Source organism: Rhinoraja longicauda, chromosome 28 (genome assembly GCF_053455715.1).
Source record: "Rhinoraja longicauda isolate Sanriku21f chromosome 28, sRhiLon1.1, whole genome shotgun sequence".
NCBI lineage: Eukaryota > Metazoa > Chordata > Chondrichthyes > Rajiformes > Arhynchobatidae > Rhinoraja > Rhinoraja longicauda.
In genome coordinates this window covers 11,428,012-11,499,877 of record NC_135980.1, presented here as the reverse complement: position 1 = coordinate 11,499,877, position 71,866 = coordinate 11,428,012, and the positions used below count along the sequence as shown (strand labels likewise).

General features: G+C 47.5%; 1 protein-coding gene across 2 annotated transcripts; it reads right to left on the bottom strand.

The window, feature by feature from the left end:
- Nucleotides 1-37,788: 37,788 nt before the first annotated feature.
- Nucleotides 37,789-62,823, bottom strand: LOC144607257 (signal-transducing adaptor protein 1-like). 2 transcript variants are annotated; one of them, XM_078423978.1, is made up of 8 exons: nucleotides 51,547-51,658; nucleotides 49,398-49,454; nucleotides 47,446-47,627; nucleotides 46,621-46,752; nucleotides 44,891-44,960; nucleotides 43,465-43,567; nucleotides 39,241-39,333; nucleotides 37,789-37,908 (listed from the first exon to the last, which is right to left on the bottom strand). In XM_078423978.1, exons 1-7 carry the CDS (start codon nucleotides 51,631-51,633, stop codon nucleotides 39,269-39,271), a joined length of 696 nt encoding a protein of 231 aa, XP_078280104.1. In that variant the 5' UTR covers nucleotides 51,634-51,658; the 3' UTR covers nucleotides 37,789-37,908; nucleotides 39,241-39,268. The 2 variants fall into 2 exon arrangements, with proteins under 2 accessions (XP_078280104.1, XP_078280103.1); XM_078423977.1 differs by lacking the exons at nucleotides 37,789-37,908; nucleotides 39,241-39,333; nucleotides 43,465-43,567 and adding exons at nucleotides 52,230-52,301; nucleotides 62,686-62,823 and having other exon boundaries at nucleotides 44,780-44,960; nucleotides 51,547-51,663.
- Nucleotides 62,824-71,866: the final 9,043 nt, after the last annotated feature.

Here is a 71,866-nt window from a genome sequence, read left to right as displayed (position 1 = left end):
ACCCCTCGGGGACGGGCCCAACGGGGAAAGAGGGGTACTGGGAAAACGGGTGGTCCCCCTCCCTCCCCCCTCCCTCCCCCCTTCCCCCTCCCCTCCCCCCCTCCCTTCCCCCTCCCTCCAACTCCCCCCTTCCCCCCTCCCTTCCCACACCTTCCCCCCTCCCCTCCCACCCCTTCCCCCCTCCCCTCCCCCCCTCCATCCCCCTCCCCTCCTCCCTCCCTTCCCCCTCCCTCCCCGCCTCCCAGTTGCAATGGAAACCCTACGGGGACGGGCCCAACGGGGAAAGAGGGGTACTGGGAAAAGGGGAGGTCCCCCTCCCTCCACTCCCCCCTCCCTCCCCTCCCCCCTCCCTCCCCTCTCCCCTCCCCCCTCCCTTACCTCCCCTCCCCCCTTCCCCCTCCCCCCCTTCCCCCCTCCCCTCCACAAATCCCTCCTCCCTTCCCTCCCCCCCCACTCCCCTCCCGGTTACAATGGAAACCCTACGAGGAAGGGCCCAACGGGGAAAGAGGGGTACTGGGAAAAGGGGAGATACCCCTCCCTCCCCCTTCCCCCCTCCCCTCCCCCCTCCCTCCCCCCTTCCCCCCTCCCCCTCCCCTCCCCCTCCCCCTCCCCTCCTCCCTCCACAACTCCCTCCTCCCTCCCTCCCCTCCTCCCGGTTACAATGGAAACCATACGAGGACGGGCCCAACGGGGAAAGAGGGGTACTGGGAAAAGTGGAGGTCCCCCTCCCTCCCCCTTTGCCCCCTCCCTCCCCCCTACCCCTCTCCCTCCCCCTCCGCCCCTCCCCCACTCCATTCCCCTCCCCTCCCCCTCCCTCCCCCTCCCCCCTACCCCCCTCCCTCCCCTCTCCCTCCCCTTCCCCACCCCTCCCCTCCCTCCCCCTCCCCTCCTCCCTCCACACCTCCCTCCTACCTCCCTCCCCCTTCCCTCCCTCCCCTCCTCCCGGTTACAATGGAAACCCTACGAGGACGGGCCCAACGGGGAAAGAGGGGTACTGGGAAAAGGGGAGGTCCCCCTCCCTCCCCCCCTCCCCTCCCCCCCCTCCCCTCCCCCCCCTCCCCCCTCCCCTCCCCCTCCCCCCCCTCCCCCCCTTACCCCCTCCCTCCCCTCTCCCTCCCCTCCCCTCCCCTGCCCCCTCCCCCTCCCTCCCCCTCCCCCCTACCCCCCTCCCTCCCCTCTCCCTCCCCCCTTCCCTCCCCCCTTCCCCCTCCCCTCCCCCTCCCTCCCCCTCCCCTCCTCCCTCCCTCCACTTTCCCTACCCCCAACTTCCCTCCCGGTTACAATGGAAACCCTACTATTAAAACTCAGATCTTGTGAATATGTTTGTATCGGGGTTTCATTATGTATCAGTGATTTCGGCAAAACGGTAAACCGTCGCGCCACGGTTTTTGCACCGCCTTGATCACGAACCTCCCGTCTGACCGGCCGCGATATTTTCATTTCATTTGGTCGCATGTTTTTTAAGTTACAGAGGGTTGAAAGCACTGCCCCCCTTATTTATCGATTTTTTGACAGAAGGGGGGCGCTGCGGTGCTTCATTGTGATGTCACAATGCCCCTGTGAGATGAACTCGAGCTGACCCCCCTTCCCCCCTCCCCCGGTATTCAGCGTGTGACGTCACAATGCTACATTGTTGCGAAAGGCTGTCAAGTCAAGTCAATTTTATTTGTATAGCACATTTAAAAACAACCCACGTTGACCAAAGTGCTGTACATCTGATTAGGTACTAAGGAAAAAAATGAAACATACAGTAGCACACAAACAGTTCACAGCGCCTCCTCAATGAGCCTCAAACGCTAGGGAGGAGAAATAGGTTTTGAGCCTGGACTTAAAGGAGTCGATGGAGGGGGCAGTTCTGATGGGGAGAGGGATGCTCTTTCCACCCTCCCTCCCCCCCTCCCGGTTACAATGGAAACCCTACGGGGACGGGCCCCCTCCCTCCCCCTCCCTCCCCCCCACCCCCATCCCTCCCCACCCCCCTCCCCCCCCACCCCCTCCCTCCCCACCCCCCTCCCTCCCCTCCCTCCCCTCTCCCTCCCCCCTTCCCCCCTCCAATTCCCCCTCCTCCCTCCCTCCCCTTCCCACCCTCCCCTCCTCCCGGTTACAATGGAAACACTACGAGGACGGGCCCAACGGGGAAAGAGGGGTACTGGGAAAAGGGGAGGTCCCCCTCCCTCTCCCCTTCCCCCTCCCCTCCCCCCTCCCCTCCCCCTCCCCCTCCCCCCTACCCGCTCCCTCCCCTCTCCCTCCCCCTTCCCCCCCTTCCCCCCTTCAACAAAGAACGCTGTTTATTTTAAAGTAAAATAGACCCTCCCCCCCACCCCCCTCCCTCCCCTCTCCCTCCCCATTCCCCTCCCCCCCTTCCCCCTCCCCTCCCCCCTCCACTCCACCCTCCCCTCCCCCCCTCCCTCCCACTTCCCTCCCTCCCATCCTCCCGGTTACAATGGAAACCCTACGAGGACGGGCCCAACGGGCACACTTGTGCTAGTATACTATTAAAACTCAGATCATGTAGGTTTGTATCAGGATTTGTGTATATATCAGTGATTCCGGCAAAACGGTAAACCGTGGCGCCACGGTTTTTGCACCGCCTTGATCACCAACCTCCCGGCTGACCGGCCGCGATATTTTCATTTCATTTGTTCGTATGTTTTTAAAGTTACAGAGGTTTTAAAGTGCTGCCCCCCCCCCCCCCCCATATTGAAGTTTCTATAGAGGGCGCTGCGGTGCGGATTTAGTCTTCAGCGTGTGATGTCACAATGGACAAGCAGCTGCTATTGGGTGTCTGCTCTTTACAAATTTACATCTTTTTATTTTTAACCTTTTTTTTCAAGTTCTGCGGCTTGTGACGTCACAATGCTTGTGTGAGATGGTTGCAACATTGTAGCGAAAGGCACCTGATTGTTTTTTAAAGTTGTGTTTTTTATTGCAAGTCATTTAACATACACAGATCAGCATGGGGTCCCTATGCTCGTGGGCCACTGGGGCAAGTGTTTCGAAAAAAGAAAGGGGAGGTCCCCCTTCCCCCCTCAACCCCTCCCTCCCCCCTTCCCCCCTCCCCTCCCCCCTCCCCCTCCCTCCAACTCCCCCCTTTCCCCCTCCCCTCCCACCCCTTCCCCCCTCCCCTCCCACCCCTTCCCCCTCCCCTCCCCCCTCCACCCCTCCCCCCTCCCTCCCCTCCCCCCTCCCTCCCCCTCCCTCCAACTGCCCCCTTCCCCCCTCCCCTCCCTCCCCTCCCCCTCCCTCCCCCCTACCCCCTCCCTCCCCTCTCCCTCCCCCATTCCCCCCTCCCCCCTCCCCTCCTCCCTCCACACCTCCCTCCTCCCTCCCTCCCCTTCCCTCCCTCCCCTCCTCCCGGTTACAATGGAAACCCTACGAGGACGGGCCCAACGGGGAAAGAGGGGTACTGGGAAAAGTGGAGGTCCCCCTCCCTCCCCCCTTCACCTCCCTCCCCCTCCCCCCTTCCCCCTCCCCTCCCCCTTCCCCCCTCCCCTCCCTCCCCCTCCCCTCCCCTCCCCCCTCCACACCTCCCTCCTCCCTTCCCTCCCCCCCACTCCCCTCCCGGTTACAATGGAAACCCTACGAGGACGGGCCCAACGGGGAAGGAGGGGTACTGGGAAAAGGGGAGATCCCCCTCCCTCCCCCCTTCCTCCCCCCTTCCCCCTCCCTCCCCCCTTCCCCCTCCCCTCCCCCTCCCCTCCTCCCTCCACACCTCCCTCCCTCCACACCTCCCTCCTCCCGGTTACAATGGAAACCCTACGAGGCCGGGCCCAACGGGGAAAGAGGGGTACTGGGAAAAGGGGAGATCCCCCTCCCTCCCCCCTTCCTCCCCCTTCCCCCTCCCTCCCCCCTTCCCCCTCCCTCCCCCCTTCCCCCCTCCCTCCCCCATCCCTCCACCTCCCCCCCTTCTCCCCCCCCCTTTCCCTCCCCTCCTCCCTCCTGCCTCCCCCCCCCCTCCGCCTCCCGGTTACAATGGAAGCCCTACGAGGACGGGCCCAACGGGGACAGAGGGGTACTGGGAAAAGGGGAGGTCCTCCTCCCTCCCCTCTTCCCTCCCCCCTTCCCCCCTCCCCCCTCCCCTCCCCCTCCCCCTCCCCTCCTCCCTCCACACCTCCCTCCCTCCCCCTTCCCTCCCTCCCCTCCTCCCGGTTACAATGGAAACCCTACGAGGACGGGCCCAATGGGCACACTTGTGCTAGTATACTATTAAAACTCAGATCTTCTATATGAATATATTTGTATCCTGGGTTTGGGTAGTTATCAGTGATTTCGGCAAAACGGTAAACCGTCGCGCCACGGTTTTTGCACCGCTTTGATCACCAACCTCCCGTCTGACCGGCCGAGATATTTTCATTTAATTTGTTCATATATTTTTTAAGTTACAGAGGTTGTAAAGCGCTGCCCCCCCTGATTTATCGAAGTTTTGACAGAAGGGGGGCGCTGCGGTGCGGATTAATCTTCATTGTGATGTCACAATGCCCCTGTGAGATGAACTCGAGCTGACCCCCCTCCCCCCCCCCCCCCGCGGTATTCAGCGTGTGATGTCACAATGGACAAGCAGCTGCTATTGGGTGTCTGCTCTTTACAAATTTACATTTTTTTATGAGAAGCACTTGGTCAAGTCAAGTCAATTATATTTGTATAGCACATTTAAAAACAACCCACATTGACCAAAGTGCTGTACATCTGATAAGGTACTAAGGAAAAAAATGAAACATACAGTGGCACGCAAACAGTTCACAGCACCTCCTCAATGAGCCTCAAACGCTAGGGAGTAGAAATAGGTTTTGAGCCTGGACTTAAAGGAGTGGATGGAGGGGCAGTTCTGATGGGGAGAGGGATGCTGTTCCACAGTCTAGGAGCTGCAACCGCAAAAACTCGGTCACCCCTGAGCTTAAGACCGGAAGCTTAGTGACCGGAAATTTTGTGAAAAGACACTGAGATTGTGTCTGGGGGAGAGAGATCGTTGCGGAGGGGGCTTGGTGGTGGGGGGAAAGAGGGGTACTGGGAAAAGGGGAGGTCCCCCTTCCCCCCTCAACCCCTTCCTCCCCCCTCCTTCCCACCTCCATCCCCACTCCCTCCTAAAACTCCTCCCCCTCCCTCCCCAACTCCCTCCACCCACCCTCACCCCTCCCCCCTAACTCCCCCCCGTCCCCTCCCTCCCTACCCCTCTCCCTCCCCCGCCCCCCCTTCCCCCCTCCCCTCCCCCTCCCCCCCTCCCTCGCCCTCCCCTACTCCCTCCACACCTCCCTCCTCCCTCCCTCCCCCTTCCCTCCCTCCCCTCCTCCCGGTTACAATGGAAACCCTACGAGGACGGGCCCAACGGGGAAAGAGGGGTACTGGGAAAAGGGGAGGTCCCCCTCCCTCCCCCTTCCCCCTCCCCCTTCCCCCTCCCCTCCCCCCTCCCTCCCCCTCCCACCCTACCCCTCCCCCCCTACCCCTCCCCCCCTACCCCTCCCCCTTCCCCCCTCCCCTCCCCCATCCCTCCCCCCCTACCCCTCTCCCTCACCCCTCCCCCCCTTCCCTCTCCCCCCTCCCTTCCCCTCCCTTCCTCCCTCCACACCTCCCTCCTCCCTCCCTCCCCCTTTCTTCCCTCCCCTCCTCCCGGTTACAATGGAAACCCTACGAGGACGGGCCCAACGGGGAAAGAGGGGTACAGGGAAAAGGGGAGGTCCCCCTCCCTCCCACCTTCCCCCTCCCTTCCCCCCTCCCTCCACCTCCTTTCCCCCTCCCCCTTCCTCCCTCCCCTCCCCCCTTCCCCCTCCCCTCCCCCCCTCCCTCCCCCTCCCCTCCTCCATCCACACCTCCCTCCTCCCTCCCTCCCCCCTCCCTCCCCTCCTCCCGGTTACAATGGAAACCCTACGAGGACGGGCCCAACGGGGAAAGAGGGGTACTGGGAAAAGGGGAGGTCCCCCTCCCTCCCCCCTTCCCCACTCCTTCCCCTTCCCTCCCCCTTCCCCCCTCCCTCCCCCTCCCCCCCCACCCCCTCCCTATCCTCTCCCTCCCCCCTCCCCCCTCCCCTCCCTCCCTCCCCCTACCCCCTCCCTCCCCTCACCCTCCCCCCCTTCCCCCTCCCCTCCCTCCCCCTCCCCTCCTCCCTCCCTCCCCCTTCCCTACCCCCCACTCCCCTCCCGGTTACAATGGAAACCCTACGTGGACGGGCCCAACGGGCACACTTGTGCTAGTATATTATTAAAACTCAGATCTTATGTATGAATATATATGTTGGTTTATTTATTTATATCTGTGATTTCGGCTGATTTCGGCAAAACGGTGAACCGTAGCGCCACAATTTTGCACCAGCTCAATCACAACGATGAACGCTGCTGGAATATGATATTTTTATTTAATTTGGTAGTATACAGAGTTACAGAGGTTTTATTGAAGGTTTTGAGGGAGGCGCTGTGGTGCAGATTTATTCTTCAGCGTGTGACGTCACAATACCCCTGTAGATGAGCTCGAGCTGACCCCCCTTCCCCCCCCCCCCGCGGTATTCAGCGTGTGACGTCACAATGGACAAGCAGCTGCTATTGGGTGTCTACTCTTTACAGAGGTTTTAAATTTAAATATTTTTATTTCTAACCTTTTTTTTCAAGGTCTTCAGCTTGTGACGTCACAATGCTTGTGTGAGATGGGTGCTAGCACTTAAAAAGCACTTATTGTTTTAAAGTAACCTTTTTTATTGCAAGTCACTTAACATACACAGATCAGCATGGGGCCCCTATGCTCGTCGGCCACCGGGGCAAGTGTTGCGAAAACAGCACTTAGAGTGTGTCTGGGGGAGAGAGAGAAAGGGGGGGGGTTGAGAATGGGGACTGGGGAGGGGGACAACAGGGGTCGGTGCGGAGGGGGCTTGGTGGTGGGGGAAAGAGGGGTACTGGGAAAAGGGGAGGTCCCCCTTCCCCCCTCAACTCCTTCCTCCCCCCTCCTTCCCACCTCCATCCCCACTCCCTCCCCCCCTCCTCCCCAACTCCCTCCCCCCTCCATCCCCACCTCCCTCACCCCTACCCCCCTAACTCCCCCCCTCCCTCCTTCCCTCCATCCCTCCCTCCCTCACTCCCTCCCCCCCCTCCACCCTTCCATCCCTCTCCCCCTCCCCCCTCCTTCCACCCTCCCTACCCCCCTCCCGGTTACAATGGAAACCCTACGAGGACGGGCCCAAAGGGGAAAGAGGGGTACTGGGAAAAGGGGAGGTCCCCCTTCCCCCTCCCCTCCCCCCTCCCTCCCCCTCCCCCCCTTATCCCTCTCCCTCCCCCCTCCCCCCATTCCCTCCTCCCCTCCCCCCTCCCCTACCCCCTCCCTCCCCCTCCCCCTCCCCTCCTCCCTCCACACCTCCCTCCTCCCTCCCCCTTCTCTCACTCCACTCCTCAAGGTTAAAATGGAAACCCTACGAGGAAGGGGCCAAAGGGGAAAGAGGGGTACTGGGAAAAGGGGAGGTCATCCTCCCTCCCCCCCTTCCCCCGTCCAATCCTCCCTCCCTCCCCCCTCCCTCCCCCTCCCCCTACCCCCTCCCTCCCCTCTCCCTCCCCCCTCCCCCCTTCCCCCTCCCCCCTCCCCTCCCCTCCTCCCTCCCCCTCCCCTCCTCCCTCCACACCTCCCTCCTCCCTCCCTCCCCTTCCCTCCCTCCCCTCCTCCCGGTTACAATGGAAACCCTATGAGGAAGGGGCCAACAGGGAAAGAGGGGTACTGGGAAAAGGGGAGGTCCCCCTCCTTCCCCCCTCCCCTCCCCCTCCCTCCCCCCTCCCTCCCCCCTCCCTCCCCCTCCCCCCTACCCCCCTCCCTCCCCTCTCCTTCCCCCCTCCCCCCCTTCCCCCTCACCTCCCCCCTCCCCTCCCCCCCCCTCCCTCTCCCTCCCTCCCCCTCCCTGCTCCTCCCAACCTACCCCCTCCCTCCCCTCTCCCTCCCCCTCCCCCCTTTACCCCCTCCTCTCCCCCCTCCCCTCCCCCCTCCCTCCCCCTCCCCTCCCCCCTCCACACCTCCCTCCTCCCTCCCTCCCCCTTCCCTCCCCCCCACTCCCCTCCCGGTTACAATGGAAACCCTACGAGGATGGGCCCAATGGGCACACTTGTGCTAGTTACTATTAAAACGCAAAGTACTTGTGCTTTAAAACTAGGGTAAGCGCTTCTTCTTGCGTTTGAGGCAGCAGAAGTTATAGGGTAAGCACTCAACGAAGAAAGCCGAACCCATAGCCAAAGTAGTATCTAAACTGCTTATACACACACATGCTAAGGACAAATACTAATTGCATATGTAATAATAAGCTATCTACATGTCAACAAGCTAAACTAATTGCGTTGATGTAAGTATATCATTGGAGTTATCAAGTGGACTCCTCCCTTCACTGGTATTTCGGTGAGTTAGGCCCACAACACCAAGGGAAGTCTCAACAGTTGGTTCTGGCGTCCCAGAGCCACCCCCCACGATACCTGCTCTCACCACCTATGCTAGCAGTATCTACTAAATAAAGGAAACTACAGACGATTAGTTCACTCAAACAAATGCTACACCCTCGCATCCTGTCTCACACTTATCCTACCCAATCATTAAACAGTCGTAGCGCCACAAATATCAACCTCGCATAAAACCGGATACACTTGCACAGAATACACTTACAAATGATCGACTATCATCCACTACAATCCTTAAACGCTTTTAAATCTCTATTCTCTGTACTACCTGTTGTACTTGTAGGTGACAGGATTGCACTTGTGAGTAGTTTCACTTGACAGATAGCACACAAACAGGTTCGCTGTACCTCTCAGTACAAATGACAATAAACCAATATACCGGATGGCATTAGATTGAGTTAATAGGAGTTAAATAAAAACTCAACCCATGAATAAAATGTTCTTCAGATATCCCAAGATCTCTAGATTAGATTAGAGACCGGTCATCACTCCACACAACACACATTTCCTCAGTTTTCTACTGAATCTCATTTCTTTACACAATTATTAATTCAATTTAACTTGGACCGGACCAAACAAATTCATGAATAAAAGGCCTAACTACGGCTCACTATTATTTATGTTCTTTAATATCTTTAATTGTGTTGGATGCTGTGAAGCAGCTTGCTTTGGTGAAACACCTGGGAGGATAGCATTTCACTCTTGTCTAATGTCAAATGCTCTGCTTTTCTCTCCCTGTCCTTTCTCGGTAATAAGACAGTACAGATGGGCCTGTCAGTGCTGCCATTTTTAGTTGGGTATATGTGATGCCTGGTGAATTTGTTGCATGGTGGAAGTGTACAAACATACTGAAATAAAAGTAGATGCACTGTTGCTGTCGAGGTCTAAAGATCAACCAGATTTGAGCAAGATACAGGGCCAATCTTTAATTCTGATGCATACTCAATTACCTCTGTCATGTGGCCATATTTGGGGCTTGTATGGGCCACTAAATTTGTTTGCCATTTAAACCCCTCTTTTCCCGTCCTATCTATGCTTTTGCTGGCGATGAAGGCAATCTTACTGCTTCGCCAAAGAAATGTGATCTTGTACTGACCTTGGTGAGAAATATCAGTGCTGAACATTGGAGATATTTCCATTTTGGGCACCAATTGCCAGTGTTGTAGAAATCAGATATTACTTAGTCAGATCCAGTGTACAGCTTCCTCATCCAATAAATGCTTCAATCCAACAAAATGTGTTTTTTCCATTTCTACTCCTAAAACTTTGCACCAAGTTCTAGAGCTTAATTCTACACATAATGTCCTTATGAGCAACTGGAACATAAGAGGAGTTGACACCAGCATAAATTAGCCCTGATAATGTTGAATGGCAGGGCTGGCGTAAGAAACCTGGCGACCAACTCCTATTTTCTTGTGTTTGTAATTAGTAGTAATCTTAAGAAGATGGGTAACTCGCATGTTGATATATCTAAGGGCACTTGGGATGATTAAAAAGAGTGATTAACAGTGGTGACAAAGAACTGATGCTAAAGACGTGAAATTCAAAAGTGGCCATTCTTTGTTGCATTTTGCCTAATATCAGTTGGATTGTAACAGTAATGAAACTGGGGGGTCTGGAGGGAATAAAATGGTGCCAGCAGTTTAAGGACACAACATGGATGAGTATTCGAGAAGTTTATTTTTGCCGCCGTGTCACAGTGTGAATGGAAGTAGACGATGAGATGCAATTTTGTGCCCATTTTCCCCCTTTTGAAAGATTACAGGGTAGAGCAGGTGTTCCCAACCTTTTACGCCCCGTTTACCCCTAGCAACATTTCGAAAGTAAATTTACCCCCACCCTGCTTTGTTCAGTAATTTGAGTTTACACTTCTACCGTAATAAAGCATCCGTCAAAGGGGAAATTTTAAAATACTGTTTTTAACATTATTATTTTAAGTTGAATGAAAGAATGAATAAGTTTATTGGCCAAGTATGTGCATATACAAGGAATGTTCGTTGGTGCTCCGCTCACAAATGACAACACAAACATACAGTTACCAATTAAGAATAAAGTATAACCACATCAAAACAATAAGGATACAACATTACGGTCTAAACATGTGGGTGAAAATAAACCAGAGCAAAAAGAAGACTACAGATTTTGGTTCATTGAGCCTGTAGTCTCTTATTTGCTCTGGTTTACTCAAATAACAATAATGGTAGGCAAAATTTACCCCCAGGTTGGGAACACTTGGGATAGAGGATGTTTTAGTAAAGGAAAGAAAGCATAAGGCCCTAAACAGTGGAATAGAAAATTGTCGATTTAATGTCAGGTCAATGGTCAGGGCATTCAGAGGAATAACTTCAGTGATAATTTGAAATTTAAGTTGAGAAGATTTTGTTATTTTAAATGTTCCTTGGATAATTTGTAACCATTTTTATTATGCATTGTTTTAGGTCATCTGTCATTCTACAATGCCAAAATGAAGCAGCTGATTCATTCCTTTAGGATGAAGTTCACACAGCCCGTCCTTCCTGCCTTCATGGTAAGCGCGTCTCACTGTCTTTCAACGCGTTACTGGACCACGCACGGGACACGTTCCTCCTGATTATTTGCACAATCAAGCCCATTACTGCTTTGTATATTGTGTGGGTAATCTATTACTGCATTGCCAGTTGATCTGAAGATGTGACCCAAATTGAAATTAAGAAGCTCCCTTGTCGCTAAACTCACTACAACAAATTATAGCAAGACCAATAGTGGCATGATTGACAATTGATCCACTGTAACTTGGTGATTGTTAAAACGATGTTTCTTAAAGAAGAGGAGCACATCAGTTTGGATTTGATGTTTTATTTATACAAATTCACTTCCAGTTATAAACAGAAATTATCTGAATCTGTCTTCTCATCAGATTACTTTGAAAAGTTGGGATGCACAGAGTCTCTTGCCCAGAGTAGGTGAACCGAGGACCAGAGGACATAGGTTTAGGGTGAAGAGGAATAGATTTAATAGGAATCTGAGGGGTAGCTTTTTCGCACAAAGGATGGTGGATGTATGGAACAAGCTGCCATTGGAGGTAGTTGAGGCAGGGACCATCCCAACATTTAAGAAACAGTTAGACAGGCACATGGATAGGACAGGTTTGGAGGGATATGGACCATACGCTGGCAGATGGGACTAGTATGGGCAAGTTGGACCAAAGGGCCTGTTTCCACACTGTATCATTCTGACTCACTAGCATTTGAGGCCCTCTGAGGAGGCGCTGTGAATTGTTTATGTAGGTGCTGTAATGTTTGTGTGCCATTGTATGTTCGTTCTTAGTACCTGAACTGATGTACAGCACTTTGGTCAACGTGGGTTGTTTTTAAATGTGCTATACAAATAAAATTGACTTGACTCTAAGTTGACCAGCAGGTGGCACAGTGGTGCAGCTAGCAAAGCCACTGTCTCGTGGTGTCAGAAAGCCAGGTTCAACCCTGAATTAGATTGCATTTTGTGTGGAGTTTGCACGTTCTCCCCATGACTGTGTAGGTTTCCTCCCACATCCCAAATATGTGACAGACAGTCACTCAATTGACCGTTGTAATTAGCCTCCAGTGTGTAGGTGAGAGGAGGAGGAGGAGGAGGCTGTGAGGGAGTTGATGGAATGAAGGCAGAATGGGCTTAGTGTAAAAGCGGTGTTTGTAGCTTGGTGCGGGCTCAGTAGGCTGAATGCCTGGGTTCCTTGCTGTATCGGTACGGTGGCACAGTGGTAGAATTGCTGCCTTACAGGGCCAGAGTCACAGGTTCGATCCTGACCACGGCTGCTGTTTCTATGGAGTTTGTACATTCTCCCGTGACCTGCGCGAGTTTTTTCCAGGTGCTCCGGTTTCCTCCCACACACTCCAAAGATGTACAGGTTTGTAGGTTAATCAGCTTGGAAAAATTGTAACTTGTCCATAGTACGTGTAAGATAGTGTTAATGATGGGGATCACTGGATGGCACAGACTCGGTGGGCCGAAGGACCTGTTTCCACGCTGTATCTCTAAACTAAACGAAATCTCTCCAGCCCTGACTCTATCTCTCCATTTTGTCCTGTGTGGTGGCCCGGTCTTGCCTTTCTCCTGTCTATCACCCCTTCCTATTTCTTTGGGTTGCATCTCTTCGCACACACACTCACTCAAACACACGTGATTGACTTCTTCTTACTGCATGTTTTGTACTGACTGTGCCTGTGTGTTTCCTCTTTCTTCAGGTTTGGTGCGGTAGCTTTATTGTGCAAACAGGAATTCAGGTACCAAGTGCTGTCAAATCGCTGCAGAAACGTAACAGTGGTACCAGTAGCTCCAATGCTAGCCTAACCTAGAGATCATCACCGAGCCTCCATTTAACTGCACCATATCATGCAAATCGAAGGCTTTACCTCGAAACTTGCCTTGAAGAAAACCGAAGACTCAAAATTTGGATTCTGCAAACCACTGCGTGGAAGTTGGCCTTCTTAAATTTGACGTTATCGAGTCTGGCACTGTCTTCAGAAATGGAATATTGTGATTGGTCTTTCATTTCTGATGAGAACAATTACTAGAAAATTGATGTAAGATGTAAATTTTGAAATGGTTTTAAAACTGACAAGCTGGACAAACTCATAGCAGTCAATCATTGGACAGGCTATTAGGATAGTTTGTGATCTTCCTCTAAAGGTAACTTGGCATTTTGAAATCTTTTGACCTTGGGAAGCATCCTATTGTAAAACAGATGGTCCCATGGCCCAAGTTTCTCTACATTCAATGGAGAGGAGCAAATCTCCAGAGCTGGGATCTAAATACAATTACTATAGCTAATTCTGTACTTGTGCCTTCTGTTCATTTAAAGTCGAGGTACTGGGAATGGCCACCTGGAAATTGGATTATAGAACTGAGGCAGTGAAAGGTAATGGGCGTCACGGTAAAATTCCTCAACAGAACAGATCAGAAGCATTTCCCACCTCTGCCCACTGGCTTCCCCTGACTGAATGTTACCTACAGTGAATTATGCATCAGATAATGACTGGACTGCTGAACCTGAGTAGCCATGATCACTAAGGAAATTCTAAACCCACTTAACTACGTTTTGCTGATTTTGCTTTTCATATACAACTGCTCTGTAGCTGGGAAAGCAAGATTGTATAGCCTTGCATTTCCCTTTGGCCTTTATTACAGTTAGGAGTCAAATAAAACCTCTGCATTCACTTTGATTTTATAAAATTGAAGTTTCACAGTAAATAGCCGATTTAAAAACAACTTCCAAAATTGTCCAATGGTAAATAATACTCGCCTTGACTGAGAACAATGAGGCCTGCGGAGGATTCCTCTGCCCCCTTTTTATCCCCTCTCCTGAGCAAGATAACGAATGCTTCATCCTTTGATGCTTTAAGCTCTTCTGCTGCTGGCTGCTTTTTACTACTGAAGCAAAATGCATTCTATTCTGTGAAATGGTTGCTTTGAGGAGAAAGGTTAAGCGGTGAGTGGAGCAAGGGGATATTTCCAGGTTGTGGCTTGTGCACATACACGTCGCAGACTGGGAAACTCTCTCAAGATCGCTTAAACCCGAGGAATGCTTTCCTTCCCCCCCTCCCCCCATAATGGCCGGGAACCATGCTGCAGAGTCTTTTGGGATTCGTCTTTTCAGACCATTAATGAGCAAAACAGTTTCTCTGGATATGAAGATCTATTCTGGCGATGTATAAACATAATACAGGTTTTCCTACAGATGTTTTTTTTTTAATGAATCACTTGGTGAATGATGTTGTGATTTGAACTCTTGGCATTTGCCACCTGTGCATCTGGGTACCAGATCTCCGCAGATGGCAGAGCTGAGGCCAAGTTAAAAGGAGGTTAATTTCTTGGTATTTTTCAAATGGCGTTTTAATGCGCCCTCTGCATTTTACTACCTCGGTTGTTGGAACAGGTATTTGTGACGCACTTGCTCTGTGTGATATGAATAGAAATAAAGCTGTGTTAGGCCTGACCTTTCTGTCGGATCTGTGCTTGTATTGATGTGAGTTCTCCCGTTGTGCTTTAGCTGGGCTAACGCGTGTCACCCAGGGGCTAACTTGAATGTGGAACACATGTCGCGAGACACTGAAGGCCCCTCTAACTAACAGTAGTAAATGCAGAGGGTAATTGAGAGATGCTAATTGTCGGAGAACTTCATTCTTGAGGATTGTACTGACCTTTGAAAGTAATCTGCAGGATTAAATTTAAGTGTTTAAATCTTTTAGAGAGAAATGGAAACCAGACGCAGAGTCATCAGTATTTATTTTTACTTGTAAAAATTCCATTTTGGGTTTCTGTGTAATATGTTTGCATCAACATCTGATTGTAGAATGTACATAAAAGTCAGCATTTCGCGAGTTAAACGTTTACTATTAAAAATTAATTGCACCAGGTTTTGTTTTTTTTGCGTCTTGTGTTTGTGCAAGGCCCAACACATAATAAAGACATGATAGTTCACAGTGGTTACTTGTCTCTTGACTCTTGGGGTATCTTTACTGCTTTGGCCGGAGTCACCATTTACTCAGGTGTTTTGTACATAGGAGTTTGCCTCGATCCCTTGGCAAGTGATGCATCATGCATTAATTAGTAATGGCTTGCTGACATACAAGGCATTTGCTTGCGCATGTGGAGATTTATTCTTGCCGAAATCAGCACTTTTTGGGAAAAAAAACAGAGTCCAGATCCGAAACACTGCGTGTCCATTCCCTCCAGAGATGCTGCCTGATCTGCTGAGTTACTCCAATACTTTCTGTTCTACTCTTTTTAAAGTAAGTGTTGGTAAGTTACTTTATGGGAATTGGAGGAACAGAACCTCATATTTCGCCTGGGCAGCTTGCAGCCCAGTGGTATGAGCATCGACTTCTCCAACTTTAGATAGTTCCTCTGTCCCTCTCTTCCCCTCCTCCTTCCCAGATCTCCCTCTATCTTCCTGTCTCCACCTATATCCTTCCTTTGTCCCGCCCCCCTGACATCAGTCTGAAGAAGGGTCTCGACCCGAAACGTCACCCATTCCTTCTCTCCCGAGATGCTGCCTGACCTGCTGAGTTACTCCAGCATTTTGTGAATAAATAATTATGGGAATAATTGATACATTTCCTCCATGCCCCAGTATATCCTGATATTTTCATACAGTATAGAAGGCCATTCGGTTCCACAAGTCTGTACTGGCCTTCAGCATTCCCAAAAGTCGAATTCTTCCACATCCTTGCCATTCGCTCACTTGCATCGACTGTATGTTTTTCCATTTCCACCCACCAAAAACTGGCTACAATTTACCAGTTACACTATCAAGCATCTTTGTAGAGGAGCAGGCTTTCATAAGCATCTGGAGGATTCCCATGTGATCTGAGACTGGGCAAACTCCACATAGAGAGAGAGAGAGAGAGACGGACTGAGGTCAGGATTGAATAGTGTCCTGTGAGACAGCAATTAGCGACTTCGTCACCCTGATACCACCCAACTCTTGGCATTCCCCAATCGTGCAGTTGGCTAACTGAGGAAACGTTGGCTGCTTCAGCATAATTGGATTTTACTGCCAAATTAAAGCTCCCAGCATTTTTTTTTAAACGTTGGTCTTGAAGAGTATAAGATGACACCTGAAATGTGGTTACTATTGCATACTGACTCAGTGTGGTCTTCTGTCTTACACTCTTGTGCTATGATTGTGCCTAATGTATAGTAGGATTGCGGCTGAACTATATGCAAAAAAATCACCATACTTGTCACTGCACGTGACAAAAAAGTACTTTTGAAACTGACCAACATTGAGTGGAAACATTAAAGACTCCCACTCATGGCCTCTTATTGAATTGCTAAAATTACTTTGAAGTCCCTTTCTTTGTATTTCTGAAATTCTTATGGTTTATTCACTTAATGATGATATTTCATGACAACAGACTGCTGCTACGTTGAGGGCTACTGGTCGATTGCATTTTCCATTTTGATCCATGTGGTTCTATCAGACAATGGTAGACCCAAAGTAAGTTTCTCATCTGAAACTCCAGATGCGACTCAGCTAAGTGAGTAATTGTCAATAGTTTACAACTTCATTTCTATTGCTTCACCATCTCGTCTGTTTTCAAAATGCCCTCAATTTTATGCATGTTTTTTTAATGGAGAGCTGGTGACTGTAGACTCATAGAGCATGGAAACAGGCACTTTGGTCCACCTTGCCCTTGCCGACAAACATGTCCCATCTACACTAGCCCCACCTGCCTGCGTTTGGCTCTTTTCCCACTAGATCTATCCTATCCATGTACCTGTCCAAATGTTTCTTAAATGTGATAGTGCCTGCTTCAACTGCCTGCTCTGGCAGCTCGTTCCATGTACCTACCATCTACTGTGTATATATTTATGAATTGCCCCTCGGGTTCCTATTAAATCTCTCCCCCCCCCCCCCCGCACCTTTAAACCTATTCCCTTACTCTGGATAAAAGACTGCGTTAACTCTCTTCCTCTCATGATCTTGTACACCTCTATAAGATCACCCCTCATCCACCTACCCTCCAAGGAATAAAGTCCTCACCTTCGCTGTAGCTCAGGCCCTCTTCCTGATTACAATTGTGGCTCTTAAATTATAGATGCAGCAGGAGGGAAGCAGCTGAATTGCCAAAGAGGTTGACATTTAGCAGGTAGAATATTATCTTGTGTGGCTACAACTGGGAGCAATGTTCTGTGATGCAGCTGTGTCACTTTAATATGGGCAGTGAAAGGAAGTGAAAACCAACCTGACGTCTGAATGCCTGAATGACTTGCTCATTGCTTTTCTTCATTATTGCTGTTCCTGGGTGCAAATTTGTTGCCCGCTTGGAGTAGTAAAGACCACAAACACTTATCATTAGCTGACCTGAATTGAGTCCTGCCAGGTGATAACAAGTGCTGACATAGTAACTGATTGGGAAGCTTGACCCACATCTACAACCCTGACTAAGTCTAAAGGCATTAAGATGCTGTCTGGCATGGTGTGTCAATTGGATTCACAGGTTTTCAAACTTGAGGGCATTTTGAAAACAGACGGGATGGTGAAGCAATAGAAATGAAGTTGCAAACTATTGACAATTATTTAATGTTTTCAAAGTTGTTGGTTTCCCTTTTGTAGATTATATTTCCTCGCTGCCAACCCCCCCCCCCCCCTCCCAATATCCATGGCTCTGCCTCCATCTGTACAGGTGTGTTATTTATTAAATTTGAATGGACACCACAAACCCCTCAATCCTATTGGTATACTAAGATATAATTGGGAATAGACTGAGGATTCACCAATTATTTTTAAACTGCCAAAGAAATGCACCATGTTCTTTCCTCCTGCTTTGTGGTCAAATTCAGATCTTGCTTCGTGGGGCTTATAAGTAAATCCGAACAATCCTGTCAATCATCTGTAGAAGACGCCAGCTAAGATTGGTCTCGCTCTGTGTTAGAAGGAACTGCAGATGCTGGTTTACACCATAGACACAAAGTGCTGGAGTAACCCAGCGGGTCAGGCAGCATCTCTGGAGAAAAGGAATCGGTGATGTTTAGGGTCGAGACCGTTCTTTGGACTCGGTCTGGGGAAGGGCATTGGCCTGAAATGCACCTATTCCTTTTCTCCAGACATGCTGCCTGACCTGCTGAGTTGCTCCAGCACTTTGGTCTCACTCTTATCTAATTCTGGTGTTCCTAGCCTGAGATGTCTGTGTGCAGGAAAAATTGCACCCTCAAGCTGAAAATCGAGTTCAAGACTCCACACTTGATTAAATATACTGTCATTTGAATTCATGGAGTTAGATTGAAAACAAAATCTGCATTTTATTTAAAATCAAGTGTAAACCAGTTTTTTAATGCAAGTGCAAACCAGCGACTGAGGCCCATCATTAGTTGTAGAAAGTGTTTTGAGGGAAAGAGAAAATTCCTCCTTGTAAAATTAAAGGGGACCTTAATCTTCTATTGTTTTATGTGGATGCAGTTAGTAATTTTCCAATTACTGGATGAGTAAATCATATGGGGATACCAGGCACGATGAGTAGAGTTTTCAGGGAACTGGGCGCAGCTGGAGTGACCTGACTCCTTGCCAAATTCTTGCAATTAACAATCAAGTTGTCTGTTGGTGTCAGTTCTCTTGGTGGGAGTTAGTCTGCCTGTCCTATTATCTAATTTGGGCTTAAAAAGAGAGTACTATGTTTTTAAAGAACTGTATAATTTAATAGTCAATTTGCAAACACATTTATTTGCCAGGCATTGAACCTCATGCTGTTGCATTTTAAGAAAATACTATTTTCCCACCAGCAGGACAATACCACTGTAGTACAATACATTCTGCAGAGTACAGCTATTATTTGAACTGCTTCCTCCTACATGGCCCAGCAGTAAGCCAATTCTGAAAATTCTCATTTGGCCATAACTTTCTTTAGCCATTATTTGTTCTATTATTGATTGATTTGAAGTGCTCAAGGGCGTAAGTTCATGTGGTAGGAGCAGAATTAGGCCATTCGGCCCATCAAGTCTACTCTGCCATTCAATCATGGTTGATCTATCTTTCCCTCTCAACCCCATTCTCCTGCCTTCTCCCCATAACCCCTGACACCCGTACTAATCAAGAATCTATTGCCTTAAAGATATCCATTGACTTGGCCTCCACAGCCTTCTGTGGCATTGTTGTGTTGAAGGAAAACTCCAGAAATATGACTTTTGTTGAGATAGCTAAGCGATCTTGGTGAGATTGCTTGCTCAGATCTTGCCACAAAGCAAGATTTTAATTTGCTTGTTACTTCGCAAAAAGCTTGCAAGTTTGTTAACGCTGCGGACCATCCGGCGCGGCCTGCAACCACAACAACCTGACCGCGGGAGAAGACGGCAGGAGAAGGGAAAAGACATTGTGGCCTTCCATCACAGTGAGGAGAGGACTGGAGGAGACTCATTGTGATGGATGTTTCTTTGATGGATGTTTCTTTTTTTGTGTGTTTTTGGGGTTGTGTAATTTTAATGCCTATTTTAATGCTTTTGTTGTTGGACTGTGGGTGACTGAATTTCGTCCAATTTGGATGACAAATAAAGCTATCTTGAATCTTGAATCTTGCTCAAACGGCTACTCTTTGCAAAACAATGTAAATGTAAAAAGCATTGTAATATAATCTTGAAGTCTTCAGAGATATTGTTCACCATTTGCTTGACATTGGTTATTGAGATATTAGTGCACCACTATTTCTATCACGCTTAAAATCTTTAACAAATTGCAGTTATGTGGACCCTCTAACGTGTTGAAATGACGGAACAGATAATCTGAGTCCATTCACAGTTTGAATGTGATTTGATCTATAGCAGGACATTTCATCTTTGTTACAAATTGAAGGCAGCCAAGGTATTCTCTGCCGTATAGCAGCTTGATTCTTTAGGGTTGTAATGCTTCGCTTCATCAGTCTTCAATCATGTCAAATCTAGAATCCCATGGTTGCAGTCTGTCCTTTTAGACATTTGGTTAGAGGGAGAAATGTACTGCTGGAGACATCCCTCAAACTGGAATATACAATAAACTGCATAATCTATATACTAAAACTCTCGTTTCATATTTATTTTTTATTTTTTCATATTTTAGATACAGCGCGGAAACAGGCCTTTTCGGCCCACCAAGTCCGCGCCGCCCAGCGATCCCCGCACATTAACACTATCCTACACACACTAGGGACAATTTTTACATTTACCCAGTCAATTAACCTACATACCTGTACGTCTTTGGAGTGTGGGAGGAAACCGAAGATCTCGGAGAAAACCCACGCAGGTCACGGGGAGAACGTACAAATTCCTTACAGTACAGCACCCGTAGTCAGGATCGAACCTGAGTCTCCGGCGCTGCATTCGCTGTAAAGCAGCAACTCTACCGTTGCGCCACCGTGCCGCTCATTTGTTTGTTTGTTCCTGAACTACAGCCGAAATGGTACACGATAGCATGACAATTTTAGGCCCACCTTACTCACTGACAGGTGCTAATGGAAGAAGTTTCATTGAAATCGGTGTTATATTTTTAAAGTTATTCACATTTTAAAGTTTAAATCTATCCCCTAGGGAGGGAAGGGGGTGGAGGGAGGGGGGGAGGACGGATGATGAGGGGGAGGGAGGGGGGAGGGAGGGGTGGAGGGGGACAGAGGATGAGGGGGATTGAGGGGGTTGGAGTGAGAGGGGGGGGAGGACGGAGGATGAGGGGGGGAGGGAGGGGGGGTGGAGGGGGAGGACAGAGGATAAGGGGGATTGAGGGGGTTGGAGAGAGGGGAGAGGGGAGGGGGTGGGAGGGAGGAGGAGAGGGTGCTGCACCAATGCAGGAGAGGTTTGGGCCCAACGGGTCTAGTTGTCTTCTAAAACCATTAGTGCCCATGAAGCCAACGTATCAATCTGTGCGGACTCCAGCTCCAACTAAAACAAAGCATTGTGTTCAGAAAGTCTACCTCTCGAGTTGAGGAGGAACGATGCAAAGCAATTGTCAGGGAAGTAAAATTCTATTTAGATTGCGAATCGTGTTTGAGTGATAGTCTGACCTACTACGGTTCCAGTGATATTTAACTAAATAGTCTGGTGGAAAAAACCCCAATCTATTGTGCGCAGGAATGGAATTTTGAGGACATAATATAATGAGTGAAAGGTGGAGCTTGAGAGCCATGACACTAATTGAATAAGTTGCCATCACTCAGTGACAAGCCTGGTGAAAGAGACCCATGTGGGTTAGATTTACCAGCTGGGATCTGTTGAATCAGCGCTCCCGAATCATTGATTAAAAAGAGGAAAGAAAATTGATCAGTATTCAAACGAGAATTAGTTCATCTGTTATTGATGATTAAAAAAGCTTTCAGGTTGGGAAGAAGGTAATGGGTTGGGGAACTAAAGTAGTCTATCTTTCTAGCAAAAACAAAGCTATTTCGGAGGCTTTGATCTGTGGAATTAACAAGGTACGGTGTTAGAGAATTAACTATTACTGGATCCTCTTTGTTCCTCAAAAGAACCAAGTTATCATTGATGGGAAGTTCTGTTTCTAAAGCAGCAAAATCGCGAATTTACATTAAATTTGCGTTCTATTATATGGCGGTAGTCGAGTTGTCAATTTATTACTTGGAAAATGCAAACTATTGTTTTGGATAATTGAAGTTTAGATGTCGGAATCCAAAACAAAAACGGAAATGCTGGAAGAACTCATCCAGTCAAGCAGCCTAAATGGTAAGTGAAACTAGTTAAGGTTTCCAGTCACTAACCCAAAAGGTTGACTGGGTTCTCTTTCCACAGATGCTGTCTGACTATGTTGTTCCAGCATTTCTGTTTTTTTCAGGTTCCATCATCCACAGTTTCTATAAGGTTATTTCCCCCCCTAGTTTAGCCATCTTGAAATTTAGAATTTTCTTCCTATTTTGGATAGTGTCCTTTCTTTTTCGTGGGAGATCTTGAAGATTTTTGTTCAAAAGGAAATAAATATCCATCCCAATTGTTTGTAATGTAAGGGGTTCTGCATCAACAAGAAGACTGTGTCTCAACTTGGCGAGCATGTCACTTTTCCATATTTCTGCAAACTAAGACATACCTCATGCAATTGATGTCAAAATGGATAGATATTTTATTATCCCATGTAACATGTGTTGAAGAAAACCTAAAAAATACGATCGGGCAAGACAATCAAAACTTTATTTCAGAGCATCAAATACAGTGATCACTGAGAGCAATCTAGGAGATTGCTCAACGAACAATGATTCATCTACTTATAGACAATAGACAATAGGTGCAGGAGGAGGCCATTCGGCCCTTCGAGCCAGCACCGCCATTCAATGTGATCATGGCTGATCATTCTCAATCAGTACCCCGTTCCTGCCTTCTCCCCATACCCCCTGACTCCGCTATCCTTAAGAGCTCTATCTAGCTCTCTCTTGAATGCATTCAGAGAATTGGCCTCCACTGCCTTCTGAGGCAGAGAATTCCACAGATTCACAACTCTTTGACTGAAAAAGTTTTTCCTCATCTCAGTTCTAAATGGCCTACCTCTTATTCTTAAACTGTGGTCCTTTGTTCTGGACTCCCCCAACATTGGGAATATGTTTCCTGCCTCTAACGTGTCCAACCCCTTAATAATCTTATAAGTTTCGATAAGATCTCCATTCATCCTTCCAAATTCCAGTGTATACAAGCCTAGTCGCTCCAGTCTTTCAACATATGACAGTCCCGCCATTCCAGGAATTAACCTAGTAAACCTACGCTGCACGCCCTCAATAGCAAGAATATCTATATGGAATTTTACTTTGTGTTGTTTATTGTAGCAGGCACTTAAGCATTTTTCCTTCTTCTGAATAGCCTTACAACAATTATGAATCATGCACCTCCGAAAGAGGCAACACAGCCCAATTCCACCCCATTACAGGTAAGTAAATGTCCTGTTACCCTTTCGACCTTATTTTATTGTTTTATGATGTCATTTATCCTTTTACAACAGAGAACAGAATCTGACTAAAGTAGACTGCAGTAAGTGTCATTGCATGAGTGTTATAAGCATGTTTAGGCACTCTACCTATCCCTTGCTGTATTCTTGAAGCTTTGCAATTTAGTTTTGACACATCAGTGAAACTCTTTGTTTTGCATACTATAGACAAGGTAAAGAGTTGCCACCTATAGGGTGCCAGCAAAGTTACAAAGTATTCATTACAGTCCCCAATGGTCCCTCTGTTGTTGGTGCCCCTATGCCCTCTTTGTTCTAATTCTTGTATCTGAGATCAGCATGCAAATGGACATGATTTATCCAAGGTTCAGTATTTAATATTGGTATCCATGGTGCAAGTGGCTCTGACTGTTCATTCAGATGATCTACCAACCAATCGATTAGATAAGACATGATTCCATGATGCAATGTTTTTACATTCTGCTAGTGATTGGCTTTAATGAAGCTTTGAGTTTCTTTGGCGTCAAAAAACATTCTTCTAAAGAAAACTTGGAAATCTAATACTAAGCCTTGCTGACTGAGGAATTGAAACAAGACAATAAATCTGTCACTTTGAAGTGGGAATTCTTGCAGTCCCTCCAGCTTACTATGTATAACTGATGCCTTTGTGATAGGCCCAGCAGGTCAAAAAGAGATACTTCCAGGGAGAAATATGCCTGATCTGTGAGCTTTCCACAAATTAGTCGAAAGCTTTGGCCAGGTTCAGTTCTCCCATCAAAGGAACTGGACCCAGTGCAGATAGAGTCGTTTTATGGTCCCTCCCATTCCAAATATATTAAATTAGCTGAACTTTACACCTAATGTTAGTGAATTTGAACATGAGCATTTGAAATCAACTTAAGTTTAAGTTGGCGCATCACCAGAGACCCGGGTTTGATCCCGACTATGGTTGCTGTCTATGTGGAGTTTGTCCATTCTCCGTGACTGCATGGGTTTCCACCGGGTGCTCCAGCTTCCTCCCACACTCCAAAGATGCACAGGTCAATTGGCTTTGGTAAAAATTGTGAAATGTCCCTAGTGTACAGGGATCACTGGTCGGCGTGGACTTGGTAGGTCGATGGGCCTGCTTTCATGCTGTATCTAGACTAAGATGAAATGAACTAGACATGACCACCTTCATTATTTGCATTAAAAGCAGACTTGAAGTTCTGAGTGGAAAAACAAATGCAGGAAAGCTTTTGGGAGAGATTTAGAAACATAGAAAAATAGGTGCAGGAGTAGGTCATTCGGCCCTTCAAGCCAGGACCACTATTCAATATGATCGTGGCTGATCATCTAAAATCAGTACCCCGTTCCTGCTTTTTTCCCCATATCCCTTGATTCCTTGAGCTAAATCTAACTCTCTCGAGTTAGAAAACATCCAATGAATTGGCACTCCACTTTTTACTAGTCAAAATCAAAAGAAAAGTACTGAACATTTAATTACAATTTATTGTTGCCTTGCTTTGACCCTTTGCAGGAAACATTCCTATTGAGGGCATTACTAGTTGGAAGTCATGCCAGTGAATTGTGAGAACTGGTCAGGCAGTGATCAGTGTCAATGATTTTAATGGCTGGAGTGTTGCAAATTAGATGCATCGCTATCCGGATCTATGCCTTTCAAAGTGTTGTTCTTCCTCAGACATGCACCCTTCCAATAATCATGCTCTTTCTTGAGGTTCAGTATCACTGGGAAGACATTATAAGTTGAGTGGATTTCTAACAAGCGATGTGACCATGAACGTACTTATGGTGAGCTGATAAAGATCATTCACACACAATACATTTCTTTAAAAAATCATTTAACTCCATAAAATGTCTTGGAAGACTTTATTACAAAATAAATAATAAGTTACAATTAGATATAAATCCATTCATTGATAACCAATAATTACATACAAAATAATTTGCTTTATAGTTTTACAATCTTACTCTTTGTGCCTCATTATTGAAAGGACATGTGAAGTTCTAACTTTTGCCCAGTGTTAATTTAACTCTGGGTCAATTCCCATGTAAATGGCAGGAAAATTAGGGAGGTTTCGTCCCTTTGATTCACACTGCCAAAGAGTAGCATATTTGCTTGTATAGAAAACAAAAGCAAGATAAATATTTTAAAGTGTATTATAAGAAATGAAGTTCCTAAATATCAGTTACTTCAAGAGCATATATATTACATAAATCTCTTGGGATAAAATGCACAGCACTGCTGTTACTCAGCTTTCTGAAAAAGCACACGTTATTGTAAATATGGAGTGTTAACTAACCATCCCCAGACAATTATGATTCAGGCAAAATAGAAGAAGAAAGCTGCACTCCAGTGGTGAAGCTCAATCTTTTAAGCCTCTTTGTTTCTCTCTGGAATATACTTTAGATATATATGTTGAGTTGTTGGCACTATGGAAGAGGACTAGAAAACTATTGATCGGTTAAGAGTATTAAACACAGCTTAGAAAGAATGAGTTTGTTTCACACTTGTCATGGATTCTTAATCTTTTCTATCTCCCTTCGCACAGTTTTTGCAAATTTCCCTTGGAGCATCAATGCCCCTCCAGATCCCTCTCACTCCTTCTCTACCCCCCTCCCCCCTCAATACCAATCCTCCCTTTACATCCTACATTATATACACGTCAAGACTGATTCCCTCGTTTCAAATTCTGTTGATTTGATAGCATTTAATCCCTGTAAAAGAATAGATCTTCTCTATGTTAACAGGCATCAATGAAAAGTTTAATGTGGGAATCTGGTCGTGTGCAGTAGGTGTTTGTGGAGCAGGGAAACTTGATTTGTTAACCTCAACATTTTTCTCTCTCTGTTTACAGTCCAGGTTGGGCATCTCATTCATGCCTGGCACTTTAGGAAATATACTGCAATATAGCATACTTCTCAGTTAAATCAGTATTGATACAACAATCATTAAACGAGAAGTACCACGAATACAAATGATCAAACCGTGCATCAATCAGAATCAAAATTAAATGTACAGCTTTTACAAAGAGGTTTTATCATTGAACGAGAGTCAGTTTTTCAAATTCAAACACCACATGCTCAGGCATGTCACCTGTAATGCCCTTATTCAAATTCTTCACCCGGTGCTCCTCTGATTCACAAAAGAAAATGGACCTTCAGGAAGTCACTCATTCACTCATCGCTGCCCTTCTCTGCTGCAACTTTTCGTTGACATCTGGTGGAGAAATGGTTAAAAAAAATTGTGATTTCCCCTCTTTTTTAAAAATTTTTGACGAATGCAGAGACAAATGTGGTATTAAGAAATGGACAAATATGCCCAAATCTACTTTGAGTAAAGTCTTTGAATAAGATGACATTGCAGGAGTTTGTGGGTTTTCTCCGGGTGCTTTGGTTTCCTCCCACACTCCAAAGACCTATGGTTTGGTAGGCTAATTGACTTCGGTAATAATTGCAAATTGTCCCCAGTGTGTAGGATAGTGTTAGCGAACGGGGCGATTGCTGTATCTCTAAACAACCACCTTTGTTTAGAAAAAACAGCGATCCAGTACAACTCCAGCCTTTGAGGGGTTTTCCCTTTGCTTTAACAAACAGTTCAGAGAAGCCCAGATCTCTACTAAAACCTGTTGTTTTTTTAAGAGAAAAGTATGTATAACGATATTTAAATGTTTTATGCTCAAAATCGTAAGAGGCACAAACTATTTAATGATGGGACATCAAGAGTGGTAATAATGGTGACGAGCGTGTAATTATTGTACAAGGATGTTGAAGTGTGCACTGTAATATCAGCTAACTCACTGGCATCAGTCACGCCTCACGTTAACAGGTCCTTCAGCCCACCGAGTCCCAGACAACCATTAAGCGCCCATTTGCACTAATTCTGTGCCAGTCCCATTTTAGTCATCTTGCCTTCCCACTAAGTGTTCACAAATTCTTCTATTACACACGAGTAAATAACTCAGTGGTCAGTTAACCTACCAAACCAGGCATCTTGGGGTACGGGAGGAAATGGGAGCTCCTGGAACCCCATACGGACACAAAGAACGTGCAGACTCCTCGCAGGCAGCACTCAAACTCGGGCTTCACCAGCTGTACCATTGTGCCACCCCTTAAGTTAGGTTGGGATTTTCAGTGTTATTGGCCACATTGTGGTTCATGAATCTTAAGCAGCTGAAATTTGAGAGGGGAGGTTAAGGGCTTTCAGGAGGTTCCATCGACTAATTTCACCGACAGAAAATCCTGTGGAATTCATTAACCATCCTCAAATTCTCCAGCACTTATCCCTGGCAGGTGAAGCTCTGCACACTTGCCACAATAAGATCTTGGTAGGATGTCACGAAGAAGGATATCCCAATGCCCACATTGCCCGTCCTTTCCACTTACCGTTTGTTAATCCAGGAAGATTGATGGGCTGACGAGGCATTGCTGATGGCTCAATTTTTAGATGTGCTTGTAGTTCTACCTTAACGATTCCTGCAAAAGAAACAAAAACCAGGTGTTCATGAAAACTGCCCATCCATGGTGTTCTTAGTCAATGTCTCCTTTTGTTTGAAGCAGTGTCTTTTCGAGTGACACTGCCATTATTTATATTTACTTAATTGTTAAAGGGCAACATAATTACTTGCAGAGCATCTACAATTCCAGATACTTCAATGGTCTGAGATCATGACAAATCCAATTTTGTACGGGATGAAAAGTTCAGTTCATTTACATGTTCCCCAAGAATACAATGATAAACAGAGAAACAGCTGTCCAATCCTGACCCCTGCTGTCCTTCAACTCACTAGGGCCCTGGTTCCCTTCAGTCTGAAGAAGTGTCCCAACCCGAAACGTCACCCATCATCAGGAATGCTGCCTGTCCTGCACTTTGTCTCTTTTTTTGTAAACCAGCATCTGCAGTTCCTTGTTACTACATTCTTCCCTTAAACTCGTCTGGTTCACTGAAAAATAACCTTAGCTTTCTCCATAGCATTCTAAAATTTGTTTGTATTAATAGGAGTGAAATCAAATAGTTTGGGACATCTGCCCATCTGGCACAGCCAAAATCCTGTGTGCCAGATTGTCAGTGTTTTACTGCATTTCCCGACCGAGCTACTAGCAGGAAGAACGTCAGATAAATCCCAGCTCATCACCATATTAATGCAGCATAGTGAGGCAGTTTGTTGAACCACTGCCTCACCGCGTCAGAGAGCCAGGTTCAATCATGACAAGGGTGCTGTGTGGAATTTGCATTTTTGCCCTGTGACCATGTGCTTTTTTTTTTTTAAAGACTTCAGAGATAGTGTGGAACAGGCCCTTCGGCCCACTGAGTCCAATGCCAACCAGTGATCACGCTGCGCTTTAGCACTATCCGACACACTAGGGGAAATGTGGAGAAGCCAATTAAGCTGCAAAGCTTGCATGTTTGGAATGTGGGAAGAAACCAGGGCACCCGGAGAAAACCCATGCGGTCACAGGAGGAACGTACAAACACCGTGTAGATAGCACCCAGAGTCAGGATTGAACCCGGGACTCTGGCGCTGAAAGGCAGCAACTCTTCCAATGGGTCGCCCCCAAAATTCTTCTCTCTCTGCTTTGCAGTGATTAGAATGAGTGGAAATAGATGGTTGATAGTTGGCATGGAATGGACTTGGTGAGTTGAAGTGCCCGTTTCTGCATTTTCATCTGCATGACCCCATAATCCTATGGGATAGGGCAGAATTCCTTTTTTTTAAACAATAGATCATCCAGTTTAGCAGCGACTATGGTTTTGTTTATTTCCCAATCTACAACTTCTAGGTTCCTAGATTTTCTGTACTTAAGAGGGTGGGAATGGTGAAATTAAGTTGGATGCAATTGTAAAACAATTTCTACTTGGTGTACATAGAATGGAAAAACAGGGTGGGGCTATTTAATAAAGGTTTAAGCTCATTTTGAAGATATTATGCTCAAGGGTGTGGTCAAAGTTACTGGGTTAACAACTGTTGGCGGAAATACGAAAGGTTTACATCAGCTATCCCCACTTTGCGAACTTCTGGAATTCAAATCACATAACTATCGAAGAAGGAGCTCGACATTACCCCACATTAGAGTTAGATCATTTTATTGACTTTGCTTATCCTTATTTTCAACTTACTTTGCATGTTGGCTTGATTTAGCTTCTCAATTTCTAAAGGGAAGAACAGCAAAAGTCAAGTCAAGTCGAATTTATTTGTCACATACACATACACATACACGATGTGCAGTGTTAAAGTGATCGTGTTATACAATATAGTAACAGCCTTCTCAGCCCACAGTGTCTATGGCAACCATCATTCCTATCTATACTTATCCCACTTGCTGTTTTTATTTTTATTTTAAAATTAAAATATGTATATTTTAATATGCAGGGTGATAAACAACACGCCTTTAGAAAACCACATGGTAATATAATAGACCATTCCTTCCCTGGTGTCTGGGAGAGCTCTTTGAGGGAGCTTTGTAATTAATCCCAATTTCCTCCTCCTCTCATGGTCCTGCCAGTTACTCCTTTTCAGGTATGTCATGTCACTTCTTATAGTAATCAACCAATCTGCTTCCTCCACCCTCTAGTCTAGTTCTTAACAATGAAGAAAATGTGGTACAATTGCATTTTTCATAAACGCAAAGTCATCTTAAATCTTTGTCATTTGATGACCAACCCTTTTTACTGTACAAAGTAATGCATCTTATCTCTCTTCTTTTAAAGAAAAGCAAACGCTGTGCACCTTACCAAACCTGCCATGCCACATTCAAAGATTTGTTATATGCAAAACCTTCATCTAGACAATAGACAATAGGTGCAGGAGGATGCCATTCGGCCCTTTGAGCCAGCACCGCCATTCAATGTGATCATGGCTGATCATTCTCAATCAGTACCCCGTTCCTGCCTTCTCCCCATACCCCCTGACTCCGCTATCCTTAAGAGCTCTATCCAGCTCTCTCTTGAATGCATTCAGAGAATTGGCCAATACACTGCCTTCCACAGATTCACAACTCTGACTGAAAAGGTTTTTCCTCATCTCAGTTCTAAATGGCCTACCCCTTATTCTTAAACTGTGGCCCCTGGTTCTGGACTCCCCCAACATTGGGAACATGTTTCCTGCCTCTAACGTGTCCAACCCCTTAATAATCTTATATGTTTCGATAAGATCCCCTCTCATCCTTCTAAATTCAAGTGTATACGCGCCTAGCCGTTCCAGTCTTTCAACATATGACAGTCCCGCCATTCCGGGAATTAACCTAGTAAACCTACGCTGCACGCCCTCTTGATAGAGAATAAGTTGATGAGTCATTCTGTGCCCCCTAAAATCTAATTCTTAGTGTAAGGGGTTTCTGCGCCGAGCTTTCGCCCGACCTAAGGTCCCCGTGCCTTGCTCTGATCCCTTGACCAGGCCGTGCACACTGGTTCCCCGTGAATGGTTCGACCCACTCACCCCTTACGGTTCTAGACACTGGACTTAGATGCAGGAGCTCTTATAGTGCAGAAAAATTCAACCAGACCAGATTTGAAAACCAGGGTTTAAATGAAAAGGCTTTTATTCAGCGCTTGGGATTATTGTCCACGAATACTTATACATTGCTATATGACATACCTATTAAACACGTACCGAATCACACGAATACTTATAACTATGAATTATTAAACACACACAGTTCCACAGGACATATACCCGAATACCTTTTTACTTATGAATTCTTAAACACACAGTTCTACAAGACATATACACGACTGTAAGATGGGGAACGTACGACGCATCGCAACATTGACCAACACATATTTCAATACACACCCAACGTTTATTAACAACCACCCTCCCCTCTACACTAAACTATGTCCAGGATATGTAGGATTTGGAGTACATGCTCACCTTGGGGCTATTACTGGGGTTACTGGCTGTTCGTTTTGCAGTATTTCTTCTCGAGTTGCGTGCCTGTTCCGCTCTCTTGCATCCGTTCTTCTTGCCTGTCGTTTCTTCCTCCTGTATTCGTTTGACTTCCTTCTGACTCTCTTCTTGACTTCAGTTGACTTAACTATTTCACCCAAAAGTAGTGGCCAGTTATACTATTTCTGACCCATCCTATCTCCTGCCAGATCTTGGAATCTCTTTGTTCAAAAAGATATGTATGAGTTTTCTTCTGATCTGCGCTTATGTTCGGGGATACCAGGGATGGCCAGATGGTGTTAATTGGTATTTCGTTGTGAGGTGATGGGTGTTAACTGGTTTCCCATCACCTACCAGGTAGTTTTCTATGGGCTATTGTGCCCCCTCACCGAGATGGACTGTTTAGGTCGGCTTGGGGCATTGTGTGTATGCCGATGTCAGCGCCCCAGTGTCTGGACTCCGACCTGGTTTCGTAGGTTTCTGCATGGCCAATACCCATCCTTTGTCCTGGCCGTGGCTTTGCAGAAACCTAGAGACTGGGTTGTAAGGTTTTTACTTTTTGTGGCTGGTCACGAGGTCCTGCGGCCATTTTAGGACCCACGGATTGTGACATCCTTTGTTAATCTGACCGCAGCCTTTCTCCGCTATCAGCCCCAGTCTCTCATTTAAAATGTCCAAACTGCAGCTCTTTGGTTTTGTGTTGCTTTCCAAATGAGGGAAAACTTCTCAAATCTTACAGTCCCTCCTGTTGATTTGCATAACCCCAGCTTATCGAATCAATTAAATAATGTGGTTGAACAATGTTTTCCCGATTCTCCATATCCAGACCCCTGAGGTTTTAACTAACTAGTGTTCCATTGCGAACGTACAGTCCCCATCTTAGGCTGACCTTTACTGCCCGTGTCCCGGGCAAAACTATATTACAAGTATGTACATTTTCATGTCAGACATATACACCTACACCTTGTCCCAGGCCGATGCCTCCGCCATCCTCCTACTGGTGTCCGCTTTAATGTAGGACATGAAAACAACACAACAGCAAAACGATACATTTTTTTACATTCCTTCACAATCACTCTTGATACAAATTCGAAGAGGAAAATCCAAAAACACAGTTTATACAAATTCGAAAGGGACAATATAAAACACAGTCTACTCGGTGCGGAGGGGGCACGTCCTCCTAGCAGCTTGCGGCTGGGTCCTGCTCGCCCACCCGCACGTAACGGTCTCTCCATTCCCCTTGATGTACTCGGTTATTGAGGTGCTGCCCTCTTTTACATTTTACGCTTATCAAATATAAGACTATCCCTGCTTGTATCACAACTAATGCGTGTGACGCTATCTTAACCCAAGACGGGACCTCGATATTGGTGAACAGGTCCCACCATGGTGGGATCACAATGTCCAATATTTCGGACCCTATCTCTACGGTCTTTTGCTCCAGGGTGTAAAAGTGTCTTTGCGACACGGCGACTGCCTTTAACAGGGTTGTGAGATGTTCGGGAAGAGGGGGAATGGCGTACCCGAAATGCGCTACAAATCGCTGCAGGTCGGTGAAATTTTCCTGTACAGTTAGGTGAACCGTGGAGGGTTCAGGAATGGGGACAATTCGCTGCTGTGCCACTTGAACCTCTGCCCTGGGTTTAAAACAGAAGCTGCTGTCTCTTACCGGACACGAACCGTGCTGTCCGTGTCGATAGTACTGCGCTGCAGTGGTAACACAATAGGTACCACCCCCTATGTATGCCACCTGTGGGGGCACATGGCTCTGTGCCATTGCCTCCATGGTACAATTCATAGGCTTCGCGCCAGCAGTCCTGAACCCGCATTGCTGTTCCGAAAAGGCATTCAAGTGCTGAGGACACAATATGATATGTGCTCCCCGGCTCCGACACCCCGAGAGGTCAGTACCCGTCATCGACTGCTCCCAGCGGATGACGTGCGATGGGACCGCGGCATAGCGAATATGGGCTTCCCCCTGAATTACTCCAATGTTCTCCACCCTGTACACTGGTGCGGGCCTTGTCGTCTTGCCCAACACTGGCATCCGCACCACTATTCCCATGACAGTGTGGTTTGACTGGCCACAATCTACGGGAACAGGGTATGCCTCCGACGCCAACCTGAGCTGGCACGGGGTGAGCGCATTCTGAAAGGGTAGCAGCGCCTGTAGGTGCTTGTTACTGATCCAGGACGGGACCAATCCTCCCTTTAGGTCCTCGAGGTTGCTTCGGCCCTCGCCCAGCAACCATGCCCCATACAGTATGCACACCTCATTTTGCGCTGCCTGATCGGACGCGTTCCTGATCAGTGCGTTCACCGTGCCGGCATGCCTTTCCAGCTCGGCAATTATCTCGCGCAGGTGTAGTGTCATTGCCTGGTCCTCATGCAGCTCGGACCCGACGACCTTGTTCTCATCCGTGAGGATGCCCTTTAACTGTGCCTTTAACCTGTTAATCTGGGTCTGCAGCTCCACGGTATCTAGAGCGTTGACCACAGATGTCCCGGTGTTAAAGCCTGTAAATACATCATTTACTACACCCCTCCTATGCCTCCCCGTCTGACTCCAGTCCTCCGGCTCTTGGCTATACAAGCTCTCCTTGTCCACACTGGCAAGGTCGAACTCGTAAAATTGCCGGAACATGTTGGTCAGTAGCACCTGGTACAGCCTTTCAGTTTCCCTGGGGCACCACCTCGGTAACCGCACTTCGGTGAGGTTTAAGATCACCGAGGCTACCGCGTAGTGCACCCCCTGGTACAATACCTGGTCAGTCGGTATCAGTACCAGGCCATTCCCGGGCCCCTTAGTGGTTTTTGGGCATTCACCCTCCTGTGCTACTGCCAGTGGAACTGTGGGAGGTGTTATGCGTGGTCTGGTGATGAGTTCAGTGGCGTTTACCGGGATCGGGGAAAGGGGGACCCCACAAGCCCGTGAGCTAACATCCCACCTCATCCCCTTACCGTCATCCTGCCACTGTCTCTGGAAAAATATGCTGTTGCCCGTGGGGCAACGATACCTCGAACCCCACATACACATATAAATCCCCTCATCCGGTTCCCACCATTTGTCCCAACACACACACTCAACTGTTCATTAGTCCCAGAAATAGTCCTGTGAGTGTCGTTGTCAAGTCTCCCCCACTCAACAGTGGAGTTGGCCATTGTCCTGCTCGTTTTCCTTAGCCACCACCGCCTGCTCGCGGGGACCTTCCCCGTGCATACCAGGCAGATCCTTTTGCCAACGGTGGCGCTGATCTTTTGGGCGATGACCTTGACTCTCGGGCACAATAACGAAGTGTCCCGATAAGCAAAGCCTGGGGCGCTGGAATACTCTGAAGAGTTCGATCCCAGCCACCCCGGCCACCGGCCTTCATGGAAGTGAACTGCGGTCTCCTCCGCTTCACTCCTTCCAGTCCCATCGGTCGCGATGGGTGCCGTATCCCCGGAGCAGCCGTAAATGATGATGTCCTTGGTGCGGCCCCGATAGGCCCACCCACATCCGATCACCGTGACAACGATCCACCATACGAGTGCCTCCTTCCACTCCAGGAAACAGATAAAATATGGTATAGCCAGCCTCTTGGGGAGCGCTTGGCTTTGTTAACGCCTCTGCGGGCGGGTCTCTTGACCCCCAGCCTGCACCCCACACCCACACATCCTGGACGCATCAACTTTATTTACAACTAACTATCCCCACAAAACTTATCTAAAATACTTATCCTTATCTAAATTGCATATCTTTATCTAAAATACCTATCCTTATCTATTTACCTAAAATATAATACAGCGCCGCCTTCCCAGGGCGGCTCAGCTAATCAGGGCTGCAGCGGGTCGTCTCCTGCGGCTGCACCGCGCTGTCTCCCACCTTTGATCCTCCGCAGCCTGTCGCTGCCTGGCGGGGGCTAGGCCCCTTCTGAGACGTAAGCTCCCTCCTCCTTACTTGGCTCCCGTACCTCGGGGCGTGATTGACCTCTGGCCAAAACTTTCTACGTTGTGGTTTCTTGCTGGACCTACGGAGGATCACCTTAGGCACTGCCCCCGGGACAGCCTGGCTGAGGATCGGTTCCTGCCGTGCCGCAGCTCGGGTACCCCCCGCAGCTGCCGACCCTGGCCCCGCCTCATCCAGCTCTGCCCCCTTGGTGCTGGGTATACCCGCGGCATCCGGCCTCACTCTGCCTGTATCTACAGGTGGTGAGCCTTCGCTCGCTACCCCCGCCTTCCTGGTGCTAGAGTCGGGGACGTTACTGTCGTCCCGCTCCGACTCCTCTTCCTCCGTAATGGGATCCAGCCCCTGGTCGAGCTGATCAGGCTCTTCCTCGTCCGAATCCCACCCGAAACGCGAGACTCTCCATTCCTGGAGAATGTCCTCCCCCCTCACGCAGGCAACCTTGCCTGTCTGCGTGACCTGCCTCATCCTTGGCTGTGAGTCCCCACTCACAGGGCTGGCCCCTGTGGTTGACCCCTGTGCTCCAGGCCACTTCATCCGGATACACTCCCATGTGGTGCGGAGTGCTCCCAAGTGAATGGACAGCGGGATGGAACGCGCGCCAGCCTGTTCCTTCCCTGTGAACCCCGCCAGTGCGAAAGGGACCCCTGTGGACAGGGGAGAGTCAAAGGGTTCCTCTGTGTGGACCACGGTGCATGAAGCCCCCATGTCCGACAGATAATTGCCCCTTTGCCTCTCCACTACCATCTCCACAAGCGGCCTCTTCCACGCATCGTAGCGGAGAGGACACAGATAGGCAGGCTGCGCGGGCTGATGTCATTGGGGAATGTCCAGTGCCCCCCCCGCACCTGGGGAGCCGGTAGCGACTGCCACCTTCCCCTGTGCGGCCATGAGGGACCGCATCACCTAGATCATCGTTTCGATAATCTCGGGCTTAACTGGGACATCAGCGCATGGTGGTGCCAACCCTATCTTCCTTGGTGTGGGCCCTGCAATCCTTCCGCCAGTGCCCCACCTTACCGCACCTGAAATACTTGGACTGTGCGGTAGGGTTACCCTCCTGTCGCCACTCCTTTTGGACCGGTGCAGTAGCCTCCGCCACGTGCACCTTCCCTGTTACGAGTCGGGTAGACGTGCTCCGGGTGTTTCTATACCCTACCATGAGATGGTCCAAAACCGCCTCCTCCGTGCTATTTGTGGGATCAAACCAGGCTTTCGCCTGCTCCCTGACGGCTGCCAGGCTGTTTGACACCAAGCATCGGAGCCACTGGGCTCTCCCATTCCCGACCAGGACATCCCGCGCGGGGACGTGCGGGCAGCTGCTTTGATACACTGTCCACAGTCGCACCGTAAAAACCCTTGGGGGTTCTCCCTCCATCTGGAGGGTCCTCTCCAATCGGGCAAATGGACCCTCATCGCCCATCCCCAAGACATCCAGGACCTCGTCCCGTAGGAGATCGTAGGTCCTGGTCCCTCTTTTGCTTTCATCTGAGAGGCATTGGAGGATCGAGCTGTCCAGGGAGAACAGCAACAATTTTGCCCGTTCTCCCTCGTCGCAACCGTTGATTGCGGCGGTCTGTTCTATCTCCCTGAAATGCAGCGAAGGGTCCCCTGATTCGGACAATTTTGCTACATGCCCGATCATAGCTCTTAACTGCTGGGAGCGGTGGGGCACCACGATCTCGCTCTGAATGGGTCCGGCGTCCCCATTCAGCGCGGTGGGTCCCCGTCTGGTTTCCAGGACCGCGCACATGGGCGCCGGTGCCGAGTCCTCGACCGGGAGCTCCTCTCTCTCTCTCACCCCTACACTACCCCTTTCCCAGGATGCCTCGTAGCTAGGGGGATTGTGGAGTCTGGGGGCCGAAGCCACCACGGTCTTTCTAGGGATCGGAACCGGGACCTTCGCACCCGCTAGTGACTGGCCCGCGGGGGGGTTCATCAAACAGACCAGCCCGCTTGCTTTATTTAAAGCACCCCGCAGACCCTCTATCTCCTGCAGGCAGGCCCCGTGGTCGGCCCCTTCCGACCTGTCCTCCAAAACCATTTTATAGGCTGTCCTAACTCCCTTAAGGTTCTCTTCCTGGGTCTCCAGCTGGTGGCTCAGGGAAGCGCACTGCTCCCTGAGCTTGCCCTTACTGCGCATAGCCTCAGTGATCTGACACTCCATCAGCTCTACCCTGGCCTTGTGGCGGTTGGTTACGACCCGGCGCTCCTTGTTTAAAGAGTCCAGAGCCTCAATCAACTGGTACCCACCCGCAGCCTTCTCCTCTACCTCCTCAAGAAGTTCCCTAATCTGGGCTGCCTGTGCCACAACCACGCGGTCCAAGAGCTGGACCTGCTTTTTGTAGCAGGTCAGCCAGACCGCCTTTTCCACAGATTTCTTGTGGGCTTTACTGGCCGTCCACCGGATCGCTGCATCCAGTGGGCGCTTGTCATCTAATAAAACACACATCCATTGCTTGGTGATATTCACCTTGCTAAACACATAGTCCGCAATGCGCTCGTCCATTACATCCCTAGTTTTAAAATCCTTTTCTGGTACACTATCATCCTGCTGCCAGCATCCCTTCGTAGTCGCCATTATCTGTAAGGGGTTTCTGCGCCGAGCTTTCGCCCGACCTAAGGTCCCCATGCCTTGCTCTGATCCCTTGACCAGGCCGTGCACACTGGTTCCCCGTGAATGGTTCGACCCACTCACCCCTTACGGTTCTAGACACTGGACTTCGGTGCAGGAGCTCTTATAGTGCAGAAAAATTCAACCAGACCAGATTTGAAAACCAGGGTTTAAATGAAAAGGCTTTTATTCAGCGCTTGGGATTATTGTCCACGAATACTTATACATTGCTATATGACATACCTATTAAACACGTACCGAATCACACGAATACATAACTATGAATTATTAAACACACACAGTTCCACAGGACATATACCCGAATACCTTTTTACTTATGAATTCTTAAACACACAGTTCTACAAGACATATACACGACTGTAAGATGGGGAACGTACGACGCATCGCAACATTGACCAACACATATTTCAATACACACCCAACGTTTATTAACAACCACCCTCCCCTCTACACTAAACTATGTCCAGGATATGTAGGATTTGGAGTACATGCTCACCATGGGGCTATTACTGGGGTTACTGGCTGTTCGTTTTGCAGTATTTCTTCTCGAGTTGCGTGCCTGTTCCTCTCTCTTGCATCTGTTCTTCTTGCCTGTCGTTTCTTCCTCCTGTATTCGTTTGACTTCCTTCTGACTCTCTTCTTGACTTCAGTTGACTTAACTATTTCACCCAAAAGTAGTGGTCAGTTATACTATTTCTGACCCGTCCTATCTCCCGCCAGATCTTGGAATCTCTTTGTTCAAAAAGATATGTATGAGTTTTCTTCTGATCTGCGCTTATGTTCGGGGATACCGGGGATGGCCAGACGGTGTTAATTGGTATTTCGTTGTGAGGTGATGTGTGTTAACTGGTTTCCTATCACCTACCAGGTAGTTTTCTATGGGCTATTGTGCCCCCTCACCGAGATGGACTGTTTAGGTCGGCTTGGGGCATTGTGAGTATGCTGATGTCAGCGCCCCAGTGTCTGGACTCCGACCCGGTTTCGTAGGTTTCTGCATGGCCAATACCCATCCTTTGTCCTGGCCGTGGCTTTGCAGAAACCTAGAGACTGGGTTGTAAGGTTTTTACTTTTTGTGGCTGGTCACGAGGTCCTGCGGCCATTTTAGGACCCACGGATTGTGACATCCTTTGTTAATCTGACCGCAGCCTTTCTCCGCTATCAGTCCCAGTCTCTCGTTTAAAATGTCCAAACTGCAGCTCTTTGGTTTGGTGTTGCTTTCCAAATGAGGGAAAACTTCTCAAATCTTACATTAGTAGACATAGCTGAGATTGCTGACGTTCGTATCCATTCGATCAAGAAGACACAGCACCATACAAGGTCCAAGGACCAAAGGTTAATTGTATAAATCAACACAGTATCTGTATAATTAATTTTTGGACTTTGCTCTAATCACACAAATATTCTTGTCACCAATCATCAGTAGAATACAATTGGAAAGAAGGAATAATTATCAGATTTCTGCACTGACAGGAGGTGGGTTTGCTATTTTAGGCCGGCCTGTCCCAGACCGGAAATGTTCACTGTTTCTCGTTCCAAATTAGGTCTTTCGGCCCATCAAGTCTACTCTGCCATTCAATCACGGCTAATCTATTTCTCCCTCCTAACCCCATTCTCCTGCCTTCTCCCCATAACCCCTGATACTAATCAAGAATCTGTCTATCTCTGCCTCAAAAATATCCATTGACATGGCCTCCACAGCCCTCTGTGGCAAAGAATTCCACAGATTCACCACCCTCTGACTAAAGAAATTCCTCCTCATCTTCCTAAAGGAATATCCTTTAATTCTGAGGCTATGAGCTTTAGTCCTAGACTCCCACTGGTGGAAACATCCTCTCCACATCCACTCTATCCAAGCCTTTCTCTATTCTGTAAGTTTCAAGGAAGTCCCCTCTCATCCTTTTAAACTCCAGCGAGTACAGGCCCAGTTGCCGTCTTCTCAGAGGCAACACTGACCCATTATCAAAATAAACTAGTACAACTATTATGCTCACCTGGCTGAAGCAATGTCTTAGTTGCTGATCATGTGTGTGTGTCCAGCTTCCGATGAATCAGTTCTCCACTTTCAGCATCTTCCTCCACAATAACTAAAAGGTAAGAGTAATGGAAATGAACACCAAAAAGCAGCTTTTAAGTGTTGTTTTATGCACAGTGAGCACATGAAGCATCTCAGTGTTACCAAGCTGGTCCCCAACTTGAATGCCCCTTTTCGACAGTAGGAAGTTTGGAAAAGATAGGGAAGCAAGCAATTGTAATCTAAACAAATACAATTAGATCAGCTGCCAGTTTACATGCAGTCAATTGAAAGTAAAATCACACTGTTTGTAAAGCTAATGGCCGATTTGATCAGTATTTTGTCAGTCAAGATTAAAGTCACCTCCCTTCTCACAAAGAAAAAAGCTAAAGGGAATAAAATATAGATAAAGATTAAAAGAAATGCACACACTCCATCATAAAGGTGCTCAACTCCGAAACCTCATATTCCTGGGCGTGCATATCTCTGAAGATCTGTCCTGGACCTAGTACATTGATGCCTTCCTAAAGGAAGTCCATCAACAGCTCTACTTCCTTAGAAGATTGAGGAGATTTGGCACGTCGACAAATACTCTCTAGAACTTCTAAAGGTGGATAGGGGAGAACATATTAACTGCTTGCATCACAGCCTGGTTCAGCAACTCGAATGCTCAGGCACAAAGAAGATTGCAAAAAGTAGCGAATACCGTCCAGTCTATCAGGGGTACTGACCTCCCGACATCAAAGAAATCTGCAGGAACCACTGCCTCAAAAAGGCAGCCAGCATCATTAGGACCCACGTCATGTTGGCCACGCTTTCACTTTACTCTTACCATGGGGAAGAAGGTACAGGAGCCCGAAAACGAATGCCTGTGTTTTGTTGCAGCTTCTTCCCAAACAACCATCAGGCTGTTAAACATAACAACCTCCAACTCAGCTCTGAACTACATAGACATGGGGGAACCATTTTGTCTTTGCGCTATTATTGCTTGTTATATACTGAACTTTGTTTTTATCGTGTTTACAGAGTATTATATTTACATATCTCTTGTGCTGCTGCAAATAAAAGTTCCATTGTTCCGTTTCAGGACACATGACAATAAAACACTCTTGACAATGAATATATCCTTTGCCGGTATTAGTTGAGGGAGGGGAGTTAACAGCAAACCAAGAACACTCCTTTCTCTTCAAAAATATCCACCTAAAGTGTCTGCCTTGGATTATCAGACGAATATTCTAAACTCCATGGTTACCAAAAGCAGCAACCTGAACACTCCAAAATGTTGCACGCCCGCATTCCCTCTGTCCTACTTTGTATAGTCAGTCCAAGTCAACTGCAGTGGGATCGCAAGTTGTTTTGTACTACTGTGCTGCGAGCTAAATAACTCAACTCATTATTGTGTGCATTTACAGGGTTGTGAAAGAAAGCAGATACATTTCACCAAATGTTTATAAGGGTACAGTAATTTTGAGCGTTAACACCACAAGGTACCACTATCACTTAGTTAAATACTAGTCAATACAGGCATGCCCTTAATTATAACTTGTTCATACTACTCAAAAACAAACATCGAGAAGTCAGATGACCCAAAATCCAATATTTGCAGCAATATTTTCTAGAAATATTGAGGGGATCTTATCGAAACATATAAGATTATTAAGGGGTTGGACACGTTAGAGGCAGGAAACATGTTCCCAATGTTGGGAGTCCAGAACCAGGGGCCACAGTTTAAGAATAAGGGGTAGGCCATTTAGAACGGAGATGAGGAAAAACTTTTGCACTCAGAGAGTTGTAAATCTGTGGAATTCTCTGCCTCAGAAGGCAGTGGAGGCCAATTCTCTGAATTAATTCAAGAGAGAGTTAGATAGAGCTCTTAAGAATAACAGAGTTAGGGGGTATGGGGAGAAGGCAGGAACGGGGTACTGATTGAGAATGATCAGCCATGATCACATTGAATGGTGGTGCTGGCTCGAAGGGCCAAATGGCCTCCTCCTGCACCTATTGTCTATTGTCTATGAATACAAAGGAGGAGCAGGACTCTGACCTCAAACCTGGTCTGCCACTTAATAAGCTTGTGAGATGCAAATGTGAGTGCTCACAATCACGATGCCAGAGACAAAGTCGTGGAAACAAGAAATGTTTATATACGAGTCTGCAGAGCCAGGTGCCTCTCCAAACCGAGACACACCGAGTCAAAGACAGTGCCTTCTCTTTATACAATACAACTTCGTTGAATCTCCCTCCCCTTTGCTGAATCCCCCTCCCCTTCGGGCTCCTTCCAATCAGAGCGCTGAGGTGCACAATCTTCTGTACCGCCCCGGGTACCCCCCAGATCATACATTGCATGTGCATGGTAATTAGCAGTTTCCCGATCAGGGGCGTATTTGCAATATTAATTTACCTCTTTGAGCAAGCGCAGTAGTTATCCATATGACCCATAGTTATCCTCATGACCCATTTCAACCCTTTCCTGCCGCTTAGACACTCTCTTAAATTTACGGCTGTTTGTACAGCCTGTCTCTGTCCCTGTACCACATTATCAGTGCCCTAACGAACTCGGTGGTAGTCTAATCACCCTGTCCCCGACGGGGTGGTAGTTTAATCATCCTGTCCCTGACGGTTTAATCGTCCTGTCCCTGGTGGTTTAATCATCCTGTTTCTCACAATCCACCCTTTTTCTTTTGCTACGCATTCCCTGATTAAACCCCATTTTCAAACTCCTTTGTCTCCAACTGATGTAGCATTCTCCTCATTTCCCTACTCTGGGAATCCAGAACCTCCCCTGGTCGCATGATCATGATTTTCTGCACCTCCCCTCTTGTCCCCATTGGCATTGCTACAGCCTGCATCCGACTTATGCTCCTAGTTATAAGCTCCCTAAGACAAGGTATACAACAGGGGATAAAGATCAGCCCAGCCAGTGCACATAAGATCACCTGTGTCACCGTTCTCCACCATGATCCTCCCAGGAGGGAATCCCACCATCCAATGCCCATAATTGAGTTCCACTTTTGTACCGGAACATGCGCCAATTTCCGGATTCCTTCGTTAAGTTCTGTTATACTGTTATATGTCCATTACTGCCTGTCCGTTATTGTCAATATTCAGGCAACAATTAGAGAGGTTGAATTTCCCACATACCCCTCCTTCTTCGGCTAGGAGGTAGACCAGGGCCAATCGATTTTGGTATATTGCTGTTCTCATCTGCGTTTGCTGTTTTGCCAACATCTTTAGTGCGGCAGCCGTCCGATTAGTGATCACCTCCAATACAGCCTGTAAGCGTAATATTTGGTTTAGCATGTACACTGGGGTACGATATCCCCAGGAACCATCCTGAGCCCAGGTGGCTTGCCCATAATATGAAATGATTCGGGCCGGAGGCCACTCATCATCCTCCCAGGTTCCTATCTCCAACTCTCTTTTTCCCCTTTGTAGGTCATCAAACACTGGGGTGCCCAGCATTCGTCCTCCCCTGGCTGGCAACAAAAAGAATCCCGGCTGCACTAACCCAATAAAACACGTTCCACTCCATTTTCCCGGAAGTATTGAGTAGGCCTTATGTCCACAGATCCAGAGTAATCCCTCTGAAGCAGGTCCACTGACCGTGTCACTCTCCCAGAGGTCCCGTAAAACTGGTAACCCCTGATATGGGTTGTTCCCTGTGCAGTTCCAGACTCGGCTTTCGTTGCACGTCTTATCTCTGACTGGGGCGATGTTTGTACAATTCTCCCAGTCCTGTCCCTGGTGGTTTAATCATCCTGTTTCTCACAAGATGGTGGTTGATCTGATTGCAACCTCCATTTCCGCATCGGCACCTATTCCCAATGTTCTTTTGTACTCCTTGTTCTTCAGAAATGTATCTATTTCCTCCTTAAAAATATTTAAAGACTCCGCCCCCATGGCTCTTGGAGGAAGAGACTTTCAAAGACATTAGGGCCTCTGCCAGAATAAAAAAAGTTGTCTCATTTCTATCTTAAATGGGCACCCGCCTTGATGTCAAAGGGTGACCCCTAGTTCTAGATTCTCCCAATAGATTTCCTCCCTGCATCCACTGTCAGGAATTTAAAGAGGGAATAGTTCATACAGGGGGGGGAAAGAAAGAGACTTTCCTCCTTTGGCACGCCAATTTTGAATCCTAGTCAATCAAATGAATTGTTGTAAAAATAACCAATACATCCATTAAGAATTAAAGGCCAAAACATACTCAGATTGATTTCATAGTCCGTAGGTATTTCCAAAGGCTTCAGCACTCCATTGGTTTGTTGAATAAAATATTCGACGATCTCCTGTCTACTGTTGCACAAAACCTGGAAAATACCAGAACACAATTTGCATGATTGGTACAGTTGCAGTTTGCAGTACATTGTCACAAAGAGGTTTTGCATGTTATGATGTTGGATTTATATTGTAAGTTACATTACATTGTAAATGGCATCAGGAAGGTCACAAGCAGATATGGTTTAAGACAAGGGTGCAAACCCACATAGAAAACAAGTATAATTTTTATTTTCCCTCATGAACAGCTCCTCGTCAGGTAAAGCCTGAAATTTAAAAGTCTCACCTACGTTTTCAAATCCCAACATATTTCTGTAATCTAACCCAGCCCCACAACCTTCCAAGATGCTTGCATTATTCCAATTCTGGGCTCCAAATCATGCCAACATTTCTTAATCGTTTCCTTAGAGGCCCTTGCCTGCAGCTGACAAGACCATAAGCTCGAAAATTCACTCCGGAGCCTTACAAGTTCCCTCTTGTGTTTAATAACTGCCCGATAACTAATTTGCTCATCTGCCCAAATATATTATCATGTGGCTCAGTACCAAGGTTTTCTAATGGTACTGAGCAGCTTGGCAGGTTTGCAATATAGTAGATTGCACAAATGTTCATTAGATATTGTTCACAATTTTAGAATGAAACAATGACGAATCACTTCATTTCTTCATTACACTGATATATTATGTGTGCATTGCAAAATCCATGAGCTCTGGGGAGTGAAATCAGAAGGCATTACCTGTGATGGAGGGTAGGATGGTGGAGATGCAAGAAAGTATTTTTATTTGGCCATTGGGAAGGTTGAGAGTGACATAGAGACAATGTGGGCAAAACTAGCACACACCCAGACTTTACTGTGATGGATTCAAGGATCAACACTGGGCCAGAATTGGTCAACAATACATAGTGAACTTGAACAAAAATTACAAAAAACAAAGTTACTTTAACCAATGTTTCTGCTCTATGGATGGCTGTCTTCCTGGGCATAATTCCACAAGTTATTATTTTCTGACAGCTCGGTACTTATTCTCAGAGAGAGATTCTATGTGCCGTATCGCAAGGTTACTCAGCCAAAGAGTGTTGTAGAATCTCCAAATCCCAATTTACCCAACCTGCAGATCATATTTTACTGGATGACAAATATGGCATTAAAGTGCCAGGTGACATGTTGTTCTTTTGTATTGCTGGTATTTTAAGGCCAAATGTAACATTGCTACTGCTGCCCTCATTTCAATCTGCAAACCCAGTCATCCTTCTGCTCTTTGATTCAGAACTATTTTGGAAGTCTCATCATCAGCTGAATCATATGGGCTCAAAATGGTGGCACGAAGATAGTAATTATTTAAAAGCTTACTTACGCCTTCATCAATGTCAATGATGTAACCACTGTCAACACATCGTATCCGGTAGTGCTTTACAATTGTCCCGCTGAAATGTAACACATTTATTAAATGGTATTTCTAACATTCTTTGACCATTATCCAATGTTCCCATTACATCGCTTGCAATGCTAATTAATATTTACTCAATTCCTTAACTCCCTCAGGTTTCCTTTCCCTTTGCAGTTATAAAATCCAGAAAGCCCAGGCTTGACATTATCTAATCGTTTGGTTTAACCTTTGATGAGTGCACAATTAAAATATTCATGGAATTGTTGCCTCCAGTATGTGGAATATTTGAAGTTTCCTTCAGTAGAGATGGTGAATAACATCATTTCCAATTTCACAATGTAAAAGCAGTTGTGGCAGGTTTCATGTGTAAGAAGGAACAGCAGATGCTGGTTTACACCAAAGATAGATATGAAATGCTAGAGTAACTCAGCGAGTCAGGCGGCATCTCTGGTAAAAAGGAATAGGTAGCGCTTTGGGTCGAGACCCTTCTTTTCATGTTGGAAAGGGTTCAGTTACATTCTTTAGGTACATGAAGCAGGTGTTCACATTAGGGTTGAATAAGTACCCAATGCCCTCTTGAGCTCTGTAAAGGTAAGCCACGTAATTTGCTTGCCTGACAGCAGACTCATGAAACAGACAAGCTATTTCAAGCTCCATCGTGGGAGGATATTATCATGTGGACAGAGGAAAAGATTCAAAGATGTTCCCAAAGCCCCCTTGAAAAATACAACATGCCCACTTATTCCCTGGTTCACAATTGTTCATTATGGAGGGATAGCATTTAAGACTGGGATCAGTTAAGAACCTCGTGCATCAGAAGCTGTTGTAGGAGCGCAGGGTCTCACAAACCACACACCAACCCACCCCTATCACATGTACAGTAAATTCCAAGGGACTCACATTGGCCTCATTCACAACAGAACCCACACAATCAAAACAGGAAACAAATCATCCACGGGACTGGCTTGACAGTAAGAAAACAAAATAAAGGGAACAAGAAAACTAGAACCTTGGTTTAGTTTAGAGATACAATGTGGAAACAGGCTCTTCAGCCCACTGAGTCTGTGTCGAATAGTGATCACCCTTACACCACTACTTGAAGTGTGGGAGGAAACCGGAGCAGTTTAAGGATAAGGGGGAAGTCTTTTAGGACTGAGATGAGAAAGTTTTTTTTCACACAGAGAGTGGTGAATCTGTGGAATTCTCTGCCACAGAAGGTAGTTGAGGCCAGTTCATTGGCTATATTTAAGAGGGAGTTAGATGTGGCCCTTGTGGCTAAAGGGATCAGGGGGTATGGAGAGAAGGCAGGTATGGGATACTGAGTTGGATGATCAGCCATGATCATATTGAATGGCGGTGCAGGCTCGAAGGGGCGAATGGCCTACTCCTGCACCTATTTTCTATGTTTCTATGTTTCTATCTGGAGGAAACCCAAAGGGAGAACATACAAACTCCGTATAGACAGCACCTGTAGTAAACATCAAACCCGGGTCCCTGGGGCTGCGTCACCCTAGTTGTTACACATGTTAATTGGTTTGTAGTTTGGAGCTGCTTATGGGGTATTATGCAGAAAATAGTTATCCTTTTTCTCCACACAACCTAGAAAGTGTTAACTGGTTGTTAACATACAACTGGTTGCAATTTGCTTTGGGTGGCCAGAGGATGCATTGATGCACTGATCATAATTCCTTCCTTACTTGTTGAATGCTTGTCGTGTTGAAACGGATAGGTCCCGGTCATCACTGCTGGGTCTCATTAACAGATTTCCAAATTCTATGTTTTTCGCCAGCAGGGACTCAGCTTCCATCCTTGTGACTTTATAGAAACAGCTGGAAGAAATGGAGACAAAAAAAATAGTTAAAAAGGATAACGTTCAACTAAACATGAAAGTATTCTCTTGACTAAAGGTTGATGATTAACATTTAATGCCTCTATAACCACTACCTTAGTCAATGTAGAGGAGTTAACTTTTTCATAACAAGTAGGCCCAATACTGCCATTAAACAGAAGCCCAGAAGATTTTCGTACAAATACTTTGGAAGCACAATGCAATCTTGGGCTTCAAGTCCAGATAATCGAATTATGATGACAATCCCCAATTAGTCTAAACTAACATTCTCATCTTTGTGTCACACTATCATTGAACTCACCAAGATCAACTATTAGCTTTTGCAGATCAAACTAAAGGGGCACCATGGTTGAGCTGACAAGGACAGAATGCTGCTGATTTACATTGCTTTCCTTTGACGTATATAGGAGAATATAATGTTGGACTGGGATTCAATATTCTTCTTACAAGAGCATGCACAAGGTACATACTTGAAAACCGCTGAGGTGAGTGATTGAGCAAAGAGCAAAGAGCATGAAGGGAATCACAGGGCAGAAAGAAGTGAACATAGCAGAAGACGACGTAACAAACAAAAATGAGATGGACATGCAACGGGCTCAGAAGAAATTCATCCCTCCTTTCACCTTGCTCAACATCAACTAATCCCACTTCCTCTCAACACCTAGAAAGGCACCTGAGACGGACGTTTTCCACATCATCGTAGTTTTTTTGGACAAGCTCTGGAGTTGTTGATTGTACTGGTGGCAGGGGTGGTGGAGAGGACGTCAACTTTCGCCGTCGCTTTATCTCCTGTTCAAGTACCTCCCGAAGTCTCCAAATCTGTCCAGGGAGGAGAATCAGGTTGGGAATCTCAAGCTATATAAAGAAAATTGTACAAGACATTGGTTAGGCCACATTTGTTGTACACGACATTGGTGAGGGCACATTTAGAGCAATGTGCTCAGTTTTGGTCATTATGTGAAGCTGGAAAGGGTGCAGATAAGATTTACGAGGATGTTGCCAGGACTCGAGGGCCTGAGCTATAAGGAGAGGTTGAACGGGCTAGGGCTTCAGTCCATGGAGTGCAGGAGGACAGGTATGTAGGTTAATTGGCTGGGTAAATGTTTTAAAAAAATTGTCCCTAGTGGGTGTAGGATAGTGTTAATGTACGGGGATCACTGGGCGGCACGGACTTGGAGGGCCGAAAAGGCCTGTTTCCGGCTGTATGTATATGATATGATATGATATGATATGATAAGAGGCGATCTTGGAGGTGTACAATAAGAAAATAACTGGAGATGCTGGTACAAATCAAAGGTATTTCTTCTCTCCCGAGATGCTGCCTGACCTGCTGAGTTACTCCAGCATTTTGTGAATAAATACCTTGGAGGTGTACAATATCATGAGAGAAATAGATAGGGTATATGCACAGACTGCTTTACCCAGAATAGGGGAAATCAAGAACCAGAAGACAAAGGTTTGAGGTGAGGGGGGGAAAGATTTAATATGATCCTGGGGGCAACTTTTTAAAAAAAACATAAACAGTGGTAGGTATATGGAACGAGCTGCCGGTGGGGATAGTTGAGGCAGGTACTATCGCAATGTTTAAGAAACATTTAGACAGGTACACGGATAGGAAAGGTTGAGAGGGATAGGGGCCAAACACAGGCAGGTAGGACTTGGGACAGGTAGATGAGGCATGTTGGTCGGTGACGGCAAGTTGGGCAAAGGGGCCTGTTTCCATACTGTATGACTCCAATACACACCACAACATTCAGAACAAAACAACATGCTCAGTCACAACAGTTTAATGAATTGTATTTCCTTATTTAGAAATCTTACTGCAATTTAAACATTCAAGTTTAGAGCAAAGTGGGGGGGGGTTGCATTACTCCTGTGACATTTATTACAGATTGATTGAATGTATTATTTCATTTCAAAATGGCCGATCTCATGAGGAGAAATGGTCTGGAACTTTAAAAAATCCATACAATTGTTCACAGTTGCCAACCACCAAGATCAAGTCGAGGTAATTAAATCGTCCCTTTAGTTAAAGAAAATTATTAGCATCTCTTCCATAACACTTTGAAAAGTGACATTCATATTCCCAGTTGAAGAAACAAGAAAGAAAACAAAATAAAATCTTTCTTCTGATTCCCGATGAATAAAATAATCACATTTTGCTTGTTCCATTTACACCCACTGACGTAATATTCAGTCAGTGTATCAAGCCAAACTAAGTATTCATGTGGAGCAGGGAGAGGATCACCACAAAAGGGATTTCAGAATGGAAGATCTATCCTACAACATTTTCATTGGGAATTTCTTTAATCAGAAGGAATTCATTGCCGCAGAAGGCTGTGGAAGCCAAGTCAATGGATATTTTTAAGGCTGAGATAGATAGATAGATTCTTGATTAGTACAGGTGTCAGGGGTTATGAGAAGCCAGGATAATGGGGTTAGGAGGGAGAGATACATCAGCCATGATTGAATGGTGGAGTAAAATTAATGGGCCGAATGGCCTAATTCTGCTCCTATCACTTATGAACATAAATTGTGCACCTGATTGGATAGAGCAATGTTTTTTTTCACCATTTATCTAAGATAACTAAAGCAAACAGTGAAGTGGCAATGGAACTGACTTACCTTTGTAACTGTGTGAATGAAGCTTTTCCATTGCTCTTGGCTCTCCAAACTATCTGCCTGTGGAGAAAAAAAAACACAAACTTAAATAACTCCCATTTCTGTTTGCATGTTTTCTCCATTACGAGATGGATTTCGTAGCTTGTTTCCAAATGTCGATTGCCCAGTTTCCAATGTCAAGAAAATCTTCCTCAAAGCACCTGAGCAGTTGTTCAAGGAAATGGCACCAGAGATTCCGCTACCTCCTCAGCCCGTTTTGACTTAGTGGGGTATATAGCACTCTGCAGTACTCTACTCTGCTGCAAATTTTGAAAAGATAAAAGAAATCGTCAATTGTTTTGAAGAAGAAGAATCTGCTGCAGTCAGGATCATCAGTGAAATCATGCCGAAAATGTTCCTCCACTGTCATCTTGTGTTTATTGCTTCCAATTTTGCAAACTTCCCACAAGCTACCACTTCCATTGAGAAACGTGGCGACACATTAGTGAATAACTTGCAGGTTTTCAACAAAGTAACTGACAATATTCATAAGGTTCCTGGCGATGTAGGTAAAGACATACAAGGAAAATGTGAGAGAATGATTTTAGGTAACAAAGATCTTGAAGAAATATAAAACATAGCTAAAGTTCTCAAAGGTAGTTGTTATGCACAAGATATCAACATGAATATAGAGCTGTAGTTTGTTTCGGGTATGCACCAGTGACCTCAGCTGGGGTAGAAAGAGGTTTTTCACAACTGAAGCATATTATGTCTGACAGACGGCATCATTTAACACAATAGACAATAGGTGCAGGAGTAGGCCATTCGGCCCTTCGAGCCAGGTAATTTGAAAAAAATGCTAGTAATTATGTGCAACCAGGCAATTTGATCATTTAATGTAGTGTACCTTTATATTATAATTTTTAACCATATTTTGGTGGTGGAAATACATGCCTTTTTTTTGTCAGTAAATGCCTTTATCGTGCCTTTTTTGTAATTTATTATGCCGATTTGCCTGCCTATTTCAGAGATTTTTAGCATCTAAACATCCTGGCTCTTATGACAGTTAAATTATTCCCAATATCATCTCAAGGAAACTTCTGTCTGAATCCACTGAAACAGTCGGGACACAATATTAAATTCAACAATTTCACATAACCAGCATTTCTTGTTTGTGTCAGAACTGGTTAGATCTGATCAAAGATCATCCACCAGTAACATTAGTTTTTCCCTCCACAGAAACTGCTCGATTTGTTGAATATTTCAGGCAACCAAGTTCTGTATTTATTTAGTGGTTCTAACATTTGATTTTTCTCTAAGCTGCTCTTATTCAGTCTGAAGAAGGGTCTCTACCCGAAACATTACCTATTCCTTCTCTCCCGAGATGCTGCCTGACCCGCTGAGTTACTCCAGCATTTTGTGTCTACCTTATTCATATCCATCTACTTACACATCCACCACGCAGGTCAGCTGTGATACCAAGCATTCAGTATCTTCCCTCAGATGCACTATCAATGCTTGTATCACTTGGACAAACATATTCTCCACCCTTTCTTCTCTTTCAGAACTGGAAAAGGTGACAAAACATGCACTTTAAAGCACTTCACCTGGATGGACTATTTGGGAGCCTGGATGACTCCCAGCTCAGGAGTAAGGAGTAGGTAGGAAAGTTAGAGGGCGTATGCCGCATCTCCTATAGTAACACACAAAAGTGCCGTGAGAGGGAACAATAGGTAGTCATGGAATTGTGAACAAAGGACCAGTTGAGGGAATGGTTACTTTGGGAATTAACCTTTGTTTCCCTCAATCCTACACCCTCTTTAATAGACAATAGACAATAGGTGCAGGAGGCGGCCATTCGGCCCTTTGAGCCACACCGCCATTCAATGTGATCATGGCTGATCATTCACAATCAGTACCCCGTTCCTGCCTTCTCCCCATACCCCCTGACTCCGCTATCCTTAAGAGCTCTATCTAGCTCTCTCTTGAATGCATTCAGAGAATTGGCCTCCACTGCCTTCTGAGGCAGAGAATTCCACAGATTCACAACTCTCTGACTTAAAAGTTTTTCCTCATCTCTGTTCTAAAAGATTCCGTTCATACTAAGATTCACTTAGTATGTAAGCCATGAGGGCCAAAAGCATCTCAACTCAACACAAGGACAAAATGTTACCTTTAACTTTATGTCTCCAGATTTCAGCTTCAATATCAAGATGTGTTGTAGGTTATTAGGATAGATTTCATCATCTTCCACAGACATGAAGTCTTCAAGATTGATTTTCTCAATATACTGAAAAATACAGGTTCATAATATAAATGAATATGCATAGAAGGTTTAAACTTTTTTGCCTTTATTTTAATAAACGGGGAATAAAAGCACAAAGTAAAGTCCTTGCTTCCTGAAGAGTGGTGGCAGGGTGGTGCAGCAGTGGAGTAAAAGTGTATATCAAGCAAATAGGAAAGAAATAGAATTTAGCTTTCCTGGTTTTGGTTTAATAATTGTTTTCAGATGGTTGCTTCAGGGTTAATAGGAAGTTCCAGAATTGAAGGAGCTGGCAGCCTCGGTGAGTGTTAATATTAAGAGGTAACAGAGTTCCAAGAATGTAAATACATTTCAGCATGGCAAAGAAATACAAGAAAATTATTCCTGAATCGGGCCATTTAGTGCAAGATACTCCTCCATTTTGGCAAAACCATACAAACTACTTACTTTCTCCCCCCCCTACTATCTCCCACCTACCTCACTCACTCTGGCCACAAGAGTAAATAAAATCAAACCATGCAATAAGTTGTTTACTGAGGCTTCTACAAAATGGATGACGTGGGGTACTTGGTTACAGAAACACAGTGACATACCATTGGATCCCTGCTGGTCACCTGGAAGAATAATTCGTTCCCTCTGAGCACCGTCCAATATCTCTTGTATTTCTGCCAAAAGAAATTGCACATTAAGTGAGGAAATACAATCATCACATTATTTTCTCTCTTTCAGTTCCTCCCCCATTTCACCCTCCCCAGAACTCTTGGTCCTTCTGGCTGGTAAACAAGTGGTTTGGATCACTAGCATCGCCATGGAGACTGAATGGAATTCTCTGTTTGATCGAGTCTGTTGCTGTAACACAGGAAACCTCCCCCCCCCCCCCCCCACCCCACCCCTCCATCTTAAAGCTGCCAGGCCCGTCAGAATGGTTCACAACACGCAAACCTACGAGTAGTTGTACATGATAGTTCCTAAGGAACCTCGCATGACAGAAAGTCACATTATATTGGACAGGCTATAGTTGCCTTCAAAGTACCGATTTAAACAAGATCTCCCCATCACGATATAACCAGCGCGGCCCGCATAATGTAAATACTGTTCCTAATCCATCATCCATCGTGGGCAGTTCAGTGGCGCAGTGGTAGAGTTGTTGCCTTACAGCGCCAGAGACTAGAGTTCAATCCTGTCTGCACGGAATTTGTACATTCTCCCTGTGACTGCATGGGTTTTCCCCAGATGCTCTGGTTTCCTCCCACACTCCAAAGATGTACAGGTTTGTGGGTTAATTAGTAGGAAAAAAATTGTCAGTTTTCCTAGTGTATAGGGTAGTGCTAGTGTACGGGATGATCGCTAGACTGCGTGAACTCGGTGGGCCGAAGGGCCTGTTTCCATGCAGTATCTCTAAACCGAACTGGATTTGGATTAAGGAAGCCTGCGTTATAGCACAACTCTTTGTTTTGTCGGCTTGCCAGAAACACGAGTGAATAAATGAAAAAGATATTCCTTCCTGTACAATTACATCATCAGTCTTATAAATGAATCACCAGTGACTGTATTAGGGCCAATGCAAATGTCACACATGATCCCAAGCAGATAAACCAGCTCTATAATGTTTCAGCCATTGAGTTAATGATTCCTACTCAGTTACATTTTGCAACACAACAAATCAACCTCTTCTAGAATCTGGCAGATTGATCAAAACACAGTGAGGTTTATTTTTCAATTGCCATTTCCAATCGTGAGGATTAATTTGTTACTGATTACCGCTGAATTTGCATTTGGTCATAAATAGGTTAATCTGCTTGTAATTTGAACCCAATGCAAATGTTATGGCTGTGTTAGTAAATAATATTCACTCTTGCATGGCAAAAATCAATTGTATTAAGCTGGATTATTTTTCCTGGATACCTTGGCAGTGGCAATTTGCAACAGAAGGAGTTGGAAAAGAGGAATATATAAAATGGAGATTAAAGAATGTATAAAATGGAGATTAAAGAAGGAGTATCGGAAAATTCCATTGGCTGCATTATCTTGTCCCATAGCATGACTTGGATGCTGGAATGATTCTATTTGGCTTGCAGGAGGGGGAGTGGAGTTATACGTTTTATGCATCTTCTACCATAAGATATTCCACTCTGCTTCTAACTGGTGTCAGAGGGGAAAATCTGCACCAAAAAGATAAAGATTACTCCCTCCAAATTCAAACCCCAACATGATCTCCCAAAGCCAGTAATCCAGCGAGGGGTTAAAGACATTGGATGCGCCTCTGGTACTTGACGTTCACTGCCAAGAATTATTATAAATTTCTTAACCTTCAAGCTTAGTACTCCACCACCCCGACCTGTACCAGTGTGTGTGAGGTTTTAAAAGGCTGATAAGATTTCACATGCAGGAAGTAAACACTCAAAAATATGTTTTGATCCAACTCCAATTCCACCCATGGGAAATATTTACGACCCATTGCTGAGCAATTTATGCCATTATGCAGGTTGAAGGGGCAGAATTTGGATCAGGTGACAGGGGGACTTTGGCCTTTTCCTTTATGATCATCGCTTGTCGAGACTGCGAAATTGACAATATTTAATCTAATCATGACCAATCATTCTTCAGAGGTTAAAGCACAATACATTCCCCAGTAGATCGTCAGAAAGACGATCTTAACAATAGGTAGGCATTTGGGGGCCGCACTTAATGTTCATCTGTGAATGACTAAACGAGGTCGTCTGTGAGCCACAGCACAATATGGCCACAGTATTAGACACAGGGAAGGCTAGGAGATAAGATTGCATCCTAGCTGTGGCACTGAAGACCTGCAGTCCAGAATTCGCTGTGCCACAAGCCACACTGACCAAGCAGAGTTGCATCACTGGCATCTACCCAACAAAGATGTAAATAATTACTGCCCATCCAGTCTCCTCAGTCATCACCAAAGTGGTGGAAGCCATTATCAACAGTGGTTTCAAGCAGCACTTGCTGAAGAAATAACCTCCTCACTAATGCTTGGTTTATAATTTTTCAGAATGACTATGTTCTAGACAGTAATCCAAATATGGACCACTGAATTGTAGAACTAGGAGGATGACAAAAGTATTTGACGGGATATGACATCAAGGGATCCTGGTAAAACTGAGGTGAGTGGGCAGTAAAAAGGGAAACCAATTTAAAAACTGGAGTCATGAATCAGAAAAAGAAAGATGGTGTGGTTGATTGATCAATTGAGCTGATTGATTGGTTGAAAGATACAGCATGGAAGCAGGCCCTTCGGCCCACTAAGTCCATGCCGACCATCGATCGCCCATTCGCACTAGTTCTCCCACTTTGGCATCCACGCTAGGGGAAAATAAAGAGGCCAATTAACCTCCAAACCTGCAGATCTTTGGGATGTGGAAGGAAATCAGAGCATCCAGAGGAAACCCACACAGTCACAGGGAGAATATGTAACCTCCATACGCTCCCGAGGTCAGGATCGAACCAGGTCTCTGGCACTGTGAGGCATCAGCTCTACCTGCTGCACCACCCCAATGATAGTCAATGATCATTCATCCCTGCAATGGGCTTCCTCAATTTGGAGTCCAAAGCCCAATTATCATCAGCTGCTTCATCGATGATCTTCCTCCCGCTATCATGTCAGAAGTGGGGATGTTCCCTCATGATTGTACAATGTTTACTTCCACTTGCAACTCAGCAAAAGGAGCAATCTATACCCAACTTGCAGCAAAACCCAGGGGGCATTCAGGCTTGGCCAACAAGTGGCCAGTTACATCCACACCACTAAAATGCCAGGTGATAAAACCAACTCCTACAAGTGAGAATCTAACTACTCGCCTCACCTCACTACGATCAATCAGTCCGCATCATCGATATCTTGAGGGCCACCGCTGACCCCCAAACTCAACTGGACCAACTAAATGAACATGGTGCTGGCTACAAAATTGGCAGCCTGTGGCAACTGACACCCCAAGGCCCACACCAGCATTTCCCCAAGACACTAATGTCAGGAGTGTGATGAAACACTCTCTACTTACCATCACCAGTATACCTAGACTGCAACGTGTACATCTACAAAGTGCACTGCAGTTGTTAAGCCTGGCTACCCCGACTGCACCTCCCAAACTTGTGACCTCCACCAGTTAGAAATACATTGGCACTAGGTGGATGGAAACACAACTATCTGCATGTTCCCCCGCAAGTATTTCCTCATTTGGAAATATTGCTGGTCTTTTGTCACCACCAGGTGTAAATACTGGAACTCCCAACCCAACTTGCTATGGAGGTGCTCTCCCCAGAAGAACTGCAGTGGTTCAAGAAAGCAGCACACCACTGCATTCTGTAGGACATTTAGCGATGAGGAAGAACAGTGGGTCTGGCTGACAACACCAAATCCAGAAAAAGAATGGGTTTTTTTTTTAAAGTAGTTTTTCCAGTCCATCCACCAGCACCAACTGACATGAAACCACGTTAATTAAAGGGAGATTTATCAAGTTAAGCATCACACACACAAAGCCATAGCTTGTCAGACAATGACTTGCAGATTCCATGCAGAGATAAGAAAAAAAAATCACCTTTCCTAATATAACTCCATGACCAAAAATGTTGGAAATGCCCAGCATTATCTTTCACTGTAGGCAAAGACACGCACACAGACAGACACACTCCTCTCTGTTATTTTGATCAACGGAGTTGAAATGTTAATGTTCTTGCTTTCACAACAGACACTTCCTATCCAGCTGAGCGTTCCAACAATTTTATTTTATTCCTGATTTTCAGCATCAGAGTACTGTGCTATGTTTCATCATGTGACCACTGATGGCGAACTGTTCACTGCAAACTTGCATTAATTTTTGTTTACGTGTCTAAGTCTGCATTAGGTGCTGGTGGGTTCAAATCCAGCAAGGCTGGATGCATAGGAACTCTCCCTGTACATTGGCCTTCAACATGCCTCGGGTCTAATCTCATAACTGCTCCAACGAGACATTTCTCTCAAACCAGCCTTCCTGTTCCACAGAGTAAAGTTGTAAATGCTGCATCAGTTGTTAATACAGTGCTCAAGAGATGCCTTTATACTATTCACGGGTCACCTCTGAACCTAATGGAGACCATTTCAAAATCAAGTTGTGCGTGACCTTTCTGTCCAGCACAGAGCAAAATAATTACTAACTTATGGGACGGCATGGTGGCGCAGCGACAGAGTTGCTGTCTTACAGACGCAGGGACCTGGGTTTGATTCTGACTATGGGTGCTGTCTGTACGGAGTTTGTACGTTCTCCCAGTGACCGCGTGGGTTTTCTCCAAGTGCTCCTGTTTCCTCCCAACTCTAAAGACGCACAGTTTTGTAGGTTAATTGGCTTCAGCAAAATTGTAAATTGTAAAAGCAGGATAGTGCTAGTGTGCGGGGACCCAGTGAGCTGAAGGGCCTGCTTCCGATCTGTATCTATAAACTAAACTTATCAGTTCAGTCTGAAATGAATTCAGATTCCAGTGATGAAAGGCTAGTTTCTAGCATACTGGGACATTCAAAGGATCGGAGGAAAGAAAGGATAGGATTAAAAAAACATCTGCCATCTAAATGCAAATTGTTGTTTTGTATGTTGACATGGACAGACATGTTATGGGAGTATATGTGCGATGTGTCAACGTATTATTCACATTGGCATCAGGAAGCAAGGTGCACTTACAGTAACTGAGTTGTTCCAATACTGCAAATATTCTCACTTCTGGCCAAATGCCAGGTTATGTCAAGAATCACGTCAATCCAGATAATTTTTACAGCACTTCTTCAAAATGATAAACAAGGAACCTTAGATGAGATTGATTTTTTGATTCCTGAAGGTTACGAGGAAGGAGATTAAAAATATTTGGAAAAAAATGAGAAATGGGGAATTTCATATAGACCTCAAAAGTTAAAATCAATAAGGAAAAAAAAAAATCGACACAGTATTTTGACAAGACTGCTTCACTATTGTACAGTAATGGCACCAGGGTATTTTTTTAACAAGAATGTAATCCTTCCTTTGCAGAAGTGGGGTGGGGTGATAGTCAGGAAGTTATGTGCACTTTGTCCAAAATCCTACTGTCCACCTTGTTTCTCAGTCAGAAAGTATTGGTTTTGGTCATAGTCAAGGTGATTCAGACTGACATTCTGTTGCTGTGCCAAGGGAGCACTTCAAAAAACTAGAATCACCCAAGATGTTGGAAAACTGAGGTTATCTAGATTTGTGAGAAGAATACTTATTCTTAGTAATATTTTGGGTCCTTTGGATTCATATCCTTCTATTGAAAACCATTTTCAATAGCATAGACAGGTCATCATCCTGGCATTTAATGACAAGTTCCTGTTATGCACTGACTATCCCTCAGTCAGGTGAAAGGTTATTAAAAAAAAAGCTGATCTTTAAATGTAGAATTAGTCTGCATGTTCCCTTTGCTAATTCTGGCAGTCTCCAACCCAAAATATTAAGTTTCTCTTCACACAGAAACTGACTGGCTGACTGACGAATGCTTGCAGCATTTTCTGTTTTTACTTGAAGTTTCTTGTGCGGCTTTAAATGTGCACTCTTGCCATGGGAGAGAAAAACAGACAAAAGTAGAGGTTTTTTTTGGAGGAGGAGGGTGCATCCTGTTAGAATTACAACAAAAGGGGAGACACATTGTGTTTTGTGGAAGTTTTCTCTGTCAATAGAAATCTAGCAGAACTGGAAAAAGAACTGGAACAATATAACCTCAAGAGCAATTATCAACCCCAAAGGAAGAATTCAAGCCTGGTTTAAAAACTCCTGCCCCAGTGCCATCTATCACCAAAATAAATTTGAAAAAAAATTAACTGGGGTTAAGTTCATTCCAGACCTGACTCAATTAAAATTTAATTGAGCCCGTGACCCAGGATTTTTGGCTTTTTACTCCCGAATTCTTGGTTTGCATTCAGATTGCAAAAACTACAACATTTATAACTCAAAACTAAAATCAGTACGCCAAGGCAAATCGAAAACTTAATCTTTTTTTTTTGCAATAAAATATTCCCAATCAATTTGTTTTAGTTTCTGACACATGTGTGGATTTACAGTAAAATAATGCAATGTAATTATAGCCTTGAACTAAACACTTTCATTGAAGCAACTCTGGTGACATGCCATTAATCTGGCACGTTACTTCTCTCCCTACACACCTGAAAGTGCTTGGAGCATTTTCGAATTTTACATCCCGATACTACTCACGTGTTTATATTACACACCTTAAATTCAATGACACATTAGTGTCAAATTCCCGAACTTCACAGGAAATAAAAACATGGAGTGTTAAAAATAAAGATGTTGAAAATACATGAACAGTCAAACTAGGTTAATGTGACATAGATTGATGAATCATATCTTTAATTTGCAACCTTTGTCGAATGAATTAATACCAGCCATTGGACCACAAGTTGGTTTTAGGTTCTTTGGGAAAGCATGCGAGGCAGAATTTTAATTACACTCCAACAACCATATGTAGGTAAATGCAGGAGGTCAGAACTGGTTATGGTCATGGTTTGGACACAAGCGATCATAAGTGATAGGAGTAGAATTAGGCCATTCGGCCCATCAAGTCTACTCCGCCATCCAATCATGGCTGATCTATCTCTCCTAACCCCATTCTCCTGCTTTCTCCCCATAATTATCAAGAGACATTTGGCACGAAATGGTGGAGTAACTCAGCGGGTCAGGCAGCATCTCAGGAGAGAAGGAATGGGTGACATTTCGGGTCGAGACCCTTCTTCAGACTGATGTTAGGAGGGCGGGACAAAGGAAGGATATAGGTGGAGACAGGAAGATAGAGGGAGATCTGGGAAGGAGGAGGGGAAGAGAGGGACAGAGGAACTATCTAAAGTTGGAGAAGTCGATGTTCATACCACTGGGCTGCAAGCTGCCCAGGCGAAATATGAGGTGCTGTTCCTCCAATTTTCGGTGGGCCTCACTATGGCACTGGAGGAGGCCCATGACAGAAAGGTCAGACAGGGAATGGGTGGGGGAGTTGAAGTGCTCGGCCACCGGGAGATCAGTTTGGCCAACGCGGACCGAGCGCGCAGGTGTTGAGCGAAGCGATCGCCGAGCCTGCGCTTGGTTTCGCCGATGTAAATAAGTTGACATCTAGAGCAGCGGATGCAATAGATGAGGTTGGAGGAGGTGCAGGTGAACCTCTGTCTCACCTGGAAAAACTGTTTGGGTCCTTGGATGGTGTTGAGGGGGGAGGTAAAGGGACAGGTGTTGCATCTCGTGCGAGATCATCACTTCGTGACTTCCATCCAAGATAACCATTTTGAAAAGAATAGAGATTGCCAATGCTTGGTCGATGGATCAAATTCCTGGGGTTCCTTCCAATCCCTCCAGACAATGGTAACCTCCAGGATATTGGGAATGGAGGGTTTGGTAATGGCAAGGTTCTTGAAGGCAAGGGGAAGGGAAGACCCGTATCATATTAGGGATCGTAATGTCTAAAAATAATGAGGTGCATTAAGCTGTCAGCCCTGGTCTGAAAATTATTCAAATCCTCTTTTGGGACCAGATGCTGACAAGGGCCACCTCATCAGTGGAGAAGGTATAAATGAAGCTGTCTACTGGAGTTACCAGGAAAGATCTGATTTTATACGGTAGAATAAGCCCTTTGTTGAAACTGCCCAAACTGGTTAAGCATAGGATGCTTCCAAAGAATTTCTGCAGTGATGCTAATGGTCTGTGTGGTGATCTATGCATCACAGGTAACTGCCCTCAGGCAAACCCAGTGCAGCAATCAGTCAACAACATGAAGCCCTCTCAAGTCATAGCCTATCCAAGAAATAAAGAAGATTAATTTAACTCAGCCAGTTATTGACCTGCTCTTCCTCAGAGTGATGGGGTGTGTAAGCAACATCATCAATAAACTGCACCAGCTCATCAATAATCTGGAAAATCATAACTATTGTTCTGTGCAATCATGTTAACCTCTGCCGTATGTATAAATGCCTGGTAACCAGTTAATATAATGGGCTGGATCATACTGATAGCCACCAGCTACTGCAGTGCACAAGTCAACCTGTGCTAGACTTCCATGTTTGCACTATGGAGTGCAGAACTCTTACTCTGTTACAGCATATATATATATCTTCTAACATTCTGCTATATATATATAAATATATAGCAGAATGTTAGAAGGTAACCTGTTAGACTCCTACACTGCTATTGTACTTAGTTTAGTTTCTTCAGCATGAAAACAGGCCCTTCAGCCCACCAACTCCGTGCCGACCAGTGATCGATCACCCGTACACTAGTTCTATCTGACGCACTAGGGACAATTTGCAGAAGCCAATTAACCTACAAACCCAGATGTCTTTGAAGTGTGGGAGGAAACTGGAGCACCAGGAGAAAATCCACACGGTCACAGGGAGAACATGAAAACTCCGTACAAACAGCACCCGAGGCAAGTATTGAACCTGGTTCTGTGGCGGTGTGAGGCTGCGGCTCTACTGGGTGTGCCACTTTGCACTGCCCCTCAGCTGGACATCATAGACAGAAACAGTAGTTCAGTTTAGTTTATTGTCACGTGTACTGAGGTACAGTGAAAAGCTTTTTTTGCGTGCTAACCAGCCAGCATAAATACAACACATGATAACAATATGATCATCCACAATGTACTTCCCTTTACCAACCAGAGAGTTCAGTTTGGACCATGGCGCGAATGTAATAAGTAACTGGAAATTCTTCCAAAATAAGGAGCATTGGCACAGGAAACCTAAATTTTGGGAGGATTATTGAGCCAGCAAAGAAAATAATTTCACAGGGCAGCAAAAGCAGCAAAGTTGCTGCCTTACAGCACCAGAGACCCAGGTTCGATCCTGACTGCAGGTACTGTCTGTAGGTAGGAAGTTTGTACATCCTCCCCGTGACCGCATGGATTTTCTCCAGATGCTCTGGTTTCTCCCCCCACCCCCCACTCCAAAGAAGTACAGGTTTGTAGGTTAATTCGCTTCTGTAAATTGTGCTTAGTGTGTCGGATTGTGCTAGTGTACAGGGTGATGGCTGGTCGACGCAGACTTGGTGGGCCAAAAGACCCGTTTCCACGCTGCATCTCAACGTCTAAAGGCGCAGGGGAAACATAACTGGAGATGGAACCAACATTGAAGTGGCAGAGAACCAGAGATCGACCGAAATGGGAGAGCAGGCATTTTTATTTAAAAAGTGCACAATACACAAATTTTAATAAAATTCAAAATAGAATGCTGTCACTGGAGATTGTCAACAATCGTGTTGTGTTGTAAAAATCAGAAATAAGGCAAAATGTAACGCACAGATACGAATGCAATATTTCAGTATTTAGTGCTGAAAACACAAGGATTGGCAAAGCACCAGGGGCGTTTGCCTTATTTTCTTTCTGAAATGTTGTGTTTATACATTTATCCCTGTTCCGATTAATTGCCCTTATTCCGCCCACCTATTTTTTCCTTTGTCGAACTTGTTAATTAATTGTTACTGTTCCTAACGATTCATTTATACCACTCCAATTTGCATCATTAGCAAATATAATTGTTGTGCATTGAATGTCTGAAACGGTGTCATTTACACAAATTATAAACATTAGAGCTTTCCTGAACAGAGCCCTGGGGCACACATTCAGTATTGATACAGCACTGCTGATCCAACCCTTTAGTTAATTATACCTATATATACCTGACCTGCTGAGTTACTCCAGCATTTTGTGAATAAATATAAATATATATAGTCGCCATACATTAAATGTTTTTCCATATAACAAATAAATAAACGATAAAAGTTGTTATATGTGTGTGTGTGTTTTTATATAAACAATAATAATGCAAAGTAAAAAATAATGTCCCCTCAAGTCTAGATGGTTCGGAGCCTATTTGGAGGTTGCAGTGTTTAATAAATAACCTGATGGTTGACATCAATAAGCTATCAACTACTAAACGAGAGGGCAACCGAGTTACAGGTAGACTTTCAAAAGCACCTGTCAGCATTTTAATATAAAATCTAACGTAAAAATTCATTGCAAAAACGACGACAGCGAAATTGTAAGAAAAGTACTTACCTGGCTTTTATTCTCCATCTTTTCTAAGAAGCCGTCATAGTAGTTCGGGACAAGGCAGGCGCTGGGCTTTGCTGGTCTCGTGGATGTCATACTGGTTGCGTTTGCAGGGAGCGGGCTATCTTCTCGAGTGACAGCTTGAGTGTGTTGCTCTCAGTGTCCTGCTCCAGGAAATGTGAAGGATATAAATGCTCATTGCAGTGCCCTGAGGGGCAAGGGAATGAATCAAGGTGGATCCCGCCCCCTCGCAGACAGCGATTGGATCTGGGGAACCTGTGCAGGTTGTTTCCAAATTCCTGAGTGTGTCTGTCCTCTGTTACCCGACAGCAGATGCACGTGAATAGTTCACAGCATTACGACATTGCCGAGTGGTTCTGGCGTGGAAGGAGGTCATTTGACCAATCTTGTCACGCTCAGGGAAATGGAAGTAATCCAAGATTCCGGCATCTGCAGTTCCTTGCCATCTAATATCCTTGTCCTTTCTCAATAGTCTTGCCCTTGCAAAAAAAAAGTCAAGTATTTATCCAGCTCCAGCTGCAAATGATTTTTTTTTTCTCTCCCCACTGACTCTGGCCTTGAGTCCACTCCCACCAGCCCGTTGCTATAGAATAAAGGATTTCTCCCTGCAATTTTGGTTATTTTACTAATCATCCTCATTCTGTTTTCTCCAGTTCTTTGCTCTTTGGTGAATGGAAATGATTTCTCTCTACGTATTCTGCCTCTGTCTGTTGTGATATTGAACACCTCCACCCGATTCCTTTAGTCCAAAGGAGAAACAGCCCCAGCTTCTTTGCTCCAACTAAAATCAATGGAAACTTTTCAGTAAATCCCTTATTACACCTGGTTCTGGTTCTGGTTGATTACTGCGCAAACACCTCACAAGTGGTTATCACCTGCTCTGAAGCCGTTGCAATTTTCTCAAAGTATGGCACCATAATTGGACTTAATACGCCAGTAGTTCTAGCAATTATTTAGTATAAGAAGATAACTGCAGATGCTGGTACAAATCGAAGGTTTTTATTCACAAATTGCTGGAGTAACTCAGCAGGTCAGGCAGCATCTCGGGAGAGAAGGAATGGGTGACGTTTTGGGTCGAGACCCTTCTTCAGCAATTATTTAGATTGGTTCATCGTGGTTTCCTTACTCATGCACTCCATGCCTCAATTAATAAAACTAGAAAGCCCCTGAACTTATTTTTTCAAACCATTTTCTCAACCTTGCAAATTGCAATAAATAAATCAGTTTCCTCAAAATCTCTCTTTTTCTACATCCCTCTTGGAAATGCACCCTTTAGTTGATACTAGACCAAGTGGACCCATTGGGCCCAAACCTGTCCTGCATTGGAGCAGCACCCTCTCCTCCCCCCTCCCCTCTCCTCCTCCCCCCTCTCCTCTCTCCCCTCCCCCCTCCCCTTCCGCATTCCCCCCTCCCCCCTCTCTCCCCTTCTCCTCTCCCCCTCCCCTCCTCCCTCCCCCCTTCCCTCCCGCCTCCCCTTCCTCCTCCCCCTCCCCTCCCCCTCCCCTCCCCCTCCCCTCCCCCTCCCCTCCCTCCTCACCCTCTCTCTTCCCCTCCCCCCACTCCATCCCCCTCAACCCCCCTTATCCTCCCTCCCTAGGAGATAGATTTAAGCTATAAAATGTGAATAACTTAAAAAATATAACACCAATTTCAATGAAACTTCTTCCATTAGCACCAAAGGGATGACTGGCGGTGAATAAGGTGGGCCTAAAATTGGTGCACTATTGTGCACCGTTTTGGCTGTAGTTCAGGAACAAACAAACAAACAAACGAGAGTTTTAGTATATAAACTAGCACAAGTGTGCCGTTGGGCCCGTCCTCGTAGGGTTTCCATTGTAACCAGGAGGGGAGTGGGGGGGGAGGGAAGGGGGAGGGTGGGGGGGAGGGAAGGGGGAGGGTGGGAGGAGGGGAGGGAGGGGGGGAGGGGAGGGGGGAAGGGGGGAGGGGGGAAGGAGAGGGGAGGGAGGGGGGTAGGGGAGGGAGGGGGGGAGGGGAGGGGGGAGGGGAGGGGGGAGGGGAGGGGAGGGAGAGGCGAGGGAGGGGGGAGGGGGGAAGGGGAGGGAGGGGGAGGGGGGAAGGGGGGAGGGACGGGGACCTCCCCTTTTCCCAGTACCCCTCTTTCCCCGTTGGGCCCGTCCTCGTAGGGTTTCCATTGTAACCGGGAGGAGGGGAGGGAGGGAAGGGGGAGGGAGGGAGGAGGGAGGTGTGGAGGGAGGAGGGGAGGGGGAGGGAGGGGGGAGGGGAGGGAGGAAGGGGGGGAGGGGGGAGGGAGAGGGGTAGGGGGGAGGGGGAGGGAGGGGGAGGAGAGGGGGGAAAGGGGGAGGGAGAGGGGAGAGAGGGGGGTAGGGGGGGAGGGGGAGGGGGAGGGCAGGGGTGGGGAGGGGGAAGGGGGGAGGGAGGGGGACCTCCCCTTTTCCCAGTACCCTTCTTTCCCCGTTGGGCCCGTACTCGTAGGGTTTCCATGTTAACCGGGAAATGGGGAGGGAGGAGGGAGGTGTGGAGGGAGGAGGGGAGGGGGAGGGAGAGGGGGAGGGGAGGGGGGGAAGGGGGGGAGGGGGGAGGGAGAGGGGAGAGAGGGGGGTAGGGGGGGTAGGGGGGAGGGGGGAGGGAGGGGGACGGGAGGGGGGAAGGGGGGAGGGAGGGGGACCTCCCCTTTTCCCAGTACCCCTCTTTCCCCGTTGAGCCCGTCCTCGTAGGGTTTCCATTGTAAACGGGAGGAGGGGAGGGAGGGAAGGGGAGGGAGGGAGGAGGGAGGTGTGGAGGGAGGAGGGGAGGGTGAGGGAGGGGGAAAGGGGGGGAGGGAGGGAGAGGGGAGGGAGGGGAGGGAGGGGGGTAGGGGGGAGGGAGGGGGGATGGGAGGGGGGAAGGGTGAGGGAGGGGGACCTCCCCTTTTCCCAGTACCCCTCTTTCCCCGTTGGGCCCGTCCTCGTAGGGTTTCCATTTTAACCGGGAGGAGGGGAGGGAGGGAAGAGGGAGGTGTGGAGGGAGGAGGGGGGGGGAGGGAGGGAGGGGGGAGGGGAGGGGGGAGGGGGGAGGGAAAGGGGAGGGAGGGGGTGGGGGGGGAGGGGGAGGGAGGGAGGGTGGAAGGGGGAGGGAGGGGGGGAGGGATGGGGGAGGGAGTTGGGGAGGAGGGGGGAGGGAGTGGGGATGGAGGTGGGAAGGAGGGGGCAGGAAGGGGTTGAGGGGGGAAGGGAGACCTCCCCTTTTCCCAGTACCCCTCTTTTCCCCACCACCAAGCCCCCTCCGCAACGACCCCTGTTGTCCCCCTCCCCGTCCCCATTCTCAGACCCCCCCATTCTCTCTCTCCCCCAGACACAATCTAAGTGCTTGCCCCGGTGGCCCACGAGCATACGGGCCCCATGCTGATCTGTGTATGTTAAGTGACTTGCAATAAAAAACACTACTTTAAAAAACAATAAGTGATTTTTAAGTGCTGCACCCATCCCACACAAGCATTGTGACGTCACAAGCTGAAGACCTTGAAAAAAAAGGTTTAAAATAAAAAAATGTAAATTTGTAAAGAGTAGACACCCAATAGCAGCTGCTTGTCCATTGTGACATCACACGCTGAAGGGAGGTCAGCTCGAGCTCATCTCACAGGGGCATTGTGACATCACACGCTGAAGACCAATAAATCAGTTAAAAAATGAGATGTCTAAACTTTAAAACCTCTGTGATTTAAAATGTATACGACCAAATTAAATGAAAATATCACGGCCGGTTTTCCGGGAGATTGGCGATTCAGTCGGTACAAAAACCATGGCGCGACGGATTACCGTTTTGCCGAAATCACTGATATCTATAAACTAAAAACATGAAACATATATATAAATATAACACAAGATCTGAGTTTTAATAGTATACTAGCACAAGTGTGCCCGTTGGGCCCGTCCTCGTAGGGTTTCCATTGTAACCGGGAGGGGAGTGGTGTGGAGGGAAGGGGGAGGGAGGGAGGAAGGGAGGGGGAGAGAGGGGGGGAGGGGGAGGGGGAGGGAGGAGGGGAGGGGGGGAGGGGAGGAGGAGGGGGAGGGATGGGGGAGGGAGGAGGGGAGGGGGAGGGAGAGAGGATGGAGAGGGTAGGGAGGGGGGAAAGGGGGAGGGAGGGGGACCTCCCCTTTTCCCAGTACCCCGCTTTCCCCGTTGGGCCCGTCCTCGTAGGGTTTCCATTGTTACCGGGAGGAGGGGAGGGAGGGAAGGGGGAGGGAGGGAGGAGGGAGGTGTGGAGGGGGAGGGGAGGGTTGGAGAGGGGAAGGGGGGGAGGGAGAGGGGAGGGAGGGGGGTAGGGGGGAGGGAGGGGAGAACGGGGAGGGAGGGGGACCTCCCCTTTTCCCAGTACCCCTCTTTCCCCATTGGGCCCGTCCTCGTAGGGTTTCCATTGTAACCGGGAGGGGAGTGGGGGGGAGGGAAGGGAGGAGGGAGGGGAGGGGGAGGGAGTGGGGGAGGGAGTGGGGGAGGGGGGAGGGGGGAGGGAGAGTGGAGGGAGGGGGAGGGAGGGGGGAAGGAGGGGTGGGAGGGGGACCACCCGTTTTCCCAGTACCCCTCTTTCCCCTTTGGGCCCGTCCTCGTAGGGTTTCCATTGTAACCGGGAGGCGGGGAGGGAGGGAGGAGGGAGGTGTGGAGGGATGAGGGGAGGGAAGGGGGGAGGGGAGGGGGGAAGGGGAGGGGGAAGAGGGGGAGGTGGAGGGAGAGGGGAGGGAGGGGGAAGGGAGGAGGGAGGGGGACCTCCCCTTTTCCCAGTACCCCTCTTTCCCCGTTGGGCCCGTCCTCGTAGGGTTTCCATTGTAACCGGGAGGTGGGGAGGGAGGGGGGAGGGATGGAGGAGGGGAGGGGGATGGAGGGGGGGAGGGATGGGGGGGAGGGATGGGGGGGAGGGGGGAAGGGGGGGAGGGGGAAGGGGGGGAGGTGGAGGGAGGGGGGACGGGGGGGGAAGGGGGAGGGAGGGGGACCTCTTCTTTTCCCAGTACCGCTCTTTCCCCGTTGGGCCCGTCCCCGAGGGGTGAGGGAGGTGGGGAGGGATGGGGAGGGAGTTGGGGAGGAGGGGGGGAGGGAGTGGGGATGGAGGTGGGAAGGAGTGGGGAGGAAGGGGTTGAGGGGGGAAGGGGGACCTCCTCTTTCTTTTTTCGTAACACTTGCCCCGGTGGCCCACGAGCATAGTGGCCCCATGCTGATCTGTGTATGTTAAGTGACTTGCAATTAAAAACACAACTTTAAAAAACAACCATTTGCTTTTCGCAACAATGTAGCACAAGCATTGTGCAAGCTGAAGACCTTTGAAAAAAAAGGTTAAAAATTAAAAAATGTAAATTTGTAAAGAGCAGACACCCAATAGCAGCTGCTTGGCACAGGGGCATTGTGACATCACAATGAAGATTAATCCGCACCGCAGCGCCCCCTTTCTGTCAAAACTTCGATAAATCAGGGGGGGCAGTGCTTTAAAACCTCTGTAACTTAAAAAATATATGACCAAATTAAATGAAAATATCGCGGCCGGTCAGACGGGAGGTTGGTGATCAAGGCCGTGCAAAAACCGTGACGCGACGGTTTACAGTTTTGCCGCAATCAGTGATACATACACAAAGCCAGGATACAAACATATTTATAAACAAGAAGTGAGTTTTAATAGTATACTAGAACAAGTGTGCCCGTTGGGCCCGTCCTCGTAGGGTTTCCATTGTAACCGGGAGGGGAGTGGGGGTAGGGAAGGGGGAGGGAGGGAGTAGGGAGGTGTGGAGGGGGGAGGGGAGGGGGAGGGAGGGGGGGAGGGGAGGGGGGAAGGGAGGGAGGGAGAGGGGAGGGAAGGGGGTAGGGGGGAGGGGGAGGGAGGGGAGGGGGGAAGGGGAGGGAGGGGGGAAGGGGAGGGGGAGGGAGGGGGGAGGGAGAAGGGAGTGAGGGGGGAGGGAGGGGGACCTCCCCTTTTCCCAGTACCCCTCTTTCCCCATTGGGCCCGTGCTCGTAGGGTTTCCATTGTAACCGGGAGGAGGGGAGGGAGGGGAGGGGGAGGGAGGGAGGAGGGAGGTGTGGAGGGAGGAGGGGAGGGGAGGGGGAGGGGAGGGGGGGGAGGAGGGAGGGAGAGGGGAGGGAGGGGGGTAGGGGGGAGGTAAGGGGGAGTGAGGGGGGAGGGAGGGAGGGGGATCTCCCCTTTTCCCAGTACCCCTCTTTCCCCGTTGGGCCCGTCCTCGTAGGGTTTCCATTGTAACCGGGAGGAGGGGAGGGAGGGAAGGGGGAGGGAGGGAGGAGGGGGGAGGGAGGGGAGGGGGGAAGGGGGGAGTGAAGGGGTAGGGGGAGGGAGGGGGAGAGGGGAGGGGGGGTAGGGGGGAGGGGGAGGGAGGGGGAAGGGGGGAGGGAGGGGGATCTCCCCTTTTCCCAGTACCCCTCTTTCCCCGTTGGGCCCGTCCCTGTAGGGTTTCCATTGTAACCGGGAGGGGTGGAGGGATGGTGGAAGGAGGGGGGAGGGGGAGAGGGATGGAATGGTGGAGGGAGGGGGGAGGGAGTGGGGGAGGGTGGGATGGAGGGAAGGAGGGAGGGGGGGAGTTAGGGGCTGAGTGGTGATGGAGGTTGGGATTGAGGGGGGAGGGAGGGGGGGAGGGAGTGGGGATGGAGGTGGGAAGGAGGGGGGAGGAAGGGGTTGATGGGGGAAGTGGGACCTCCCCTTTTCCCAGTACCCCTCTTTCCCCCACCACCAAGCCCCCTCCGCAACGACCCCTGTTGTCCCCAGTCCCCATTCACAGACCCCCCCCCCATTCTCTCTCTCCCCATACACACTCTCAGTGCTTTTTTCGAAACACTTGCCCCGGTGGCCCACGAGCATATGGGCCCAATGCTGATCTGTGTATGTTAAGTGACTTGCAATAAAAAAATATACTTTAAAAAGAGATAAGTGCTTTTTAAGTGCTTGTTTTGAAACATTCGCGGTCACATAGTGCTTCTCACTGTAGCACCCATCTCAAGTGTGCCCGTTGGGCCCGTCCTCGTAGGGTTTCCATTGTAACCGGGAGGAGGGGAGGGAGGGAAGGGGGAGAGAGAGAGGTGTGGAGGGAGGAGGGGAGGGGGAGGGAGGGGGTAGGGGAGGGGAGGGGGGGAAGGGGAGGGGGGGAAGGGGGGAGGGAGAGAGGGGGAGGGGGAGGGAGAGAGGGGGAGGGGGAGGGAGGGGGGAGGGGAAGGGCGGAGGGAGGGGGACCTCCCCTTTTCCCAGTACCCCTCTTTCCCCATTGTGCCCGTCCTCGTAGGGTTTACATTGTAACCGGGAGAAGGGGAGGGAGGGAAGGGGGAGGGGGGGAGGAGGGAGGTGTGGAGGGAGGAGGGGAGGGGGAAGGGGGAAGGGGAGTGGGGGGAGGGAAGGGGGAGGGAGGGGGGAGGGGAGGGGAGGGTGGAAGGGGAGGGCGGAAAGGGGGGGAGGGGGGAAAGGGGGGAGGGGGGAGGGAGAGAGGGGGAGGGTGGAAAGAGCATCCCTCTCCCCATCAGAACTGCCCCCTCCATCGACTCCTTTAAGTCCAGGCTCAAAACCTATTTCTACTCCCTAGCGTTTGAGGCTCATTGAGGAGGCGCTGTGAACTGTTTGCGTGCCACTGTATGTTTCATTTTTTCCTTAGTACCTAATCAGATGTACAGCACTTTGGTCAACGTGGGTTGTTTTTAAATGTGCTATACAAATAAAATGGACTTGACTTGACAGCTCTTCGCAACAATGTAGCACAGGGGCATTGTGACGTCACACGCTGAATACCGCTGGGGGGGGGAAGGGGGGTCAGCTCGAGTCCATCTCACAGGGGCATTGTGACATCACAATCCGCACCGCAGCGCCCCCCTTCTGTCAAAACTTCGATAAATCAGGGGGGGCAGCACTTTTAAACCTCTGTAACTTAAAAAATATGCGTCCGAATTAAATAAAAATATCATTTTCCAGCAGCGAACCGCATGCTGATTAAGGCGGTACAAAAATCGTGGCGCTACGGTTCACCGTTTTGCCGGAATTGCCGTATTCAGCCGACATCAGTGTTATATATATATATAACACAAGATCTGAGTTTTAGTAGGATACTAGACCGAGTGGGCCCGTTGGGCCCGTCCTCGTAGGGTTTCCATTGTAACCGGGAGGATGGGAGGGAGGGAAGTGGGAGGGAGGGGGGGAGGGGAGGGTGGAGTGGAGGGGGGAGGGGAGGGGGAAGGAGGGGAGGGGGATGGGGAGGGAGAGGGGAGGGAGGGGGGTGGGGGGAGGGTCTATTTTACTTTAAAATAAACAGCGTTCTTTGTTGAAAAGGAAATAAACTTATCTATAGAGCATCAGCTTTTTTAAAATAAATAAAATCAAACTTAATGAAAATCACATTCCTCATTTTAAATAAATGTCTTTGTTATAAATGAAATCAAACAGCGGGAGAGGCGACGGCGACTACACCTCCCGGCGGTCAGCGCTGCTGGGACGGGAGGGAGGGAGGGATGAGGGAGGGAGGAGAGTGGGGAGGGAGGGGTACCTCCCCTTTTCCCAGTACTCTTCTTTCCCAAACCACCAAGCCCCCTGTTGTCCCCCTCCCCAGTCCCCATTCTCAGACCCCCCCATTCTCTCTCCCCCAGATACACTCTTACTCTCCCCCCCCCCTTTCCCCAGCACACCCCTTTCCCCGTTGGGCCCGTCCTCGTAGGGTTTCCATTGTAACCGTGAGGCAGGGAGGGAGGGGGGAGGGAGGGAAGAGGGAGGTGTGGAGGGAGGAGGGGAGGGGGAGGGAGGGGGAGGGGGGAAGGGGGGGAGGTGGAGGGAGGGGGGAGGGAGAGGGGGAGGGGTGGGGGGAAGGGGTGAGGGTGGAAGGGGGAGGGAGGGGGACCTCCCCTTTTCCCAGTACCCCTCTTTCCCCGTTGTGCCCGTCCTCGTAAGGTTTCCATTGTAACCGGGAGGGGAGTGGGGGGGAGGGAAGGGAGGAGGGAGGTGTGGAGGGGGGAGGGGAGGGGGAGGGGGGAAGGGGCAAGGGGGAGGGAGAGGGGAGGGAGGGGGTAGGGAGGGGGGAAGGGGGGAGGGAGGGGGACCACCCGTTTTCCCAGTACCCCTCTTTCCCCGTTGGGCCCGTCGTCGTAGGGTTTCCATTGTAACCGGGAGGAGGGGAGGTAGGGAAGGGGGAGGGAGGGAGGAGGGAGGTGTGGAGGGAGGAGGGGAGGGGGAGGGAGGAGGGGAGGG

Coding starts and splice junctions, on each gene's coding strand:
- LOC144607257 (XM_078423977.1), bottom strand. CDS start 62,775: ATGACATCCACGAGACCAGCAAAGCCCAGCGCCTGCCTTGTCCCGAAC. Junction 51,664..52,229: donor TGACCAGCAGGGATCCAATG/GTATGTCACTGT, acceptor TGTATTTTTCAG/TATATTGAGAAAATCAATCT. Junction 47,628..49,397: donor TCATTCACACAGTTACAAAG/GTAAGTCAGTTC, acceptor TTCTTTATATAG/CTTGAGATTCCCAACCTGAT.